General features: G+C 43.4%; 1 protein-coding gene across 1 annotated transcript; it reads left to right on the forward strand.

The window, feature by feature from the left end:
* The first annotated feature begins 7,296 nt into the window (after positions 1-7,296).
* adcyap1r1b (adenylate cyclase activating polypeptide 1b (pituitary) receptor type I) lies at positions 7,297-40,956 on the forward strand. Its single transcript, XM_034179394.1, has 13 exons — positions 7,297-7,430; positions 14,211-14,310; positions 15,596-15,709; positions 16,139-16,239; positions 20,492-20,589; positions 20,780-20,912; positions 23,296-23,449; positions 26,029-26,089; positions 26,218-26,287; positions 26,385-26,476; positions 31,798-31,927; positions 32,214-32,255; positions 40,747-40,956. Exons 1-13 carry the CDS (start codon positions 7,377-7,379, stop codon positions 40,933-40,935), a joined length of 1,338 nt encoding a protein of 445 aa, XP_034035285.1. The 5' UTR covers positions 7,297-7,376; the 3' UTR covers positions 40,936-40,956.
* The last annotated feature ends 31,133 nt before the right edge of the window (positions 40,957-72,089 follow it).

Here is a 72,089-nt window from a genome sequence, read left to right on the forward strand (position 1 = left end):
CCCCAACGGTCAAAACGACCCCCTATGAGCAAGCACTTGGCAACAGTGGGAAGGGAAAACTCCCTTTTAACAGGAAGAAACCTCCAGCAGAACCAGGCTCAGGGAGGGACAGTCTTCTGCTGAGACTGGTTGGGGCTGAGGGAAAAAAACAGGAAAAAGACATGCCGTGAAGGGGGGCAGAGATCGATCACTAATGATTAAATGCAGAGTGATGCATACGGAGCAAAAAGAGAAAGAAACAGTGCATCATGGGAACCCCCCCACAATCTACGTCTAAAGCAGCATAACCAAGGGATGGTCCAGGGTCACCCGATCCAGCCCTAACTATAAGCCTTAGCGAAAAGGAAAGTTTTAAGCCTAATCTTAAAAGTAGAGAGGGTATCTGTCTCCCTGATCTGAATTGGGAGCTGGTTCCACAGGAGAGGAGCCTGAAAGCTGAAGGCTCTGCCTCCCATTCTACTCTTACAAACCCTAGGAACTACAAGTAAGCCCGCAGTCTGAGAGCGAAGCGCTCTAATGGGGTAATATGGTACTATGAGGTCCCTAAGATAAGATGGGACCTGATTATTTAAAACCTTATAAGTAAGAAGAAGAATTTTAAATTCTATTCTAGAATTAACAGGAAGCCAATGAAGAGAGGCCAACACGGGTGAGATATGCTCTCTCCTGCTAGTCCCCGTCAGTACTCTAGCTGCAGCATTCTGAACCAACTGAAGGCTTTTTAGGGAACTTTTAGGACAACCTGATAATAATGAATTACAATAGTCCAGCCTAGAGGAAATAAATGCATGAATTAGTTTTTCAGCATCACTCTGAGACAAGACCTTTCTGATTTTAGAGATATTGCGTAAATGCAAAAAATGAAATGAAAAATGTATGGCTGTAAAAGTAATTATTTGTATTAAAAATAATCCTGATTGTTCCTGTAAATGAAGGAACTGTGTATAAAAATGGCTAAATGTGATTTTTCATTTTTAAACCATTTGAATTAAAGTTAAAATTCTCTATTATAAGCACATATTTATTGTTTAATTTTAACTCCATTATGCTGGTGTACAGAGGCTGATAATAATAGTAAAAATAAGTAAATAAAAACCCTTGTGTCACTGTCCAAATACATACGGACCTGACTGTATTTTTTGTAACTTTTTTAAGTGGATGACTTTGCTTGTTACCTGTGATCAGTTGTTGAGAATATCAGTGATGATCCTCATCATTATTATCATAAATCCTTTATTGCTGCTCAGAAATGCTTTTGTCATCGTCAGCTGTGAATTGTGGGTAAAAACTTAATGGGGGCAAGAAACCAGGACAGTTTTCATCAGCGTGTCTCTCTCATTATGAAACACAATGAACACTAAACCACGTCCGTGAATATTAATTCCTCCCATAATTCCTTCTTCTAAATATAGAGCCAGACACTTCAAAGACGGACTGTGATGTTCGTTGGACTGCAGAGGTCCAGTTCTGGAATAATACATGAGACAGACGGGTTTTGAAGCCCACCGAAGAAGAATTTCTTCATTTTGTGAAGAAATCAGCGGTTACAGTTAAGTAGATGAAAAGCTATACAGAGCCAGAGTTTTTGGGCAATAAACCCAGAGCAGCTGTCAAAACAGGACCAGAACCCATCCTCTACCTCACTGTGTCTGTGGGTCCCTCCATCTCATCACTAAGTTTAGCTAAAGGTGAGCGACTGCTCACATTCCCACAGGAAACCATTCTTGTCCGATAGGACATTCAGTGAGTGCACACGTCCACTGAGGTCCAGCAGGTCCAGCAGGTCCAGCAGGTCCTCCTGTGGAGATGTTACAGGTGGCGATAGTGGTATCTTTGCAGAACTAAGGTCCAAGTCTTTAGCATCCAGGGTCTTTAATTATCAGCTGTTCCTACGTGTGTATGAACATTTCAAGTGTGGAATTTACCAACTTGTACTTAAACTTCTAAATGTGTGTAAATACTGTATACACACAGCTCTGGACAGGCACTCACAGCACCTAGTGGTAGAACAGGGCAACTGCAGTGCAAAGGCATTGCTGCCGTCACAGCATGCAACCACATCCACATACGTTCTTTAAGTTAAGTTGTCAAGTTATAAATGGATGTGGAACCTCCTTGGTGTCAAAACGGGAAAAGTCACCTATGTGAACTAAACATCAGCTTCTGACCTCAACAGTAACAATTCAATTTCAATTTATTTCATTTATATAGCGCCAAATCACAACAAAGTTGTCTCAAGGCGCTTCACACAAGTAAGGTGTTACCTTACCAACCCGCAGAACAAGAACACAGGTGACAGTGGTAAGGAAAAACTCCCTCTAATGATTTGAGGAAGAAACCTCAAGCAGACCAGACTCAGAGGGGTGACCGTCTGCTTGGGCCATTCTAATAATTACAATGTTTTTACAAAGTTTTACAGAGCTGAAGAAACAGAAAACAAGAAATCAAAACATGACATAATAACACAAGGATAAGTTTTTGATGAGAAGTCCACGCAGGTGGTTATGCCACTGGCAGGGTCATCCAGCAGTCCTCATGCCATCAGTGGGCCTGTTCCCGTGGCCAACGTCCATTCCAAACAAGCAGCTCAATCTCCACCTGCTACTACGAGGCAGGAAGCAAATAGTTTCCCTCCTGCAATTTTACATTAAAAAATTAGTCTATATTATTTTTGATGCTCAAATTTCATTAGGAGAGATGTTATCTTACTAACGACAGTGATGCTACAGGAGTGTAAAGGATTCTGGGACAAATATAACTGTCTACTTATTCTGTCAATTTGAAAGTGTTATGTTGGTTCTTGTGGTGAGTTTGTTAAAGCTTGTTAGAATGATGTCCCTGTGATTGTGGTGTCTGAATTAGCAAAGAACATGTGACACCATGACTGAATGTTCATTACAAATAGTTGGGTTATAAACTACTTGTGGACTCTTTGTCGCCACCTGGTGTTATCATTTGCTACTTGTTTTTAATCTTACTGCTGTACACTGAAAAAAATGCTACTTTGGATCAACTTAAAAAAATGTATGTAATTTGTTACAGCTATTTTTTTTTTCTCACAATGTATATTTATGATTTTGTAAAGTGATTCCAGCAGATTTAAACTGGAAACCACAATTTTCCATTAGACCAATGTAAATAAGTAGTTTGAATCAAGTGCACTGTGTTTCACTTTTTTCAGTGTAACCACAATCAAGCACCTTGATCTCCGTTCCACAAAAGTTTCTTTTCTTCATTCTCTTGTTCTTTTATTCCACTGAGAAACACAAGCAACAAACGGATGTTATGTTACCATATATGGTTAACTGAGGGCGTTACTGAATGTTAATGACCACAAACGTGCACGAGCATGTGGGATTTAGCAACAGTTGATAGAAAATATCAATGGACTCAGATACCGCTACAGTTTTGGTGCTGTTGGATCTTAGTGCTGCGTTTGATACTGTGGATCATCATATTTTATTCATTTGGCTGGAGAATCACTTTGGGATTACTGGAACTGCTCTTGCATGGTTGACGTCATACCTGTCCAGTCGTTCTTGCTGTGTATTGTGTAATGGCACCTCCTCTGATCGTAGGGACATGAAGTTTGGGGTTCCACAAGGATCCATTTTAAGCCCCCTGCTTTTTTCCCTTTATGTAGCACCCCTTGGGAATATACTGCAGCGCTTTGGGATTTCCTTTCATTGCTATGCTGATGACACTCAATTTTACATGCCAATAACTGCTGGTAATCTCATTCCCATAAAATCTTTGGAAGACTGCCTTGTATCAGTAAGAAGTTGGATGTCTAGTAACTTCCTACTTTTAAATTCTGATAAGACTGAAGTTATGGTTCTTGGTCCAGCGAGGTATCGGCATCAATTTGATCAGCTAGCACTTAGCTTAGGTTTGTATGTTATACATCATACGGATAAAGTGAGGAACCTTGGAATAATTTTTGATCCTACGTTGTCCTTTGATCTCCACATTAGAGACATTATGGGGAATGCTTTCTTCCATTTGTGAAATATAGCGAAGATTCGTCCCATCCTGTCTATGGCTGATGCTGAGACTTTGATTCATGGATTTGTCTCTTCTAGATTGGACTATTGTAATGCTCTATTTTCTGGTTTACCGCAGTCCAGGATTGAGGGTCTTCAACTGGTTCAAAATGCTGCTGCCAGACTTTTGACACAAAGCAGAAAGTTTGACCACATTACGCCCGTTTTGGCATCTCTGCACTGGCTTCCAGTTGCTGCAAGATCGGATTTTAAAGTACTGTTATTAGTTTATAAAATTATTCATGGACTTGCACCTCCCTATCTGGCTGACCTGGTAAGCCCCTATGTACCGGCTTGGTCCCTGCGTTCTCAGGGTGCAGGACTTCTGTGTGTTCCCAGGGTGAATAAAAAGTCTGCCGGTTACAGAGCTTTCTCATACCGTGCCCCAGCTCTGTGGAACGATCTCCCGGCACACATTCGGCAGTCTGATATTGTTGAGACTTTTAAGTCACGTTTAAAGACTCATTTGTTTTCCCTGTTTTATCATTAGTGTTATGATGTGCTTTTATTCTTGTATTCTTTTATGGTCATCTTTTTATTGTGTTTTAAATTTTTAATTCAGTTTTTTTGTTGTTGTTTTATGTTGTGTGAAGCGCCTTGAGACGAGTTCATTGTGAATTGGCGCTATATAAATTAATAAATTTGATTTGATTTGATTCATACTGTGTGTATGAATGACGAATGCCTGTTTGATAAAAATGGATTTTTATTTATTTGTTTTTTTGTTTGTTTTTGTAATTGCAGACATAATGAATTTTGTTCGTACGACAGCATTTAGAATATTTTTCTATGTACAGTTTGATAAATGATGGCACCCATGTTTAAGTTTACATAGTTCACAAAATCACAAAAGCTAAACCACAGCACCGGCTCCTACTGGTCCTGAAACAACCAAAAGTATCTGAGTGCTTTTAAATCATCATCGTTGAATCTGATTATGTCTAAACTTATCTTTCTCATATTTCAAAATGTTTTCTGTCAGCTGGAACAAATTCAGTGACTCTAGGAGCCTTTAGTTTGTCAAATTTAGGTTCAAACTGTTGTGTGGGCCGCTGAAGAGGAGGTACTGCTGGCCCACCACCACCAGATGGCGCCCTGCTTGGAGTGCGGGCTTCAAGCACGAGAGGGCGCCAGAGCCACTGGGAGTGACAGCTGTCACTCATCATCAGCACCAGCTGTCACTCATTCATCTCATCACCATCACCATAAAGGCCGGACTGCAACTCCACCTCCTCGCCGAGAAATCAGCTATCATTCAGGAAACATTCTCTGCTGTACTTAACACTGACTAATAGTCTGAACTTCTTTGCAGCCGTTTTCCTGTGGGTGTTGCCTTATCTGTGGGATTGGCGTTTGGTGTGATCAGCGACGGCTTCGCTTCACACCCCAACCAGATAAGTGGTTAGACAGGAGCTGCACGAGTGTGTGATTGGAGGTGGAGGTTTTCCCTCCTAACTGTATACAGACTGTGGGATTACTGAGTGTGCGAACTCACACTCATCAGGACTGTCTCTGTTCTCTGCCAGCTGTACCGGGTCTGACTGCTGAAGACAGCGGCCACCTGGGGCGCAGGGCTTGGTGGCTCCGGTGTTCTTCAGCTCCGTTGGTGGTGGAAGCTGTGTGGGATCCGGCTCTTCTCTCGCCAGGCGTCTTCTATCGTCGAGCCTGCCCACACGTCACTTTGTGTATAATTGACAGTCCACCATATTGTTATTGTCTGTACGTCGTTGTGCGATTCACAACATTAAATTGTTACTTTTGGCTTATCCATTGTCCGTTCATTAACGCCCCCTGTTGTGGGTCCGTGTCACAACACTTTCACAACACAAACTGCTCAAAAACAGCCACAGGTCATAAAGATTTTTTTTTTATTTGTACTATTGTTGCACACGTCACATGATGTCTGATGTAACTGCTGCGTTCAGGCCGTGTGGCATTTGGGATCGACCAGATGGCGTTCCACAAGGTTACATCACCTCCTGGAGTTTGTGTCTTGGCATAAGTTCATGTGTTGCAGATCAGAAACAATTTGAAGGTTTTATTTTATTATTATTTTAATGGTTGATCAAATATCACATGAACAAATTAGAAATCCAGACTGACAGTTATTCAGATGCTGTTTATTTAAACACAAAGTATGTTGATGAGAAGTTTACAGGTTTTCTATCGTTGAACTTTGGTTTCTGATTTACTGACATTGATACAGAATTCATGCATCATTCTGGTTTGATGATTTTATTGGGTGGACGTAAAAATGCTTTGTTTTGGAATAGAACAAGTGAAATAACTTATTGAAATTAGCTGCGAAAACTCATTTTGAGCTTCATTTTACTATGATTAGGAAGTGTTTCTTTTTTCTTTACAAATAACAGTCACTTAAAGAATTTGGGTCGAAAAAGTTTATTTCATCTCAGATTCAAAATAAGATGTTTGTAAAACTCTTTCCCCAAAACAAAATTTGTAAGATTATCTAAACATACCACTGTCCAGCTTTTTTGAAACGTGTCGCCGGCATCCATTTCAAAATGAGCAAATATTTGCACAAAAACAATAAAGTTTATCAGTTTGAACATTAAATAACTTGTCTTTGTGGTATATTTAATTGGATATAGGTTGAAGAGGATTTGAAAATCATGGGATTCTGTTTTTATTTACATTTTACACAACGTCCAAACTTCAGTGGAATTGGGGTTTTGTGTGTGTGTGCATGTGTATATATATATATATATATATATATATATATATATATATATATATATATATATATATATATATATATATATATATATATATATATATATAGTACTTGGTAGGATTTTGCATTTCTGTAGAGTGCTGTTTGTTTTTCTGGAATGAGTAAAGATGAGTCTGCTCTGTGTGATTTTGATCCCATCATATCTCAGAAGCTAAGCAGTGCAGGATCTGGTTCGTACTTGGACAGGAGACCTCTTTGGAACACCAGCGGCTATGTGTGTTTCTCCAGGTGAAACTGGAGTTGCATCAGGAAGGGCATGCAGCGTAAAACTTGTGCCAAATACCAGTGCAGATCTGGCTGTATCCGCTGTGGTGACCCCGAACAATAACAGGAGCAGCTGCACTGACAACAACAACAACAACAACATAAAGGAAAATCTTTGTTCTAGATCCAGTTGCTGGTTCCTGTTTGGATTTTCACAGATAATATATGTTTTATATATTTTTTTTTTAACATTTGAAGTGCCGAACAGGCCTGTTAATTGTCTCACACTTGTGTTTTTTAGATCCTGAGGTGACCTAAACCCTCCATCCAGTTCTGTGAGATTTAATTATTGAGGAAATTCTGAACAACACAAAATGTCTGCGAAGCTCCACCCCTTCATCCTCACCATCTTCGTCCTGTCACTCCTGGTAAGACGACAAAAAAACCCTGTAAAAGTGTTTTGTTTTTTTAATCTATGACTGTAGGTTAGTTTGTTTATTTAGTACGATCACTCAGAATATTTTCAACCAGTTTCCCAGAAACAATGGAGGAAAACGGAATCACAGCAACAGGAAGAAGCCGCTAAGTTTAGATGACGATGATGTCGCGCATCCAACATCAAAGTACAGTTAGCAACAACCTCCATCAGCGTTAGCTCGATTACAGCCCATAAATAGATAAAAGTTCTTCATAAACAGCGACTCATTCCAAAGCTGCAAATGCAGTAGTTTATGAATAATATTTGTCGCTGGCATGGAAAGACATCGTTTATATAATAATATTTCACCTGTTCTCTTTTTATAACCCTTCAGCAAAAGGGTTACATATTAACTCTTAGTATCATAGTAATAACATAACAATAACAACAATTTCCAACATCATTTTCATTCTCAGTGCACCAAAATTACTAAGGTTTTAACTGTACTATTCATTTTGGAAGCATTTTGGCTGTAGACCAGTGGACTCCAAATCAAATGTAAAAACAATATTTATGATTCTATAACATATGAGGGCAACCCCAACACACACACACACACACACACACACACACACACACACACACACACACACACACACACACACACACACACACACACACACACACACACACACACACTCTTATGTCCATGGAAATCATTTTTAATAATTTTTTAAACATTCTTTAATATTTCAAAAAGACATTACCTCTTATTTTGGTAATTTTCTATAATAATAACAACAATAATAATAATTTGTGTGTGTGTGCACAGACCAACAGGTGGCACTACACCTCACTAATATCAGCAAACATAACTGAAGCCTCATTTTTGCATCGATAAAATATCCAGATGGCTGTGAAATAATGAATCCATCACTCACTCATCATTTATTCAGCTTTGGTAAATCTGAGTTCTGTTCTTTGTTCTCTCTCCTCCTTCGTTTCCTCTCTTATTCCTTTCCTTGCACAGCACCTCTTCCTGCTTCTTTCATTTTGTTATTTTCTATTCTCTCCGTTCTCCTCCTTTTCTCTGCACAGTCTTCTTTTTCTTCCTCCTTCCTATTGTTCTCCCAAATCTTCTGCCTCCTTTATCACAACTTTCATCTCCTTAACTCCTCCTACATTCATATCCTCATTTCCATATCCTCTCATCTCATTCTTCATTTCCTCCACCTGTTATCTTCTCTCCCTTTTCCCCTGTCCTCTTTCTCTCCTCACTCCTATCTTTAATTTACTTCATTCTCATTTCCCCACCTTTCTTCTCATCTTCACTCCTCTTCTTTTCTATCATCTCCATTCGTTCATCTTAGTCATCATCTCCTCTTCCCTTTATCTCTTTTTCTTTCTGTACCCTCTTCCCGTTCTTCCTCCATTTACTCTCTTTTTTTCCAGTCTTCATTTTCTCTCACATTTTGTCACCTTCCTCTGCTTTATCCCATTCTCATCTTATCTTCCTCTTCTGAGTCCTTCCTCTTGTCCCTTTCTATCTCATTCATCTGCACCTCTTCTTCATCTCCTCCCCTTTAACTCTCCTCCTTCTAATTTTTCTTCCTCTATGTTTCCTCTTTGCCTTCCCACCCTGTTCAAGGTGGAGGTGGGATCACACCAAGGACCAGCTCTGATCTTTTTCTTCTTTGTAAAGGTGATGAACAAGCTGGCAGATGGACTGTGATCTTCACAGAAGACATTGTCTTCTGTAGTGAGAGTAGAGAGCAGGTTGAGATGAGCCTGGACAGGTGGCGATATGCTCTGGAAAGAAGGGGAATGAAAGTCACTAAGAGCAAGATGGTGGAACACTGTGGTTGTGAGGAGAGTGTGGTAGAGAGGTGAAAAAGGGAGCGAAGAAGAGAGTGCAGTCACGGATGGAGGAAGTCAACCTGACTGGCATCAAATTTAAATGAAAAGCAAGATGAGCCCTTGCTGATCAGCTGATTCCTCTCTCCCTCCATCATCTCATCAGTGGGAGGGATGAAGTGATGTAAACCTGGATGCTCGTTGCTCCATTTAGCAGAGTTGTTTTTCGTTAAAGACCAGGCCTCTCAGTTTGTGCTGATGTGAAGTCATGTTTAATTGAAGGAGGATCTCTGCTGTGCCGTCCAGCTACTGCTTAGCAACTGCAACACAAAATAATGGCACAAGTCTCCAGTTAAGCTGCAGCACCGTCACCCCCAGCATGTAACAAAGCAGAATTCGTCTGCTACGCATCTTACACTGATGTCATCATGTTTTAAAAACACATCACTGGATGCCATCAGCCTAATTAGCTGTCTATCAGGGTATCAAACCACAGAGCGCAAGAGACAAATGTAGTTTGGTCACTGACTCTTGCTCAAAAGCATGAAGATGATTTGGGGAACAAACTGTCGTGTCTGTGCTTTTGTGTTGACGTGACACGTGGTATTTGAACCCACATTTTAAAAAACTGTCAAATTCTGCAGGCGGTTTGAAACGTTTCTTCTTTAAATTCATTTATTTGGCCTTGTCTGAGGGACCAGAGATGTTTTTAACTAGTGATGGCAAAACGAGGCCCCATGAAGCATTTGAAGTTTTTTCTAAGATGACAGTGTTTATTCAAAAAAGGGTTCCAAAGAAATTGTGCTTTGAACTCTTTTTTAATAGACACTGCCATCTAGTGGCCTCGGAAAAAAATGCCAAAAGCTTCATGAGACCTTGTTTTGCCATCACTAGTTTTAATGTGTTTTTGTTTACTCTCTTTATTGTCATAATTCCACTAAATGTTAAGAATATTTTGTGCATATTTCTATGAATTTCCACGTGCATACATAATGCATTTTTAGCATTCAGAAACACTGTTCAGGTGTTCATGTTATACTTCAAATAAGAATAACAATAATAATAATAACCAGAACGCAGTTTTCCACCATTTTTTTTCTTTTCTGAGATTGTCTGTCATCTTGTTGTCTGTGACATCATCACAGCCTCCAGGCTGAAGAATATGTGGGATGTGTATCAATGTTTCTACATTACTTTTTTTTGTACATTTTACAATGAATTTGTTGAGAAAACAGTCTGCCTTGTTTCAACAGAATTGTTCTGTTGGAACTTCAAACATTTATTTAAGCTTCACTGTATTAAAGATCTCACTGAATGACTGAGGCTGTAAGTTGATCAAGGTGGAAAAAACGATCAGTGCACCTCAGGGGTTAGAAATATATTGGATGAAAAACTACATGTTAAAACTGTTCACCTCATCCATTTGGATGGCAACCATACAGGAACCAACCAGTCCATCACCACTTCTTGAAAGAAACTGTGTGTCTGCTGCAGCCAGACAAAACATGGGCATTTCCTTGGACTTCTGTGGCCACTGAGGTCCTCCACAGTGAGGCACTGTGTGCTGGATTATACTAAGAGAAACGCACTGTGGGTCCATAATGTTGTAGCTGACACAAACCTTAGTGACTGATTTTATATTCTTGCACCACAGTGGTGTACTTCTGTTCTCATTATCGGTTTATGCAAGACTCCCGAGGTTGCGTCAGTAAATGGGTACTGCCTGTTCTGGTTGGGTGGTCCCCAGGGGTCAGTTTGTTGGTGCCAAACAGCTCTGACAAAGCCATCATGATGAAGTCAGATTTGCGTATGTCCACAGACACTTGCACCAGACGCTGTCCTGAAAACCGAGTCTGTGATTCTGGTGCCTGCACTGTTGACGTCAGCGTATAAACACTGAAGTGTTCCCCTGCTGCACCTCATGAAGCTGAGACGTGACGTCTCCCCGGCTGACGCCAATACTGAGGCCCACAAGTGTCTTCCTGCCGGGCAGCCACTTCCATCATCCTCCCTCCCCCCTGGAGCCCAGCATCATCGCACCATCACGCATGTGTCAGTGTGGTACCTCTGGACCAGATCTCCTGCATGTGATGGCAGCATTCCGACTGCTGGTGATATTTTGCCTCAGTTGTGCTGAAGGTGCTGGAACATAATTAGCCGAGCATGTTGAGATCGCCGAACTGTGGCCCCTCCCACACAGTCAAATTAATCAAGCAGCCACTTCCACTCCACCTCGGAGTCCTTCCTCTCTGCTGTGGCCAGTTTTCAGCCACTTGATTCTGGTGTTAATTTGGGCTCCACAGCACAATATTTCCATGATAAATAATCTGTATCACACTGCTGACACCAGGGTATTAGCGCCACTGTAGGGGTGTGGAAAAACAACTGTTGAAACCTGGAAAACTGTGACTTTAATCTCAGATAATGTGAGTGGGCTTTTTGGTCTCAGATTTATAAATTTAAACTCACAACTTCTGAGTTTTTTTAATTGGAATATTAACCCCTTCACCTTAAATTTTTAAATCTAGAGTCTTCATACACATCATATTCTCCCTGTATTTTTAGCACTGCAAATAATAAATATATTACTGTATATTGTTAGTATACTGTATACTGATATTACTATATCACTTCACCTTGCAGGTGTATCTTCCATCTTAGGCGCAATCAACTTTATTACTACAATTATCAACATAAAGCCCCCAGCTACCACACAATATCAAACACCCCTATTTATTTGATCAACACTAGTAACTGCCGTACTTCTCCTCTTATCTTTACCTGTCCTAGCAGCTGGTATTACAATACTCCTTACAGACCGAAACCTTAATACAACATTCTTCAATCCAGCCAGAGGCGGCGACCCTATCTTATACCAACACCTCTTCTGATTCTTCGGTCATCCAGAAGTTTATATTCTTATTCTACCAGGATTTGGAATAATCTCCCATGTAGTAACATTTTACTGAGGCAAAACAGAACCCTTCGGGTACATGGGCATGGTATGAGCTGTATGAGCCCATCATATATTTACTGTAGAGCTGTACTGTACTGAGAGCGCAATACCCCCCTGCTGGCAAATACTGCTGTGGTACAAGTGCTGCTACATTCTGATAACGCTTCAATGCGTGTGATAGTTGATTTAAAAATGTAAGCAACAACTCATGAAACTGACCGTCTCTAGGTTTGTTAATCAAGCGCCATAACTCTGCCAAAATGTATCAATCTTGTACAATATTACCATATGTATATTACCAACCTATAACAAGGATTTGTACCAAGTTTCACAAAATTATTTCCTAAAAATGTGAGGAGTTGATTTCAGAATACAGGCACCCACTCATGAAACTGATGTTAATCAGAGGTCATAACTCTGGTAAAATGGGCCCAACTCAAACAATATGATAATTTTTTTAAACTTTTATTTAACCATGTTAGTCACATTGAGAACAAGATCTCTTTTACAAGGGAGGTTAGGTAAACTTTCCAATTTACCTAACCTGCATGTCTTTGAATAATATATATCATAGTAAGTATGTAAGTCCCTTCAGCTGCTTCCTTGTTTGCACTCAGGGTCGCCACAGCAAATCCAAGGTGGATCTGCATGTTGAATTGGCACAGGTTTTACACCGGATGCCCTTCCTGAAATGTGGCGGGGGTGGGATTTGAACCCGGAACCTATATATATATATATATATATATATATATATATATATATATATATATATATGCTTATGACCAACCTGTAACAAGGTTTGGGACAGATGGACAGAAATCACTACAACATGGTCGCCCTTCGGGCCTTTGGCCAGCAGGGGATAAAAAGTGAACAGGAGTAATTCAACTCAGTTTCAGTTCAGTTTATGTATTTGTATAGCATCACATCACAGCACAGGTCATGTCAAGGCACTTCACAAGAACAGGGTCCAAAAGGTACGACGCAACTCAGCTGGTGCACAATCCATCCTGGCAACCGCAACAATACCAAACATCAACGGAAAGCAATAGAAAATACAAGAGAGTTGATTACAGCTAACAGAAATGAAGCAAAGTTGATAAAACAACAAAACTCAAAATATAATTCAAATAATAAAAAACAAGGTGGTAAAAGAACAAATTAAAACCACTAAATCAGTGGCTTCAATCTAGATTTAATTCCCCTTTCTTCCCTGCACCTCCATCCTTTGTTTGTGCACTTCTGTTCATTTCCTCTGTATCTTCCCTTATTTTCCCATGGCTTCCTTTTTCTGCCTTTATCTTCCTTGTAATTTCTTTTTCTTCCCCTGTTCTTCCTTTCTTTTTCCATTTTTTTACTTTCTGTCCTTTATCTTCCCTTATTTTCCTGTTCTTCCTTGTACTTTGTGTATCTTCCTTTGTACATCCTTTATCTTCCCCTTTTCCCCTTGTACTTCCTTTACCTTCCATTATACATCCTTTCTCTTCTTTGTAATTTCTTTTTCTTGTATTTTTCCTTTCTTTTTCCATTTTTTCCTTTCTATCCTTTAACTTCCCTTATTTTCCTGTTTGTCCTTTATCTTCTTTGTACCTTGTTTATCTGTTTATCTTCCCACACACTTCCTTTCTCTTCCCACATACTTCCTTTCTCTTCCTTTACACCCTTTATCTTCTCCTTTTTCCCTTGTACTTCATTTTTCTTCCTTTGTACATCCTTTCTCTTCCTTTGAATTTTCTTTAACTTCCTTTGTACTTTCTATCGTTTCTCTTTACTTCCTTTCTCTTCCCTTGTAATTCCGTTTTCTTCCCTGTAGTTCCTTTCTTTGCCTTTTTTTCCCTGTACTTCCTTTATCTTTCCTTGTACTTTCTTTCTTTCCCACCAGCAGGACCTGTACATAGGACTTCTTCTTCTGATTATTCTTATTGAGTACGACACCTTTCTAAAACATGACTCCTGTAACAGTGTGTTTGTGTTCTGCAGGTCGTCGGCCAACATGGACCCTATAACTGTGTCATCCAGCGAGAGCAGGAGAAATGCCTGGAAATGATGGCGTCCTATGAACCAGGAAGTGAAGACTTCGGTGCGTGTTTGTGTTCATGTTTGTCCATCCCTAATTTAAAGAAAACAATGTCGGCCTGATTTCCCAGTTTGCTGCAGGGGTGGAAGGATTTCAGGAAGAATTCCACTGAAGAGTAAACACATCATTTGCACATTTCTGCTTTAATTCTGTTCCCTTGTGTAAAGCGCCGTTTTGTTAAAGCTGTAAGAGTTTTTAACAGGAGCTTTTTGAATGAATGCAAAATAATAACAAAGAACCTCACGGTGGCAAACTAATGAGCAGGAGATTGTTTTACAAACCGAAATTAACGCTGACCTGCTCGTCAGCTATGACATCATCAGAAACACTTTATAGTGCTTCAAAGTCACTTCAAACAAACAAACAAATAACTAAATGCTGTATTTCCACAGCTGGAGCTTCCCCGTGTTGTATTTGAGTCCACTCAGACATGCAAACATAAGAGACACAAATAAATGTTTAATTGATTCTAGAGTCTAGAAAAAGCAGCTTCACGCATCTTAAAAATACACACAAACAGCTCACACAGGCATGAAGAAGACACCAAGTGACTGGAACGTGATTCTGTCCACAGGACAGCTGTGCTTCTTAAGATCTGCTCAACCATCCAAATTCCGAAATAGGATTCCACTGGGTTCAAAGGTCAAGTTTATGAGGTCAAGTGTGAAGTCAGTGGGATGAGGATCAGCACCTCCAAATCTTAGATCAGTGGTGTCTAAAGTGTTCCAGAAAGGGCCGAGAGGGTGCAGGTTTTCCTTGCAGCCACTGACATCAGCAGGTGATTTCACGGATGAACTCATCCCACCTGCTCAAAGTGAAATCAGTGAAATCACCTGCTGATGTCAGTGGCTGCAAGGAAAACCTGCACCCTCTCGGCCCTTTCTGGGACACTTTAGACACCACTGTCTTAGATCATGATCCTCTGTCAAAAAACAGACTTTTTTTTTTAGAGAGAGATTATTTCTTTTGTCATCTTACTCAGATTCACTATTTTTTGTTGTTTTTTTTTTTGGCTTTTTGCAGTTTTAAAGCAGATGCCATTTCTGATTCAATTCCAGAAGAGAACAACATGGTGGCCTTCAAACCCTGGACCTTCTTATTGTGCGACCCCCTTCAATCTTGAGTAGATTCAATATGAGATCAGAAAATGACGATTTTTCAACATTTAAATAAATTTTTGGAGCAGAAACAAAATAAAAAAGACACATGCAGTTTTGATCAGGATGAAATTTGTTGTTTTTTAAATCAAACACTCAGCGTGCTGTCTGTCCACCTGATCTGTCCTCAGATTGTCTCTGGATGTGGGACAACCTTACGTGCTGGCAGCCTGCCAGGATCGGGGAGGTCATTGAGGTCAACTGTCCTGAACTCTTCTCTCAGTTCATGAGTGAAGACGACTACGGTGAGTGGCGACAGCAGCTGCACACGCCCACTTTGAGGTTATTTATGATGTTAGATTTAATAAAATTATTCTGGCTGGCTGCAATAAAATAGAGTATGTTCTTTAGTCTCAAAGTCAAATTGAATTTTTACATCCAAAAAAAAAAGAAAAGAGATAAATTTGTCTCGAGCCTTTTGCCCACAAAATACTGAGTGAGTGTGCATGATAGAGACTAGTGAGGGAAGCCACCAAGACATCCATGATGACTGGGGGAGTTATAACTTCAGTGTCTTTCAAATCTGATTTATCTGATTCATCTGATTCTTCACCAGTTCTACATACTTACTGATCACACTGTGACAGACTCTGTGCAGCTTCTCATCCTGATTACGCACCAGAAATTTATTTACCAAATAAGATATAATGAATGAAAGTGTGTTTTGTCCACAGAACTGGGGACGGTGAGCCGTAACTGCACTGAGTACGGCTGGTCAGAGACCTTTCCTCACTACATAGATGCCTGCATGTATGAGGAAGGCAACAGCAGCCAGGTGAGCAATCACAGAAAAGCCAGTGCAACAGTGTTTGTGTAACAGGGCCCATGCAACAGTGTTTGTGTAACAAGGCCCGTGCAGCAGCGTTTGTGTAACAAGGCCCGTGCAGCAGCGTTTGTGTAACAAGGCCCGTGCAGCAGCGTTTGTGTAACAAGGCCCGTGCAGCAGCGTTTGTGTAACAGGGCCAGTGCAACAGCATTTGTGTAACAGGGCCCATGCAACAGCGTTGTGTAACAGGGCCCGTGCAACAGCGTTTGTGTAACAGGGCCAGTGCAACAGTGTCTGTGTAACAAGGCCCGTGCAGCAGTGTTTGTGTAACAGGGCCAGTACAACAGCGTTGGTGTAACAGGGCCCATGCAACAGCATTTGTGTAACAGGGCCTGTGCCACAGCGTTTGTGTAACAAGACCCGTGCAGCAGCATTTGTGTACCAAGGCCAGTGCAACAGCGTTTGTGTAACAGGGCCAGTACAACGGTGACTGTGTAACAGAGCCTGTCCAACATCGTTTGTGTAACAAGGCCCGTGCAGCAGCGTTTGTGTAACAAGGCCAGTGCAACAGTGTCTGTGTAACAGGGCCTGTGCAACAGCATTTGTGTAACAAGGCCAGTGCAACAGTGTCTGTGTAACAGGGCCTGTGCAACAGCATTTGTGTAACAAGGCCAGTGCAACAGTGTCTGTGTAACAGGGCCTGTGCAACAGCATTTGTGTAACAAGGCCAGTGCAACAGTGTCTGTGTAACAGGGCCTGTGCAACAGCATTTGTGTAACAAGGCCAGTGCAACAGCATTTTTGTAACAATGCCAGTGCAACAGTGTCTGTGTAACAAAGCCTGTGCAACACCATTGGTGTAACAAGGCCAGTGCAACAGCATTTTTGTAACAATGCCAGTGCAACAGTGTCTGTGTAACAGGGCCTGTGTGAAACCATCTCAGGCCCGGATCCAGACCGGTTTTGATGATGCAGTTGCATCGGTCAGATTTTTTTTACGCATCGTTCGTCATCGGGGGAAAAAAAAATCTAGAATAATCCCGAATAGTGCCGAACGTGTCCCCGCGGTGATCACAGCTTTTGATTTGATCCCACAATGCACCACGCAGGTATACACAGGAAAATTCAAAACCGGATCAAACAAACATAGCGTCAGTCCAGTCGAGTCGATGATCATGGCATCCAGGAAAAAAGTTGTGCAAGGAAAATTGTGCGCTTATTTCAGAAAGAAATGGTGAGTGGTTTATAAATAGTTTTCAGACAATAGTGTGTTTGAAAGGCATTCTGTGATGCCTGAAATTACATTTTCGGTGGTTTTCCAACCATACATGTCAACCTATACAGATTGTCCATGAATTATACAGATTTTTCCGAGTTTCAGAGTCATACGGACGTACAAATAAAGACGGATATTCAGGGTTTGGTCTGCAGCGGGTCTGTAATCAACCGTTTCTGCAGCGCGACTCCACTTTGAAGCGTGAACCATTGAAGCAATGCTTCGATCCACTAGCTCGTTGGTTCTTTGATTCGCTGCTCTTCAGAAGCGGTAAGTCCACTTCTTAACTCCTCTCAAAGCCATTAAAATACCGTGCGTCACTTTTGTGTAGATTAAAGTCACGAACTGGGACTCTTGTCTTGTTACAGTCAAGAAACGAGAATCGTCCTCCGTTCCGTTGGCACAGCTCCAAACGCTGCGCGGCTCTCTGCCGAAATAGAGTCCGCTCAGAATTAATAACTTAAAAATGAATTGCCGCTTTAAATAAAATGACACCTCTTACAAACACTGTAATACAGACAAGAAACTACAATCGACTAAAACATTTTTTCCTCCCAAAATGAGATGTGCTGTATGAGGTTTATTAGAAAACTAACCGGCAGTTTTATATAAAAACAAACTATATGGATTTGAATCACGTGTGATTACACCAGACATGCTTGAACCCTCGTGCGCATGCGTGAGTTTTTTCACGCGTCAGTGACATCATCCGCCTGTGGGCAGGCTTTGAGTGAGCACTGGTCCAGCCCTCTCGGCTGAAATCCTTTGTCTGCGACGCTGCTGGAGACGGCACGCGTTGCTTTACAAAAATTTTTTCAGGACCTGTGAGGGATATCCGAGTAGACACTATTCGAGAAATTCAGCTGGTTCTCGGTGAAAAGTTTAACGGCTGATGAGAGATTGTGGAGTTTCTTTCGCTTTAAGGACAGCTCACAAAGCGGATCGGTGCGGCACGGTCGGAGGTGGCGTCCGTCTGGCTGTTTCAAGCTGAAAACTTCCACATTTCAGGCTCTGTTCACCCATGTCGTCGTCAGAGAACAGAGAAGTTTCAGAAGAAGTCAGCATGAGGAGTTTATGCGGACATTCCACTGTTAAAGGAGATTTTGTAATGAAAGAACGTGCGCGCAAATTTGCTGAGTCGGTTCCGTGACGACGCTGCAAATCCGTCTGCGCAGCGACAGGAAAAACACCTCCGTGTTGAAAACCATTTGTAAAATTCAGGCGGCTTTTGATGGCTTTCAACCAGTGAGTATCTGAGAAATTGTTTAACAGCTGGGCATGTTCCAACTTGTCCGTTAAGGTTTCCAATGGAGGTGTTTTTCCTGTCGCGACCCCCCGCGGTTGGGTCCGGCCCGACATGCGAATCTGCCCGCACGTTCTTTCATTACAAAATCTCGTTTAACAGTGGAATGTCCGCATAAACTCCTCATGCCGACCTCTTCTGAAACTTCTCTGTTCTCTGACGACGACCTGGGTGAACAGAGCCTGAAATGTGGAAGTTTTCAGCTTGAAACAGCGAGACAAGGCCGCCTCGGAGCGCAGATCGCCGTCAGGCACCGTGGGCCGTCCTTAAAGCGACACTTACAGACCAAAATCTCTCATCAGCCGTTAAAATCTTTACCAAAAACCAGTGGAATTTATTGAATGGTGTCCACTCAGTTGTGCCTTACAGTTTTTGAAAAAAATTTTGATCAAACAAAGCAGCAGTCTCTGAGCCATTCCTAAACAATGAAAAAATCGACGAGAGGGTGGGCCACTCCTCACTCAAAGACTGCCCACAGGCGAATGACGTAACCGACAGGCGTGAAAAAACTCTCGCATGCCCACGAGGGTTCAAGCATGTCTGATGTAATCACACGTGATTCAAATCCATATGGTTTTTGAAAAAAATAATAAGGGCGGATACTTTTCTAACAGACCTCATATTTCTTTACAAATTTCATCCTGACGTGCAGCACAGCAGCTGCAAGAATTCAGCTCAGATATATGGAAAGACATTCATGCCAATAATGTCTGAAAGGAAATGCTTCTGACAAAAACTACAGATTTTGTTTATTCCTATTTATGTCCAGAGATCAAGGATCCACCATGTAGCGTTTATTATGTCCAAAGTTTAAGGATCCAGTGACCAATTTCATATTTATTTACTTTAAGACTCAATAAAATATTGTTCAATTTCAATTCAATTTCAATTTAATTGGCTTCTAAAGCACCAAATCACAACACAATCCGTCTCAAGGCGCCTCACATAGAACAGCTCAACATAAAAAATTAAAATAAATAAATAAAAATTTAAAAATTCAAATATATAATTAAAAACAGAAGTAAAAGAATAAAACAGATAAAAAATAAAAACTATTCATAAGAAAGAGAATAAAAATAGGCTTTAAGTCTTGACTTAAAAATGTCCACGGACTCTGACTGTCTCACGGTCACAGGAAGACCATTCAACAGAGCAGGTGCACGATAAGAAAAAGTCGAATCAAAGAATGAAGATTATTAAATAACAAGACGCATACAATTTTTATTTTCTCATTGGGCAAAAATGCACCTGTCAGATTTTCACTCTGGATCCAGCCCTGCATCTGTGCAACAGCACCCGTGCAAGAGCAAACATCTGGCAGCAGCCCTAGAGTAACGCTTGCAAGAGCACCAATGCAGCATCATTCTTCTGACAGCGCCCCTGCAACAGTGCCCCTGCGACAGTGCCTGTGCAACAACGCTGCGTTTACAGTGAATTGGAATGACAGGATTGGACATACATACAACAATGCACATGTTCTCACTGTCTCACCAAAAAGATCAATTTCTACTTATCACATGATCACAACTCTTGTCCATCAGGTCCGCTCAGGTAATAGACACCCAGTAACACACAGACCCCACAGACGAGGCCCAACTCAACCCAATTATGAACCGATTGGATCAGATGTGATTCAGGTCTCAGATCCTGGGAACGATTTGCTGACAATCTGTGTCCTTCTAGGATCTGTACTATGTGTCGGTGAAGGCTCTGTACACGGTGGGCTATAGCACCTCTCTGGTGTCCCTCACCACAGCGATGGTCATCCTGTGCCGCTTCAGGTAAAGTGGCACTGTCTTCTGGACCTTCACTGAGGAATTCCAAAACACTGACACAGTGATAAAGTATCTGAAAACAGTTTAGTCCATTCAAGGAATTATCACTCTATACAATATGTTAATGGGGGGGGGCATGTGTGTGGTACATATGTGTCCATTTTTTTAAATCGCTGAGGTGTGTTTTTGCAAACAGGAAGCTGCACTGCACCAGGAACTTCATCCACATGAACCTGTTTGTGTCCTTCATCCTTCGAGCTATTTCTGTCTTCATCAAAGACGGCGTGCTGTACGCGAAGGAGGACAGCGAGCACTGCTTCATACACACTGTGAGCGTCACGTGCACGGTTACACACACACGTTTACGTACGCTCATCGTGCACATTAATGGTTTGGATGTTTTGCAGTGATTTCTTTGAACCTGAAGTATTTGTGGCAGAAATTTTAAAGTATTTTGGGTTTTTTGGATTCAGCACATGTACAATATTAATCCACTGGTGCTGAAAGTCCCAGAATGTCTTTGAACCTGGAAAAAAAGACCTCTGAATGTCTCGTTAGTGATGATGGTTGACTGCAGCTCGTAACCAGTAACCAACGTAACGATCAGTTTGACTGACAGAACACAAATCTGATAAAGAGAACTGCAGATTTTCAGAAGTCAGAAAAGTCTCAAACAATTATACGAGATCTATTAGAAAAGTATCCAATCTTATTATTTTTTTTCAAAAACCATATGGATTTGAATCACGTGTGATTACATCAGACATGCTTGAACCCTCGTGGGCATGCGAGAGTTTTTTCACGCCTGTCGGTTACGTCATTCGCCTGTGGGCAGTCTTTGAGTGAGGAGTGGCCCACCCTCTCATCGATTTTTCATTGTTTAGGAATGGCTCAGAGACTGCTGCTTTGTTTGATCAAAATTTTTTCAAAACTGTAAGGCACAACTGAGTGGACACCATTCGATAAATTCAGCTGGTTTTCGGTAAAAATTTTAACGGCTGATGAGAGATTTTGGTCTGTAAGTGTCGCTTTAAGGACGGCCCACGGCGCCTGACGGCGATCTGCGCTTCGAGGCGGCAGCGTCTCGCCGTTTCAAGTTGAAAACTTCCACATTTCAGGCTCTGTTGACCCAGTAAGTCGTCAGAGAACAGAGAACTTTCAGAAGAAGTCGGCATGAGGAGTTTATTCGGACATTCCATTATTAACGGACATTTTGTAATGAAAGAACGTGCGGACAGAGTCGCATGTCGGGCCGGACCCGACCGCGGGGGGGTCGCGACAGGAAAAATACCTCCGTTGGAAACCTTAACGGGAAAGTAGGAACATGCCCAAGCTGTTAAACAATTTCTCAGTTACTCACTTGTTGAAAGCCATCAAAAGCCGCCTGAATTTTACAAATGGTTTTCAACACGGAGGGTTTTTTCCTGTCGCGGCACACACAGATTGACGACTCGGCGAATTTGCCTGCACGTCTTTCATTAAAAAATGTCCTTAAACAGTGGAATGTCCGCATAAAGTCCTCATGCCGGCCTCTTCTGAATCTTCTCTGTTCTCTCACGACGTCCTGGGTGAATTAAGCCTTAAATTAGGATGTTTTCAAGTTGAAACAGGCCGACGATGGCGCCTGGAAGCGCTGCACGACGTCCTGCTGCGTGAGAAGTCCTTACAGCGACAGAAACACCCCATAATCTCTCATCAGCCGCTAAACTTTTCACCGAAAACCAGCTTAATTTCTCGAATAGTGTCCACTCGGATATTCCTCACAGGTCCAGAAAAAACTTTAATAAAGCAACGCGCGCCGTCTCGAGCAACGTGTGAAACAAAGGAATTCAGCCGAGAGGGAAGGACCACATCTCACTCAAGGCCTGCCCACAGGGAAATGACGTCATCGACGCGTGAAAAAACTCACGCATGCGCACGAGGGTTCAAGCATGATTGGTGTAATCGCACGTCATTCAAATCCATATAGTTTTTTTAAAAAATAAAAAGGTAGGATAGTTTTCTAAAAGACCTCGTATGCACACTAAGGTGTAAAAATATTTGGCCTGTGATGGGTTTGGAAATTTTGCCTCTTAAATTGAATGAGCCAGATGTACAGAAGCAACATTTCAAAAAACTAGTGTCACTTTCTAAATACTTATGGACCTGTTTGTACATGACTATTTCTGGAACGGTAAGTACTTTTTTCCATCTTAAAAATGCGACACAGCTGGCTGTTACTAATTTACTTTCTTTGTCTTTGTGATGGATTAGATAAGGAGTCAATGCAAATTCAGGCCGCATCAAAGAGTTCAATCGATTAAATATTACACAACAGGGGTTGACCAATCAACCACAGGCTGATAATCGTAGATCATTACACAGTAGGGGTCAACCGATAATTGGCCAGACCACAACTGGTAGAATCCAAATATACATATATCAGCCTGGACAGTTATTGCCACCAAAAACAATAATTATTAATCATCAACCCATATTACACAAGTACCACATTTTCCAGAGTAAAAGTCACAGTTTTTTCTTATACTAGTTTGGGACGTCCTGTGACTTAAACTCCAGTGTGACTTATATACTGGAAAAACACAGAGGTTTTATTATTAATAATAGTCATTTTAAAAGTTATTGATACAGGGCTTTCTCAGGAATCAAGCACTGAACAAAATAAACGCAGTTGGGACTGACCTCTGACTGTGTTTGTGTCTTCTCCTGAAGCTGGAGTGTCGAGCGGTGATGGTGTTCTTCCACTACTGCGTCTTATCAAACTACTTCTGGCTGTTCATCGAGGGTTTGTACCTCTTCACTTTGCTGGTGGAGACTTTCTTCCCTGAAAAGCGATACTTCTACTGGTACATCATCATTGGCTGGGGTGAGACGTCAGATTTCGACACCAAACCACTGAGTGAAGAATTTGAGCTCGAGCACCCAAACAACAAGTCCAGCACTATACTACCTACAATATTTTATGGTGAACTATATTTTGAGGTCAAAATGTTCCAGAAAAACTGATTTTTCGGTCAATGAGCTCAACCATGAGCAGCCAAACCTTGTTGCCCTGAAGTTGTTCAGGGTTCAACCATCAGACCGAGGTTATAGAAAGGAAAGAAACCACCAATCAAGCTCATTTCAAGTTTTATTACTTTATTACAAAACCACATATACTCAGAAAGAAAAGAAGATGGGTACTTTAGTTCCATTCATTCAGAATCATTTCTGCAGGGTTGTGTGGGCTTGTAACAGTGATATTTGAGTTTGAACATTACTGCTGTGAAACAATCAAAAAATAATGAGTTAGTTATATGATTTAGGGCATTTGTGTGGAAATGCTCTTTCTTCTTTCAGACCCCATTCATTGTGTACCTTCTTCGACCAGTTCTCTTGCTCTCCTTTTCTTTTATAGCTAAATTTATACAAAATCCTTTCAGAGGAGTTTGTGTGGATGTATGACCATGTTATTTCTGTTTTTGAACATAATTACTATGAAACCATCAAAAAATAATGGTTAACTTATCTGACTTAGGAAATTTGTCTGTCACAGACAACCACACCTGCTCCTAATCCACCATCAATCCAGCATCCACTAACCATCCACCAAGCAGCAGACCAACGTTGATGCTTCGATTGACGTGGTGCATTAAAGTTGACTAGATGTCGTCATTATATGCTCTTTTTATCTGGTGACTTTCACTTAGATATAATTTCTTGTTTTTGAGTTATCATGTTAACGAACTGTCTACCAGAGGTGGGACAAAGTCACCATCAATCACTCTCAAGTCATGAATCAGCAAGTCTCAAGTCATAATGGCCACCAACTGTTTGCAAGCTGACTTAATACTTGGCTTGGGACTTGTAGATTGATGACTTGAGAATGACCTGACAGTGACTTCATCCCATCACTGCCGTCTACGCACTCAGTGCATTTTACAGGGTATACGAGGGCTGTCCATAAAGTATAGGTCCTTTTTATTTTTTTCAAAAACTATATGGATTTCATTCATATGTTTTTACATCAGACATGCATGAACCCTCGTGCGCATGCGTGAGTTTTTCCACGCCTGTCGGTGACGTCATTCGCCTGTGAGCACTCCTTGTGGGAGGAGTCGTCCAGCCCCTCGTCGGAATTCCTTTGTCTGAGAAGTTGCTGAGAGACTGGCGCTTTGTTTGATCAAAATTTTTTCTAAACCTGTGAGACACATCGAAGTGGACACGGTTCGAAAAATTAAGCTGGTTTTCAGTGAAAAACGGCTGATGAGAGATTTTGAGGTGATACTGTCGCTTTAAGGACTTCCCACGGTGCGAGACGTCATGCAGCGCTCTCAGGCGGCGTCATCAGCCTGTTCAAGCTGAAAACCTCCACATTTCAGGCTCTATTGATCCAGGACGTCGTGAGAGAACAGAGAAGTTTCAGAAGAAGTCGGTTTCAGCATTTTATCCGGATATTCCACTGTTAAAGGAGATTTTTTTAATGAAAGGCATGCGGACGGGTCCGCGCGTCGGGACTCAGCCGGCGCGGTGCGGCGGCACAGGAAAAACACCTCCGTGTTGATAACCATTTGTAAAATCCAGGCGGCTTTTGATGGCTTTCAGTGGAGTGAGTATATGAGAAATTGTTTAACAGTTGGACATGTTCCAACTTGTCCTTAAGGCTTCCAACGGAGGTGTTTTTCCTGTGGCGGAGCGTCGCGGCGGCTGCGTCCCGACGCGCGGACCCGTCCGCACATCTTTCATTAAAAAAATCTCCTTTAACAGTGGAATATCCGGATAAAATGCTGAAACCGACTTCTTCTGAAACTTCTCTGTTCTCTCACGATGTCCTGGATCAATAGAGCCTGAAATGTGGAGGTTTTCAGCTTGAAACATGCTGACGACGGCGCCTGAGAGCGCTGCATGACGTCTCACACCGTGGGAAGTCCTTAAAGCGACAGTATCACCTCAAAATCTCTCATCAGCCGTTAAAATTTTCACTGAAAACCAGCTTAATTTTTCGAACCGTGTCCACTTCGATGTGTCTCACACGTTTAGAAAAAATTTTGATCAAACAAAGCGCCAGTCTCTCAGCAACTTCTCAGACAAAGGAATTCCGACGAGGGGCTGGACGACTCCTCCCACAAGGAGTGCTCACAGGCGAATGACGTCACCGACAGGCGTGGAAAAACTCACGCATGCGCACGAGGGTTCAAGCATGTCTGACGTAAAAACATATGAATGAAATCCATATAGTTTTTGAAAAAAATAAAAAGGACCGTTACTTTATGGACAGACCTCATATGTTTACACTTTTTCTAAGTCAAACAACATCAAATGCAGTCACGACTTTTGCACTGCATGCATTTTATTAACAACAACAACAACAACGACAAAAACAGAACTTACTTCATTTAAATTTTATTTTAATATTTGCACTGTTGTTAATATATGCACAGTTATTTTTATGATTTGTGTCATCAGGTACTCCAACCGTGTGTGTGACCGTGTGGGCCGTGTTGAGGCTGCACTTTGATGATATCGGGTATGTGTATTGAAAAAAATACTGCAGTACTGAAATACTGCAGTAAATGTAGCAAATGCTACAAAACTGTGTAGTATTTAAAACGATGACATCAATGGATGAAGGCAACTGATGAGTGTCTCTCTCAGGTGTTGGGACATAAATGACAAAGCTGCCATCTGGTGGGTGATCAAGGGACCTGTGCTGGCTTCAATCATGGTGCGGCTTGACTCTGCTCTCATCACCCAAACACAACAAACCTGGATCATTGTCAGACATTTCTTTGCACTTAATCAATTATTATTTTCTTGCACAGGTCAATTTTGTGCTCTTTGTCGGCATCATTGTCATCCTGGTGCAGAAGTTACAGTCCCCGGACATTGGAGGGAATGAATCCAGTATTTACCTGTGAGTGAAATTCACTTTGAACTGAGTGTCTTTCTGCTGTATTCAGAGTCATAAACGACTGGTCATTCTTTTAAAATTTGGATTTTATAATACAGAAACACTGTTCCTAATTATTTCAGTTATTGGGCAGCATGAATGGGATGTACACCCGGTACAAACTGGTGCACAGTGCACGTCGTTCATAGCTGATGCATTTGTTAGTTTTATACCCAGCTACACCGTATTTAAACAGTGAGTGTACTTGACAAGGGTGTTGGTCTTATTAATGTGTAGTCAGCTGTAATACTGTTGTCTAGGCAGCAGGAAGTGAATGCCCCACAGACAGCAAAGACCTGGGGGTCTAAAGTTGGGCACAGATTTTCTACGGTCACTCGGTGTGCACCTTACATAGGATGGTTTATGATGGGCAAGTATTCTGCATATAGACACAACAAAACTGAACGGAATACAATTGAAATATAATATAAAAGTACTCATCCTACTGCATCACTTTTTCTCCTCAGTGAGCTTTAGTGGTTCATGCAGTTGGACGCTTTACACACAGACCATTAACTGACTGGAAACCAACCGCTCATCAAAATCCAGATGTTGAGGAGTGAGTCTTTCTCCTCATTATTTGCCAAGGGAGTTTTCACATGCTGTTGTCCTTGTTGTTTACATCTCACCGGTGGCAGACACATGGTGGTGAGACTACAGATGCTGCACCCCAGTGCTTTCATTGCTATCTCCGCAGATTTTAACCATGTTACCCTTTCAACATCCCACTTTCAAGCAGTTTGTGGAGTGTAAAACAAGGGACAGTAAGACAATAGTCCTGCTGTATGCTAATGTCAAGGAAGCATACGGTGCCACGGTCCTCTCCCTGTTCAGAAAAGCTTACCATAACCTGGTCTATTTAGACCCACTTTACATCCCTGCAATTCAGTGGCAACCTGTGATCACCAGAGTGCTTTAGAGGTGGTCACAGGAGGCAAACAACAGTCTTCGTGGATGTTTTGAGGCGACCGACTGGGCTGTGCTCTGTGATGTGCAGGGGAAAGACATCGAAAGCATTACAGACTGTTTAAGGGATTATATCATACTTAATCATACATAATTATTGTATGGCCTTGCCTTACAATATAAAGCGCCTTGGGGCAACTGTTTGTTGTGATTTGGCACTATATAAATAAAATTGATGATGATGATGATATCAACTTCTGTATAGACAATATCATTCCAACCAAGACTGTGCGCCATTACCTCAACAGCAAACTGTCGGTTACCAAGGACATCAAGAAAGAAGGCTGCATTCACATCTGCTTGGGACACCAGCGAGGGCAGTCACATCTCCTCCTCTCTCCTCTATCTCTGCTCCAACCTTCAAGTCCCTACTTCACCAGACTGTGAATTCTTCAAACTATATTGGATTAACCATGGAATTGATCAACTGGTCTCTGAACGCTGTTGACACCATTTTTTCAACAAGGAAATCAGGGCTGGGGGACCCTGCGTGCCCAGATCGAACGTACCCTGCGGGCTATGTTCTCGACGCCTGGGAGAAATGGTGTGTTGCATGCTTGGTGCCATTCTCTGTGGAGGACATCAAAGATTTATTTATATTTGGTTTCATTGTAGGAGGGCTGGTAGTTATTGGCTTATGTGCTGCCCTGACCTACCGGAAAATTGTCAAGACGGCTGCCACAAGAACCACGACCCCTCACTTGTCCGTCATGATTAATGAGTTGGACAAGGCGATACATTCTCAGACTGCGTTAGCCCATGAAGTTGTAAAGGTGTTTTTCACTGCTCAGCCATATACATGGCAGGCTTATCAGCCTCTGAAGGACAAAATGCCCCGCTGTTTTCCTCCAGAAGAATTTCTATGGCCTTGGTGAACATTCAGCTGCCTTCTCATCTTCTCCAACTCCAGCACACACAGACAGAAACTGACTCATTTGACTCACACATGGACAGAGACTGAAAGCATGCTCCTACCCCCTCCTGTCCTCATCACACACCCCATCCCGGCCCCCGCTCATGCCACTCCCTTCCACCTCTGGGGGGCTTCGCATTTTTAGCTGCTGTAGCCCCCCAAAGCTGGTGGTGGCATGACTGTTGTGGCTGGGGTGCCTGGCGTGCCTGGCTGGCTTTTGTTTGTCTTCTGTTTTCTGTCTTTTGTTTTTCCTTCCAGGTGGCATGCGTTCAGGACTGAGTGGCTGTGTGGCTGAGTTATCAGGACCTCACCCTGATCACCTGAAGCTGGTCGGCTCTCCGCCCGCGTCCGACACATAACAGTGACTACATGTTGCTGCGGCTCCCCCACACTCACATCACCTCAATTCGGAAAACAGACTGTTTCAAGTTTAATGCACATAAACAATGTCAAATGTATATGTGTTGTCTTAATTCTGATGTGTGCCATTATTACAGTAATCAAGTAATAATTGTGGATTAATTGCTGTATCTTGTCTGTGGTAATTTGAGTGTGGACGTAATCTCGTTGTTGCACTTGTGTAATGACAATGACAAATCTCATCCAAATCCAAATTCAGGAGTGGAGATAGGGAGGAGCTGAAGCGGGTGCAGCTTGAACTGAGGAAAAGATCACAGAGGGGAAGGACAGTTACAGGAGGAAGCTGGAGAGTACACAGTCAATTTTGCAGAGTAAAATTTACTCTGCTGGGATAACATTTGGTCCCAGTCCAAATAGAGTTAAATATACTCTACCACAGGGTTAAATCAACTCAACACAGTGTAAAATCAACTCTTATTGGAGTAGAACCACTTCAATTGACAAGACGGTGTCGCCAACCGAATGCCCCCCCGCTAAAAATCTTTCCGCCCTGCCTTCACTGTGCATGCGTCATTAGCCGTGGTTCACGGATTATCACCTCGTTTCTGCTTCAAACTGCCTCCAGTCATCATCTGTCTCGGCGACAGATATCTGAAGCTTTTGTACAACAGTCATTGTCACATAAATTCAGCATTATTTCATCATAAAAGACGGAGGAAGCGATCAGAACACCACAGCCACACGAGCTGCTAGCTGTTGCATTCACTGCACGTCAGTCATTTCAAAGCATCGATTATCGCCTCGTTTCTGCTTAAAACGGCCTTGTATCTGCTTATATCTGACTTGAATGATTTAAGAATGGTAAATGGTAAATGGACTGCATTTATATAGCGCTTTTCCATCTGCATCAGACGCTCAAAGTGCTTTACAATTATGCGTCACATTTACCCCGATGTCAAGGCGCTCACTACACACCGGGAGCAATAGGGGATTAAAGGCCTTGCCCAAGGGCCCTTAGTGATTTTCCAGTCAGGTGGGGATTTGAACCCATGATCTTCTGGACTCAAGCCCAACACCTTAACCACTAGACCATCACCTCCCTTTTAAGAGGGAGGTGATGGTCTTGTGGCATTAGATGGCATTTAAGAGGTTTTACCTTGTCATCTGATGGTTAATAATCACATTAATCCATTTGATTGCTTTGGGTGAAGAGAGTCTGTCTCAGATGAGCTGCTGTGGTTGTAAATGACACATGTGCAGTGGAGGCAGGACAGACCAATCTTTAGCGGGGGGGGGGCGTTTGGTCTGTGACAACGGTAGAGCTTCGTTCACTCTATAATCGAGTGTATTTTACTCTGTTTACATTGGGACCAAATGCTATCTCGGCAGAGTACATTTTACTCAGCAAAACGTACTGCATAAGCTCCAGCAGAACAACATGAGGGTGGTGTGGAAGGGGATGAGAACCATCATTGGTCATGGTAAGAAAGCAGACCAGATGATGGAAGGAGACCTACATGAGGCCAATAAGCTAGACCTGCTCTTTTTTGGTGATGATGATCATGATGATAATGATGATGGTGATGATAATGGTGATGATTATGGTGGTGATAATGATGATTGTTGTGCTGAAGATGATGATGATGATGATGATGATGGTGATGACAATGATGATGATAATAGTGATGGTAATGGTTAATGGTGATGATGGTGGTGATGATGATGATGAAAGTGATGGTGATGATGGTGATAATGGTGATGATGAGGATGGTGATGACGTGATGATGATGATGATAGTGATGATGATGATGATGGTGATGACGGTGATAATGATAGTGATGATGATGATGGTGGTGATGATGGTGATGATGATGATGATGGTGATAATGTTGGTGATGATGATAAATCAAATCAAATCAATTTTATTTATATAGCGCCAAATCACAACAAACAGTTGCCCCAAGGCACTTTATACTGTAAGGCAAGGCCATACAATAATTATGTAAAACCCCAACGGTCAAAACGACCCCCTGTGAGCAAGCACTTGGCGACAGTGGGAAGGAAAAACTCCCTTTTAACAGGAAGAAACCTCCAGTAGAACCAGGCTCAGGGAGGGGCAGTCTTCTGCTAGGACTGGTTGGGGCTGAGGGAGAGAACCAGGAAAAAGACATGCTGTGGAGGGGAGCAGAGATCAATCACTAATGATTAAATGCAGAGTGGTGCATACAGAGCAAAAAGAGAAAGAAACACTCAGTGCATCATGGGAACCCCCCAGCAGTCTACGTCTATAGCAGCATAACTAAGGGATGGTTCAGGGTCACCTGATCCAGCCCTAACTATAAGCTTTAGCAAAAAGGAAAGTTTTAAGCCTAATCTTAAAAGTAGAGAGGGTGTCTGTCTCCCTGATCTGAATTGGGAGCTGGTTCCACAGGAGAGGAGCCTGAAAGCTGAAGGCTCTGCCTCCCATTCTACTCTTACAAACCCTAGGAACTACAAGTAAGCCTGCAGTCTGAGAGCGAAGCGCTCTATTGGGGTGATATGGTACTATGAGGTCCCTAAGGTAAGATGGGACCTGATTATTCAAAACCTTATAAGTAAGAAGAAGAATTTTAAATTCTATTCTGGAATTAACAGGAAGCCAATGAAGAGAGGCCAATATGGGTGAAATATGATAGTATGATGATGATATATGATGGTGATGGTGATAATGGTGATGATGATGATTATGAGGATGGTGATGATGATAGTGATAGTGATGATGGAGTTGACGATGATAATGGTGATGGTGATGATGATAAGGATGGTGATGACGTGATGATGATGGTGATGATGAAGATGACAGCGATAATGGTGATGATAATGGTGATGATGACGCTGATAATGGTGATGATAATGGTGATGACGTGACGATTATGATGATAGTGATGGTGATGATGAAGATGACAGCGATAATTGTGATGGTGATGAGGAGGATGACGTGATAATGGTGATGATGTGACGACTATGATGATAATGATGGTGATGATAATGATATGTTTCCTGGCAGGAGGCTGGCTCGCTCCACACTGCTGCTGATTCCTCTGTTTGGGATCCACTACACAGTGTTTGCCTTTTCTCCTGAGAACGTCAGTAAGCGGGAGCGGCTGGTCTTTGAGCTGGGCCTCGGATCCTTCCAGGTGCGCACAGCCTTCCACAGGTGTTATTTTGGCTTAACGGTTCTTCCTGTCATCACGGTGTGGGCATGCCCAGCCTGTGTTTGATTGACGGTATAATCAGACGGCTGCTGAGGGTACAGTGTAATGGAGCATCAACCTTAGTGACATCAGTGACATCGTCAATACTCGTGGATATGAACTTTAAAATGCAGCCAATAATTAGATTTTATTTGTACAAAGTCCTGCTTTTCTTCTTCTTCAGTCACACCAGCCTTTCCCTCCTGAATCTGCATTCTTTGCTTTTCAGGGTTTTGTTGTTGCCGTTCTCTACTGCTTCCTGAATGGAGAGGTAATCACTTCATTACACATCACATGATCAGACTGCCTTCAGAATTAAAGGACAGCAACAATTATATAATATCATAATTGATATTGCATATTACAAAACCAGTTTACCTCAAACTGTCCTAAATAAAAGAAAATGTTCACATTTGAGGAGCTTTTTTTCTTGGTTAATTGATGATTTTATACACGGATGACATGAGACCACTTTAACATGACTACTACCGATACTAGTACTGGATCTGTTAGAATCTATAAATATGGTATCTATGTTGTGTGGGCCGCTGAAGAGGAGGTACTGCTGGCCCACCACCACCAGAGGGCGCCCTGCCTGGAGTGCGGACTCCAGGCACCAGAGGGCGCCGCCGCCTCACGTGAGCAGCTACGGTGACAGCTGTCACCCATCACCTGAGACAGCTGACGGCAATCATCTGTGGGGTATATCAGCAGGACGGCACCTCCACCTCATTGCCGAGATATTGTTTCTACCTACGAGGTAACGTATCAAAGCTGACGGAGTGTATCCTTTTGGATTAGTGTATAGCTTGTGGATTACTGTTCCAACGAGAGGTGGAGGTAACTTCCCTGCTGTTCGGAGTCTTGGGTGCAAACGCGCCCCCATCTAACTGTTCTTTGTTCCTCGCCAGCAGTACCAGGTCCGACACGCGGAGGCAGTGGCCACCTGGGAGTTCGGGACTTGGCGGCTCCAGTATTTCCGGGGTCCTGTGGCGGAGGAAGCCGTGTGGTTCGGGTCTTACCTTGGAGAGGCGTCTCCTATCTTCGAGCCTGCCCACACGGCACTTTTGTGAATTGACTGTTGTCCATTTCGTGATTGGTTGTATTCGTTGTGCACGTTCACAACAGTAAAGCCTTGTTATTTGACTTTCTCCATTGTCCGTTTATTTGCGCCCCCTGTTGTGGGTCCGTGTACTGACACTTTCCCAACAGGATATCTCGGCCAACGTCATGGATCCCGAGGGGCGTCAACCGGCTGTTGAACGGCCAATGGAAGAACAGGACGCGCAGGCGTCCGCGGGAGGGGTAATCGGTGAGTTGCAGCGGATCCTCACCGCTTTCACGACTCGGTTGGATTTCATGACCGAGCAGAACGTCCTCCTGAACCGCAGGGTGGAGGCTCTCGCCGGGCGCCGCTGCTTCTCTCCCTCCCGTAGATCCTGTGCGTAACGTTGACGTTCCACTGGTTGTTCAACGACCTCTCCCTCCTTCCCCGGAAGCATACATAAGCCCTCCAGAGCCGTACGGAGGCTGTGTGGAGACGTGCGCGGATTTTCTGATGCAGTGTTCGTTCGTCTTCGCACAGCGTCCCGTTATGTACGCGACCGATGCTAGTAAAGTAGCTTATGTCATAAACCTGCTTCGCGGTGAGGCACGCGCTTGGGCTACAGCGCTCTGGGAGCAGAATTCACGGCTCCTTCTGACATACGATGGGTTTGTGAGGGGGCTCAGAACCGTGTTCGATCACCCTAATAGGGGCGAGACCGCTTCAACCGTGCTACTGTCAATGAGACAGGGGCGCCGGAGCGCAGCTGTTTATGCAGTCGACTTCCGCATCGCGGCTGCGAGATCCGGCTGGAATAACGCTGCCCTCCGCGCCGCCTTTGTAAACGGACTGTCTTTGGTTCTCAAGGAGCACCTGGTGGCTAAGGACGAACCGCGGGATTTAGACGGGCTTATCGATCTTGTCATACGGTTGGACAACCGGTTAGAAGAACGTCGGCGGGAACGAGACGAAGGGCGTGGCCGGGCACGCGCCGTCCCTCTCCCTTCCGGTTCCGACCGCGCTCCGCCTTCCCCACGCTCCACGGCCCCTGCGCTCCGTGGGGCCACAGCTCCCCCTACTGACGAAGCTATGGACACGAGTAGGGCAACATTTAGGGCACCAGCTGCACAGAGGAGACGGGCCCATGGAGCTTGTTTTGTTTGTGGTGCACTAGAGCACCATGTGAGAGACTGCCCCGAGCGGTTACAACACCAACGCCCGCCCCTAGAGACTGGGCTAGGGGTGGGCCGAGACATTCACGTGGGACACACCCACATTGCTACACGACTCCCAGTCACGATCCTGTATGAGGATTTAACCCTGAAGGCCCCAGCACTGGTGGACACGGGCTCTGAGGGGAATCTGTTGGACTGCAGATGGGCCAGGGAGATAGGGCTCCCTCTGGTGGCGCTTACCTCGCCTGTGCAGGTTCGAGCGCTAGATGGCTCCCTGCTCCCTCCGATCACACATAAGACACCACCTGTAACGCTGGTGGTGTCAGGAAACCACCGGGAGGTGATCGAGTTTTTTGTGACTCAGGCCACTTCCCGTGTGGTTTTAGGCTTTCCCTGGATGTTGAAGCACAATCCCCGGATTGATTGGCCGTCCGGGGTAGTGGTTCAGTGGAGCGAGACCTGCCATCGGGTGTGTCTAGGTTCCTCGGTTCCTCCCGGCTCCCAAGCTAAGGAGGAGGTCAGAGTCCCGCCCAATCTGGGGACGGTGCCGGTGGAGTACCACGACCTTGTCGACGTGTTCAGCAAGGATCTGGCGCTCACACTCCCCCCCCACCGTCCGTACGATTGTGCCATCGATTTGGTTCCAGGCAGTGGGTTCCCGTCCAGTAGACTGTACAACCTCTCACGGCCTGAGCGCGAATCAATGGAGACCTACATCCGGGACTCGTTAGCTGCTGGGTTGATCCGAAATTCCACCTCCCCGATGGGCGCAGATTTCTTTTTCGTGGGTAAAAAAGATGGCGGACTTCGTCCATGCATCGATTATAGGGGGCTGAACGAAATCACGGTTCGCAACCGATACCCGTTACCCCTGTTGGATTCGGTGTTCACGCCCCTGCATGGAGCCAAGATTTTTACCAAGCTTGATCTTAGAAACGCGTATCATCTGGTTCGGATCCGGAAGGGAGACGAGTGGAAGACGGCATTCAACACCCCCTTAGGTCACTTTGAGTACCTGGTCATGCCGTTCGGCCTCACAAACGCCCCCGCGACGTTCCAAGCCTTGGTTAACGACGTATTGCGGGACTTCCTGCACCGGTTCGTCTTCGTATATCTAGACGATATACTCATCTTTTCTCCGGATCCTGAGACTCATGTCCGGCATGTACGTCAGGTCCTGCAGCGGTTATTGGAGAACCGGCTGTTTGTTAAGGGCGAGAAGTGTGAGTTTCACCGCACCTCTTTGTCCTTCCTGGGGTTCATCATCTCCCCCAACTCCGTCGCACCTGATCCGGCCAAGGTTGCTGCGGTGAGAGACTGGCCCCAACCCACAAGCCGTAGGAAGCTGCAACAGTTCCTCGGCTTTGCGAATTTCTACAGGAGGTTCATTAAAGGCTACAGTCAGGTTGTTAGCCCCCTGACAGCCCTGACCTCACCAAAAGTCCCCTTCACCTGGTCGGATCGTTGCGAGGCCGCGTTCAAGGAGTTGAAACGGCGCTTCTCGTCTGCGCCCGTTCTGGTGCAGCCCGATCCTAGTCGCCAGTTAGTGGTTGAAGTGGACGCCTCGGACTCAGGGATAGGAGCTGTGCTGTCCCAGAGTGGGAAGACCGATAAGGTCCTTCATCCGTGTGCCTATTTTTCCCGCAGGTTGACCCCGGCTGAACGGAACTATGACGTCGGCAACCGAGAACTCCTTGCGGTGAAAGAGGCTCTTGAAGAGTGGAGACACCTGTTGGAGGGGACGTCCGTGCCATTCACGGTTTTCACTGACCACCGGAACCTGGAATATATCAGGACCGCCAAGCGGCTGAATCCCAGGCAAGCCCGCTGGTCACTGTTCTTCGGCCGTTTTGACTTCCGCATCACCTACCGGCCCGGGACCAAGAACCAGAAATCGGATGCCTTGTCCCGGGTACACGAAGACGAGGTCAAAGCGGAGTTGTCGGATCCACCAGAACCTATCATCCCGGAGTCCACTATCGTGGCCACCCTCACCTGGGACGTAGAGAGAATCATCCGGGAGGCCCTGGCACGAAGCCCGGACCCCGGGACTGGACCAAAGAACAGACTTTACGTCCCACCAGAGGCAAGAGCTGCAGTCCTGGACTTCTGTCACGGCTCTAAGCTCTCCTGTCATCCAGGGGTGCGAAGAACCGTGGCAGTTGTCCGGCAGCGCTTCTGGTGGGCGTCCCTGGAGGCCGACGTCCGGGACTATGTCCAGGCCTGTACCACCTGCGCCAGGGGCAAGGCCGACCATCGCAAGGCTCCGGGACTGCTACAGCCGCTGCCCGTGCCTCATCGCCCCTGGTCCCACATCGGCCTGGATTTTGTCACGGGCCTCCCGCCGTCCCAGGGAAACACCGTGATCCTCACGATAGTGGACCGATTCTCCAAGGCGGCCCACTTCGTGGCCCTCCCGAAGCTCCCAACGGCCCAGGAGACAGCGGACCTCCTGGTCCACCATGTCGTCCGCCTGCATGGGATACCATCAGACATCGTCTCCGATCGCGGTCCCCAGTTCTCCTCGCATGTCTGGAGGAGCTTTTGCCGGGAACTGGGGGCCACGGTCAGTCTCTCGTCCGGGTATCACCCCCAGACCAACGGGCAAGCAGAGCGGGTCAATCAAGAAATGGAGCAAACACTGCGTTGTGTGACAGCCGCGCACCCGGCGGCCTGGAGTACTCATCTGGCCTGGATCGAGTACGCCCACAACAGTCAAGTGTCATCAGCCACCGGCCTCTCCCCCTTTGAGGTGTGTTTGGGGTATCAGCCCCCATTGTTCCCGGTGGTTGAGGGAGAGGTCGGTGTGCCCTCGGTCCAGGCCCACCTGCGGAAGTGCCGTCGGGTGTGGCGTGCCGCCCGTTCTGCTTTGTTGAAGGCCCGGATGAGGGCGAAGACCCATGCAGACCGGCGGCGGACCCCGGCCCCTACGTATCGCCCCGGGCAGGAAGTGTGGTTGTCCACGAAGGACATCCCGCTAAAGGTGGCCTCCCCAAAACTGCAGGACAGATACATAGGACCGTTTAAAATTCTCAAGGTCATCAATCCCGCCGCAGTGAGGCTTCGGCTTCCAGCCTCACTGCGGATCCATCCAGTATTTCATGTGTCAAAGCTCAAGCCCCATCACACCTCGCCCCTCTGTACACCCGGTCCGGCACCACCTCCTGCCCGGATCATCGATGGCGAGCCGGCTTGGACAGTGCGCCGGTTGTTGGACGTCCGACGGATGGGCCGGGGCTTTCAATATCTGGTGGACTGGGAGGGGTACGGTCCCGAAGAACGCTCCTGGGTGAAGAAGAGCTTCATCCTGGACCCGGCCCTCCTGGCCGACTTCTACCGTCGCCACCCGGACAAGCCCGGTCGGGCGCCAGGAGGCGCCCGTTGAGGGGGGGGTCCTGTTGTGTGGGCCGCTGAAGAGGAGGTACTGCTGGCCCACCACCACCAGAGGGCGCCCTGCCTGGAGTGCGGGCTCCAGGCACCAGAGGGCGCCGCCGCCTCACGTGAGCAGCTACGGTGACAGCTGTCACCCATCACCTGAGACAGCTGACGGCAATCATCTGTGGGGTATATCAGCAGGACGGCACCTCCACCTCATTGCCGAGATATTGTTTCTACCTACGAGGTAACGTATCAAAGCTGACGGAGTGTATCCTTTTGGATTAGTGTATAGCTTGTGGATTACTGTTCCAACGAGAGGTGGAGGTAACTTCCCTGCTGTTCGGAGTCTTGGGTGCAAACGCGCCCCCATCTAACTGTTCTTTGTTCCTCGCCAGCAGTACCAGGTCCGACACGCGGAGGCAGTGGCCACCTGGGAGTTCGGGACTTGGCGGCTCCAGTATTTCCGGGGTCCTGTGGCGGAGGAAGCCGTGTGGTTCGGGTCTTACCTTGGAGAGGCGTCTCCTATCTTCGAGCCTGCCCACACGACACTTTTGTGAATTGACTGTTGTCCATTTCGTGATTGGTTGTATTCGTTGTGCACGTTCACAACAGTAAAGCCTTGTTATTTGACTTTCTCCATTGTCCGTTCATTTGCGCCCCCTGTTGTGGGTCCGTGTACTGACACTTTCCCAACAATCTACTGACATTGTTTCCAATCCTGTAGTAAAAGAACTAATTTGTTAATAGATACATTTGTTTGGGTGTACTTTGCTAACCTAGGCATCGAACAAAACATCAGCACAAACTGTGAAACACGTATTCTACTCCCCTAAAGGAAACATACAAAGCTTGCGTCACTCAGATGTGCAGTAGAAGACTTGGATGGATCTTGTTCTTTTAAAAAAACATCTGATTGAGTAATTTTAGCAAATATCAAACTAATACCAATCTGCAATATCGGCTTGGCACATCCCTAATTTTATATCAACTTAAGTATCAGTAAATCCACTAAATTATTTCAGCTCTAGACTACATCCAGCAGTAACTCAGTTCCAGCTCTTTCAGTAAAGATTTAGCACATCGTTACAGCTCATATTTTACATTCAGTTTTGATAGCTAAAAAAAAGTCCTCTTTTAGCAAAATTTTGGCAACTTAATGAAAGGCCATCAAGAATTTCAATTTATTACATTTTATATAGCACCAAATCATAACAAAGTTGCCTCAAGGCGCTTCACACAAGTAAGGTCTAACCTTACCAACCCCTATAGCAATAGTGGTAAGGAAAAACTCCCTCGATGATACTGAGGAAGAAACCTCAAGCAGACCAGTCTCAGAGGTGTGGCCCACTTCTTAGGTCATTCTAACAGGTATAAGGTTTTTACAAAGTTTACAGAGCTGAAGAAGCAGAAAACAGGAATTCAAAAACATTTTCTGCATCAGCTTCAGGCATGGCATCTGGCAGTCAGTCCAGCATCCCACTGTCTACAGATACCACTCTCGCATATTTCCCTCCGTACCTCGGACTGAGAGAAAAATAGCAAAATCAGTCAGCCACAAAACCACACCTAAGGTATAGTTCATCAGCATTAAATCAACAGCAAAGCAGAGAAAATACTAAGGTGATAAAGTTGAGGCTGAGAACTGTTCTGTTGCTAATAAAATGGCTTTAAAAAGATAGGAAGCATAGTGCCATATGATGCCACAATGCTAGCCATATGAAAGGAAGACTAAATGCATCTTAAGTCTGGACTTGTAAGTATCTAAAGAATCTGAGTGTTTTATTGACACAGGGAGATCATTCCACAGAACAGGGGCATGAGAGAAAGCTCTGTGACCCGCAGACTTCTTATTCACCCTAGAGACACAAAGTAGTCCTGCATCCTGAGAACGTAAAGCCCGGGCTGGTACGTAAGGTTTAATTGGGTCAGCTAGGTAGGGAGGTGCCAGTCCATGAATAATTTTATAGGTTAGTAGCAGAACCTTAAAATCTGATCTCACTGGGACAGGAAGCCAGTGAAGGGATGCCAAAATGGGTGTAATGTAGTCAAACTTTCTACTTCCTGTCAAGAGTCTGGCAGCAGCATTTTGAACCAGTTTGAGACCCCTAATGCTGGACTGCGGTAAACCAGAATCTAGAACAATGCAGTAGTCCAATCTAGAAGAAACAAACACATGAATCAGGGTCTCAGCATCAGCCATAGACAGGATGGGATGAATCTTCACTATATTTGGAAGAAGGCAGTCCTTGTGATATCGCTAATGTTTAGTCAAAGAACAACATGGGATCAAAAATCACCCCAAGGTTCCTCACTTTGTCAGTGTGATGTATGACACACAAATTTAGGTTAATTGTTAGCTGGTCAAACTGATGTCGATGTCTTGTTGGACCAAGAACCATCTGTAGTGTCCTCGCTGAGACGTAGGAGCTTCAACTAGACAGTGAGCTGAACTCTGACTCATTGATGAAAGATGTGTCCATGTTGTAGTTTGCGGCTTTATTACACAGTCTTATCATTTTGAATACAGAGTGAAACTGGAAAAAATTAAGAGAAAATCAACAGTTACCTATCTCTTTTCATTAATATATAACTTCACAGTAAATATAAATTGTAACTGTAAGCTTATGGCTGCTAATATAACAGTCACCATAAAATAATGAACGACAAAGGGCGGCATATATCAACAGGTAAACACCAGGTAAACTCCTTTTAACAAAATGAACTAAGATGCCTGAAAGGCAGAACAAAGTTTAAAAGTAAGAAATTGCTGGACATCCAGCTCTTCACTCACACAAGGCAATCCTCTAAGGTTTTTATGTGGAAGAGATTACTAGCAGTTATCAGCATGTACAACTGAGTATCATCAGCATAGCAATGAAAGATAATCCCAAAACACAGCAATATGTGCCCAAGGGTTGCTATATAAAGGGAGAAAAGCAGGAGACCTAAGACAGACCTCTGTAGAACCCCACATTTCATGTCACTAAGGTTAGAGGTAGTGTTGTTGTACAAGACACAATGAGTACGACTGGTTAGGTATTATGTCAACCATGCATGGCATTTTGAGAAATCCCAAATTGATTCTCTAGCCTATCAAGTAGAATACGGTTGTCTCTGTCCTGTGAGTTGTATTGATAATGACATTGTGAAGTTTATCTCTCAAGGTTCAATCAGAGATCAAGAGAAAATGGCGAAGCTGGACCGTGAACAGATACTTTGCTGTGGACCTGAAGCACCGACATCCTTCTCTGGCGAGCAGTGGGGTGAATGGGGGAACGCAGTTATCCATCCTCAGCAAGAGCAGCTCTCAGATCCGCATGTCTAGTCTGCAGGCTGAGACGCCAGCTCCCTGAGCAACAAGGAGGCAATGCCAGACCAACCAGCAACCAGGCATTGCCAGACAATGGCAATACCTTCTCAACCAGATCCAGTACCACCAAACCTATACCAGGCCTCTTCACCAACCCATGTTTCAATACTTACCTGTATGGAAACCCAATTCAGCTTCAGTGCCCTGAAGTCTGCCAGTGCTGGGTTCCACCCAGTCCAGAACAGCCTTTAGTCTGAGCTCTTTTGTCCAAAAACATGAACAGTTCTGACAGTCAGGAGCCAAATCTACAGTCTGTTCAAGCTGTGACCATTTCAAGCTCCACTATCTAGGTTCAGATTCATTTGGAGTGAAATGCAAACTTCCTCTATTTAGCACACCATCATCTGCATAGAGCATGATTAAGAAATCAAGTGTTTTTATTCATTAGACTGAAATGTGTCAAAGAAGACTCTGTGTGTGTGTGTGTGTGTGTGTGTGTGTGTGTGTGTGTGTGTGTGTGTGTGTGTGTGTGTGTGTGTGTGTGTGTGTGTGTGTGTGTGTGTGTGTGTGTGTGTGTGTGTGTGTGTGTGTTAGCTATGCCTTGTCTGAGGAACATTTGCACTTTCAACTTTTTTGTACATTTTATCAAATCAGACCTATAAGGAATTCCTCTTTAAAGCGTAATTAAACACAAAAATGTTTTGCTTTGTTTTGTAGCTGCTAATCATTGCCTGTAGCTGCTAACATGTTCGTGAGGCATCACATTTAACATTTCTGGGTATTTTGGTTTAAGTTGAGATGAGACATCACAGCGGCAGTGTGGCTAATTGCTCTTTACCGCTAACATGGTGCAGCAGCCAATCCAGTATCCAAAAGCTTAGCTTTTGGAAGAACTCACTTGTGTTTCCACTCATGCGGGGGTTTGAGACATGGCAACAACAACTACAAAATGATTCCTCTGAACTTTTATGTGTATATGGTGGGTTTGCATATTTTATTTTGTGACCTTTACAGTCTGTGCTGCTACGCTGCATTGATGATGATGATGATGATGATGATGATGATGGTGATGGTGAAGGTTTATTTTCTGGACAGATGCTTTGTTTTGGGCACTTTGGCTTACACAAGAGCTCCTCCTCTAACAGTTTGCCGGATACAGATGGCAGAGTTTCTGGATCCTGAGAAAAGGGAACCTGTTTTCCAATGATTTGACTTTGGATGTATCAGGATATATCTTTTGGTCTTCAGCACCGGCAACATGCTCCCTGGAAAAGTGATCATTCCTTGTCATTTTATGGATTTCATGGTTTCACGAAAGAAAGCGTGACTACAGATGATGCCATGCTGTAATTATTGAAGGAATGCGGGAATGCGAAAGACAAATTCATCTTTACCGACCAGCAGTGTTTCTGAAGGACATATTTTCTACATGATGTGAATTGCCAAAAAACAAAAATACCAGGGCGAGGCACCAGACTCGGAGGATCTTATACACATCCGTACTGAGATTTCAGCATGATCACAAACTCAAAAATCTCAGCACTCGGAAGGAGATGCTTTAGAGTTCAGCACATTTCTAGTTTTAAACAGCTGTTAGTACAGAAAATGTCAATGAAATGTTTCATGACTTCAACTGCTTTCATCAGATTGCCTGTTTAGTTTATTGCTTTGTTTTTGTGATGTTTCAGTGGTTAAATGGATTTGTTTTTTTTAAAGTCATTACAGGTGTGGTGGCCAACTAGTTAGTGTGCTTGGTTTGAGTGTAGAAGGTTACCAGTTCAAACCCCACCCCTGCCACATTTCTCCACGTAACGTGGAGTTGCGTCAGGAAGGGCTTCTGGCGTAAAACTTGTGCCAAAACATGCAGCTCCACCTTGGTTCTGCTGTGGCACCCCTGAGTGCAAACAAGGGAGCAACCGAAGGGTCTTACTAAAACCGTGAAGCTTACCAAAGTAGTAGTCCCTTTTGATTTTTTTTTTCAAAATTGATAAAATTTACTTTATGTTAAAAAATTTTGTTATCTTAAAGTACCTTTATTTTTGTGGTATATTGCAAAATTACATTGAATTTTATTGCTATTATTTACTTTTGTGGATTCCATAGCAAACGGGAGGTGATGGTTTAGTGGTTAAATGTTGGATTTGAGATCAGTGGATCCTCAATTCAAACTCATGCCAGACCAGAAAATCACTAAGGGCAACATCGATGTGTGTGAATGTGAAGCGTCTTTGTAAAGCACTTTGCATTTCTGATACAGAAAGCTATATAAATGCAGTTCATTTAAATGTGGGTTAATTAAAATGATGTTTAAATTAATATCAGATTCACTGGGTAGGTGAACTCTTCACTCAGTCAGTACATATCTAATTTGACCACCAATTATTGATCAGACTTCCCAGAATGCCATTCAGTGGTTGGAATATCCACTTACGTCATCTCCTAAAGGTGTGCCATGGCATTTTTTTTGACTGTATTGGTTTCCAGACATGGTGGCATTTGATCATATCTTTGATATAGTGTTGTAAATCTTTTATTTGAACATTAAGGAACAAAGTATGTAGTGGTTTAGCAAAGAATACGTTTCATGACTTAAATGGTTAAAAACAAACTGAAGGGGTCTACACCTTTAAATGTTTACTGGACAGTTATGGAGGTGAGGAGCTGTGCTGGTTTTGTTTTTGGTCACTTTTTTAAAGCGGAGCCCCCTGAAAATATTTCAATATCACATTTTCTTTGAATTTGTTTAAAAATAATTGCACGTACATCGAATGGTTGTCGATTTTCAAGCTAATCTCTTGTTTCTCTTTCTGGAGTTAGTATCTGCTATGTTTTTTTTTTTTTTTAATTTTACACAATTTTAACTTCTAATTGTCTGTTTTTCCAAAGATGACAACCTAATTCCTTTTTTAGGTTTGTGGATGGCCGTATCCGTTTGAGTTAGTTTTCTGACTGACGTACTTTAGACAAAATAATTTATTCAATTCCACTGTTTGGTGTCTGTATAAGTGCCTTTAAGCACAAAACAAGTATTTTCCACATCTGCCAATGATTTAAAAAAAACTGTTTCTGTCTTTCATGTCAGAAAAAAAACTGCAAATTTAACAGTAGGGTTTAAAAGTGCTTTTATAATGAAAAGGTGAACGTTCTTCAAACTATTTTTATTTCATGTTTGTTAAAAGTGAGCAGAACCTGCCAGCAGCATGTTGGAAAAAAATACCTCCTGCTATATTAATTATTAATAAGTCAGGGTATTGCCTGTAGAATTTATTACAGAGAATAATCATGTTTTAGTTTTTCAAGCAGTCAGGATACTTGCATTTTAAAACAGAAGGTTCTCCATTCAAGACTACTTGTGTCCATGTTATTTGGACTTGTGCCAAATCAACATACAGATCCATACTGGACCTACTGTGGCGACCCCGAGCAAAAAAGACAGTCTTGATACAAAGTTGTATTTTTAAGTGTGTTCTAAACCACTGAATTCCAAATTTCCTTTAAATTTGACAAATTTTTCTCATTTCTATGATCCTAAAAATAATTATTTACAAACTATCATTGTCTGAATTTGAACGGTTTATTTTCTACTACAAAAAGGAAGTTGAAAATCAAGAATACTTACTTATTTAACTTACGCTCTTTAAAAACACTATTTACGAGTGGTAATGACAGAAACACCTACTGGGTTGATTGTTTATTAGTGACTTGTCGAGTATGGATTTGGTCATTAACGTGAAAACATTTACAGTGGGGAAAATAAGTATTTGACTCCCTGGCAGTTTTGCAGGTTTTCCCACCTACAAAGAATGGAGAGGTCTGTAATTTTTATTGTAGGTATACTTCAACTGTGAGAGACAGAAACTAAAAAAAATCCCGTAAATCACATTGTATGATTTTAAATAATTAATTTGCATTTTATTGCATAAAATAAGTATTTGACCCCCTAGAAAAACAGAGTTTAACAATTGGTATAGAAACATTTGTCTGCCATTACACAGGTCAGATGTTTCCTGTAGTTCTTGACCAAGTTTTCATACACTGCAACAGGGATTTTGGTCCACTCCTCCACACAGATCTTCTCCAAATCTTTCATGTTTGGAGTTTCAGCTCCATCCAAAGCAAAACTGACAAGGGGTCAAATACTTATTTTCCCCACTGTACATTAAAACTGCTTTATGTTTGGTTGAAGACTGATGTATAACTTTAAATCATCTGGAGAAAGTTAAAAAAGTGTTGAGTTGTGATAATGCAAAATTTATCCCATGAGGACTCGATGAGGAAAAAAGTATAACTTCAAATGCTAAACTGAAGCAACAACCGGCGAACAATTTTTCCATCAACACTGTCTCAGTTTGGAGGTTTGCTTTAATTTTAGGTGTTAAATTCTGCTATTTCAAAACTGACAATGAGAATTTATAAATTGAAATGAAATAATTAAAGACAGATTGTACTTTGTATTAATAAAATAGTTGATATTCCCAAATTCTTGTATTTTACAGTGTGAGATTTGGCAAAATCATGACTCTCATTATTGACTTAATCTAAAACAATGTTTTGTTCATTTATAAAACATAGAGAGGCAAGTCAACATTTTCAGACTAATTTAAAGTAATAAAGCTGATGTTATACATTACCAGTCCAAAGTTTGAACTGGTAATGTATTTTAGTTAACATGATTCAAAATTAAACACAACAAAATTAATGCCATTAAAATGTTTATACTTTTTAAGACTGATGCTTTCATTGTGGGTTATATACTGTCACTATAGTTCAATATGAAGAAGGTCTGAATTATACTGACCAGATGTTGCTCTGATTGTCATTCCGTTAGAATCGCCCATGTTATTACTGAATAATAAGGAACTGGATTATAAGATTTTGGATGTCTAGAAACAACATTCAGTAAATGAATAGAAGCCCATTTCCATGGTTCTCCAACATGAAAAACCATGTAGTGTTTTCATGTTGTTTTTGCAATTTTCTTCTTAATGTAGCAATATTGAAATTGTTATGTTTCTTAGAATTTTTTTGATTACATAATTAGGCATTAGTGTGTTATAATTATGTTTTAGAATCATGACTTTACTCAACATCATTATTTCATCATTCAACTGTTTTAAATGCATAGAAGTGAACTTCTTCATGGAAAAGACCAAACTCATTATTTCAAGGGTCCAGACCCCTTAAAGAAGGGCTGAACTCACCCAGTCTGCTCCGTCAGAGGTTCAATGTATGGGCTGACTTGAAATACCTGTGCAGATCCACCCACAGCCATCAGGGGGTGCCGTTTAGTTATTTCTCCATAGTACTGGGAAAGGGCTGGACAATCACACCCTCATTTCTTTGCAAAGCATCCCATCTTCAGATGTTCTGTCAATAACCGTATTTTCTTGATAAAGGTGGGGCGCACCATCACTGGAGGCAAACCAGGAAAATGCTTTGGAACACCCCCCACCACACACACACACAACCTTACCCACGCACATAGAAAAAGCAAGCCCCCCTGAATAACCACTCATATTGGCATATTTTGCACTAATAACTACATTATAGTACGGAACGCCAGCACCCCCAAAAAAGTGTGGCCCCTTCTACTAGCTACTAGCTGGAAACAGGAGAAGTGGGCCCAATGCAGACTCAGACCCAGATATGAATTGGGCCTGGAGCTAACTCTACCCCGCAACCCTAACCCGCACCAAGGTCTTAACCAGGGCCGAATCCTCCCAGGGGCCAGGTTCTCTTGTTACCATGAGAACCTGGCCCCCGGGAAGATTCGGCCCTGGTTAAGACCTTGGTGCATGTTAGGTCACTGCATAGACCTGTACAGTATAAGAGCATAAAAGTTTTCTCAATACTGTTTCCTCAAGCTGATGAGCTAATTAAGTGACAAAATCATCATCATGACAGTTAGTCTTTTGCACCAAACATCGAGTTTTATAAATCAATTTATGCATATTCAGGTCTAGATCTTTGTTCTACAGGTCCATTTCAGCTCTGATCGAAACGTTTAGGCCCAGGAAGACTTCTAGTGTGGACATAGTTAAATTTTTTAATAAGATTGAGAGAGATAAAACGGATAATCTCTAATGATAAACATGCCCTGTTATTTTCAAAAGTGTACAATATCTGAACAAACTAAGGTAGAAAGAGTTCAAGCTGCTCGTAACACTTCGGGGAACAATCAGAGTGGACCTATTGTAGAGACCAATGTCGTGGCCACAAATCTGTAAATTGGATTTAATCTGCATGTTCTTGCTGAACAGGCGAACCTCAGATTAAGTATTAGATTGCATGATTTGATTGGTCAGTGTGACTGGCTAGGCTAGCTAGGTAGCTACAGTGCCAACAATATCTTACACATTTACAAATTACATGACGATGTGTCTGAACAATTTTAGCATAACTGTAAATTATCAGTGCGCATTGGGAATGGTTTCATTTCAGTAGCGCCAAATTTCTTTAAAGCATAAATTGTACTCCCGCTACAAAGATTTTGCACTTTCATGACAATATCACAAACCAACAGAGCAATGTGTATTTCATGATGCTAAATCATGACATGCCGTGAAATATGGTAGTTTGAACGCTGACCCCCCACCTGAAGGTCAAGAGTTCAGCAATCAACACAAATTTGCTTAACCCCTTAATGCCTATTGTCGCATATATGCTACAATATTTGACTCAAATATGCAACATACCAAATTGACCAGTATGCCTGCTGTCGCAAATTTGCGACATACCATTATTATTATTAGAACATTATAACATAAATTATTACCATAATACCAAAATTACTATTACTATTTTTTGTGCAAAAGTGAAATTAATAATCTCAACATTATTTACCATCTACTTAAAGGCAAAAACACACAAAACATTTTTTTTATATACAGCTATAGAAATTCAGGCGTTAAGGGGTTAAAACAGTTACATGGTGTTCATGCTCGATTTTGGTAAAATTATTAGACTGCAAATTTTCTTTGTTTTAATAAAAACTGTATTTTGGTATGACCAGATATTGCTTGGTTTATTTTGTGCTACCATTCTGACTGTGGGCTTCCACTAATTACTGGGGGCGAAAAATGGGGGAAAAGAAAATGGTTGAAATATTTTAAAATGTTCTATGTCAGCTTTACATATTTTTTTTTAAAGAATGTTTTCAGGCTATATTTTACACATATATGGTGTTGAGGTGTTTGTTACCATCATCACGTCGCTAAATTATAAGCCTGTTTTATTAACGGATTATTACCTTAAAGTGTTAATCTATGAAATAGAGCCTTATATCGCCAGTACTATGTTGATGTCAGATTACTTTTACAATGTTTTGATATATAAAGAATAACTTTTGTGTCTGAAATGTTTCATTGTGGCTTCCGCATGTGATTGATAAATGCGCTGTAACATGTAAACGCTGTTTTCTGTGGTTCAAAGTGAATATCCGTGGTGATTATTCTCAGATTTCATTTGTGTTTCAGTGATTGTGTTTGCTAAAAGCTACTGATGATGATGATGCTTCTGTACTCACTAATGAGCTGATGCATGCACGTTCATCATTTTGATCTTGTTTTATATAATGACGAGAAACGATCGAGCTTTTAGGCTCTTAAAGGGAATCTGAGCTGTTTTCTGCTATTAGCTGAAGCACACAGCCGCTAATCTGCCAACCGCCGCCCTTAGCATATTGTTGATACTTCTCCCTTGAATGTTAACACACGTTAACACGAGGAAAAGAAAATCAAATCTGCAGAATAATTTTATTGTGCTGTTTTTTTAATACTCTGCTGCTAATTGATGCCATCCTCACCAGAAAAACCACAACAAAATAAAAACAACTTGTTGCTACTGACATTTTGCTAACAGTATGTCCAGAATATACGCATTGCCATGTTATAAAACTGTCTTGTGATATAAGTTTGATTTTACGCTGCAGGCTATCACTGATACTAACACCACAGTGAGCTAAAAGATGGCTAAGCTACGCTGTGCACACTGTTGCTGTGCACATGCCTAACTGGAGCAAGCTAACTATTAGCCTGCCCATCAAACACTGATGAAATTGATGTTTTATTTACCTCCCTTGGTTGGAAACAAGAAAAAAAAAACATTTTACTTTAATTGCCTGGGAAATTTCACTCCACCATTCATGTGCACGACATTCAGAGGAAGACAGGAATTGACCTCATCACCAAGTTATTGGAGCAGAAAATATATTTAGTTTGGTGGGGAAGAAAAAACAAAAACACACAACAATGACAAGAACAACAGCGTTATTTAGTTATTACAAATAAAGTTTTCTGTTCCAGAACATAAAAAAAAAAAATTAAGCTTCTGCTGAAAGTGTTAGTTTAAAGGCTACACTAACATATATGGATTATTTCACTGTTCAAAGTTATACTGAACTATCGTGTTCACAACAAGATACAAACAGGCCAACATCCTCTTTGCTTGATGATATCATCACCATAGACTGCATATGTACTGGACAAAGCTTGCGTGGTGTCAGCCGTAGGTTTTCTATAGAGACCCGGTACGGCCAATATCAATGCCACATCATTAATGTATAAAGGGGCGGAGCGTGGGTTGCTCAGTGTGTGACAGAAAAGTCTGAACACGTCCCTCTCTTCAAGTCCAAACCAGCTAAGATAACGTGGGTTTGGGTGTTTATTAAATCATATTTCTTAGGACTGTGAGGTGGTTCTTCTAATGATTTGCTTTGTGTGGACATTAAAAGTTATGAGTCACTTATTTTCTCAGTAATCACGCATTAAGTGGACCTAACAGATCAGGCTGCTGATAGCTGCTAAAAGTGCTAATCCCGTTAACTTACAACATAAAATACTGCATGAATTTAACTTAGTGTGAATATCAATCAATCAATCAATTTTTTTATATAGCGCCAAATCACAACAAACAGTTGCCCCAAGGCGCTTTATATTGTAAGGCAAGGCCATACAATAATTATGTAAAACCCCAACGGTCAAAACGACCCCCTGTGAGCAAGCACTTGGCTACAGTGGGAAGGAAAAACTCCCTTTTAACAGGAAGAAACCTCCAGCAGAACCAGGCTCAGGGAGGGGCAGTCTTCTGCTGGGACTGGTTGGGGCTGAGGGAGAGAACCAGGAAAAAGACATGCTGTGGAGGCGAGCAGAGATCGATCACTAGTGATTAAATGCAGAGTGGTGCATACAGAGCAAAAAGAGAAAGAAACAATGCATCATGGGAACCCCCCAGCAGTCTACGTCTATAGCAGCATAACTAAGGGATGGTTCAGGGTCACCTGATCCAGCCCTAACTATAAGCTTTAGCAAAAAGGAAAGTTTTAAGCCTAATCTTAAAAGTAGAGAGAGTGTCTGTCTCCCTGATCTGAATTGGGAGCTGGTTCCACAGGAGAGGAGCCTGAAAGCTGAAGGCTCTGCCTCCCATTCTACTCTTACAAACCCTAGGAACTACAAGTAAGCCTGCAGTCTGAGAGCGAAGCGCTCTATTGGGGTGATATGGTACTACGAGGTCCCTAAGATAAGATGGGACCTGATTATTCAAAACCTTATAAGTAAGAAGAAGAATTTTAAATTCTATTCTAGAATTAACAGGAAGCCAATGAAGAGAGGCCAATATGGGTGAGATATGCTCTCTCCTTCTAGTTCCCGTCAGGACTCTAGCTGCAGCATTTTGAATTAACTGAAGGCTTTTTAGGGAACTTTTAGGACAACCTGATAATAATGAATTACAATAGTCCAGCCTAGAGGAAATAAATGCATGAATTAGTTTTTCAGCATCACTCTGAGACAAGACCTTTCTGATTTTAGAGATATTGTGTAAATGCAAAAAAGCAGTCCTACATATTTGTTTAATATGCGCTTTGAATGACATATCCTGATCAAAAATGACTCCAAGATTTCTCACAGTATTACTAGAGTTCAGGGTAATGCCATCCAGAGTAAGGATCTGGTTAGACACCATGTTTCTAAGATTTGTGGGGCCAAGTACAATAACTTCAGTTTTATCTGAGTTTAAAAGCAGGAAATTAGAGGTCATCCATGTCTTTATGTCTGTAAGACAATCCTGCAGTTTAGCTAATTGGTGTGTGTCCTCTGGCTTCATGGATAGATAAACCTGGGTATCATCTGCGTAACAATGAAAATTTAAGCAATACCGTCTAATAATACTGCCTAAGGGAAGCATGTATAAAGTGAATAAAATTGGTCCTAGCACAGAACCTTGTGGAACTCCATAATTAACTTTAGTCTGTGAAGAAGATTCCCCATTTACATGAACAAATTGTAATCTATTAGACAAATATGATTCAAACCACCGCAGCGCAGTGCCTTTAATACCTATGGCATGCTCTAATCTCTGTAATAAAATTTTATGGTCAACAGTATCAAAAGCAGCACTGAGGTCTAACAGAACAAGCACAGAGATGAGTCCACTGTCCGAGGCCATAAGAAGATCATTTGTAACCTTCACTAATGCTGTTTCTGTACTATGATGAATTCTAAAACCTGACTGAAACTCTTCAAATAGACCATTCCTCTGCAGATGATCAGTTAGCTGTTTTACAACTACCCTTTCAAGAATTTTTGAGAGAAAAGGAAGGTTGGAGATTGGCCTATAATTAGCTAAGATAGCTGGGTCAAGTGATGGCTTTTTAAGTAATGGTTTAATTACTGCCACCTTAAAAGCCTGTGGTACATAGCCAACTAACAAAGATAGATTGATCATATTTAAGATCGAAGCATTAAATAATGGTAGGGCTTCCTTGAGCAGCCTGGTAGGAATGGGGTCCAATAAACATGTTGATGGTTTGGATGAAGTAACTAATGAAAATAACTCAGACAGAACAATCGGAGAGAAAGAGTCTACCCAAATACCGGCATCACTGAAAGCAGCCAAAGATAACGATACGTCTTTGGGATGGTTATGAGTAATTTTTTCTCTAATAGTTAAAATTTTGTTAGCAAAGAAAGTCATGAAGTCATTACTAGTTAAAGTTAAAGGAATACTCGGCTCAATAGAGCTCTGACTCTTTGTCAGCCTGGCTACAGTGCTGAAAAGAAACCTGGGGTTGTTCTTATTTTCTTCAATTAGTGATGAGTAGAAAGATGTCCTAGCTTTACGGAGGGCTTTTTTTATAGAGCAACAGACTCTTTTTCCAGGCTAAGTGAAGATCTTCTAAATTAGTGAGACGCCATTTCCTCTCCAACTTACGGGTTATCTGCTTTAAGCTACGAGTTTGTGAATTATACCACGGAGTCAGGCACTTCTGATTTAAAGCTCTCTTTTTCAGAGGAGCTACAGCATCCAAAGTTGTCTTCAATGAGGATGTAAAACTATTGATGAGATACTCTATCTCACTTACAGAGTTTAGGTAGCTACTCTGCACTGTGTTGGTATATGGCATTAGAGAACATAAAGAAGGAATCATATCCTTAAACCTAGTTACAGCGCTTTCTGAAAGACTTCTAGTGTAATGAAACTTATTCCCCACTGCTGGGTAGTCCAGAATATTGCACCAGGTACGTCTTAGACGATCCGGTAGGATGTTTCACCACAACAAGCCCGATTATTCTAGGTCTTTGTTATAAAATACTCCAAATAAAATAGACACAGCAACAACAGCTAGCATCCACTACTAGCAGACTCTGAGTTGTGGTCAGGAGCTACGAGAAGTGGAACCACTCGGCTCAGCTGCTGTCACTCCAAGCAACCATGACCTTGATTTTACAGAACTTTACATCTTAAACTAAGATCCACCCACCATACAGTTGTCATGGAGGAAGAAACTGTCTATAGAGACCAAAAACATTTTTGGTAACAGGCTGTAAACATGTTTATTTCTACTCGAAAGTTGGACATTTTAACATCGACTCCTATGGGAATGTGCTCCTTTTTGGAGCCAGCCTCAAGTGGCCGATCAAGGAAATGTAACATTTCTCTTCTGGAAGGGCTTCATCTAAGGCTATCAAGGTTTGCTGCTTGGTCATCATTCGACCAAGAGCAGGAAGTCCACATGTATGTTGAAGTAAATGAAATGTTCCAGGAAGTCATAGTGCACATAGTGAAGTGCAGAACGGGCCAATCCCTGCAACTGAGCACAGAGTACATACATAACCTCAAATCCTTGAACCGTAAACTCTGCAAACATGGAGCTCTTCATACTACTGTTATAAAGCTAAAAGTTATCTGGTAACCTGTCCCAAACTTTAATCGCAACAAAAACCATTGCTCACATCACATCGCATTAATTTAACAATGAACAAAAACATAACATGAACCATGTTAATAACCGCTTGTTCTTATGGTTGTTCATGTCCCACCATCACTTTTTTCATCCATCAAGAGGCCACAAGGCTAACAGTCTGGTCACATTAGCCTCAAACGACGGTGACATAGTTGGGCGTTTACAGGACGTGTACGCTAGCTCAAGACATCTCTGTAAGGTGTCTTGTAAATCATTTTAGAGGTGTTATGTGGTTACAAAAACAGTTGTTTTCAGATTTAGAGTGTTTGTCTAGGGCTTTCCTTAGACAGACACTCTTTACCACCATGGCCAGGTGGGCAGGTCGGTGGTAATGGGCCGCGCAGTGGCTTAGTGGTTAGCACTATGCCCTACTTCCCTGACTTAAACTTTTTAGTACTGCCACAGAAAACAAGGACATGATGCTTGTCACGCAAAGGTCTTTTGATGTCGGGGAGGTGACTGACTGTTCACCACCTGCTGACCACTCTTACACCAACACTCAGCAATGTTTTAACTGATGACTGAATCCATGGCTGCCCATGCCCCGCCCACTCTGATGCACTTATACCTTTAAAAAAAATTATACTACCTATAACAATCACCAGAGAATGCCATTTTTGCACATCATCCAAGTGACAATAGCATATAGCCTCCAAAACATGATAGCTGCTTTGCTAACAACGCCATACATTCTGTTTGTGTTTTCTGTTTGCAACGTATCACAACGCAGTGATGGATGTGAGCAGAATCGCGGGCAGAGTTCCGGTTTGGTGCTGTGTGCTCTTTACTACGAGTTGCTTGTGTTCTGGTCAAAAACGTACTGAATAACAATGATTGGCAGCTGCTGTTTGCTTTGACAATCTTAGCATAACCACATTCCCAAAAGATCAGAAATATTAGCATTGAAAATGCAAATCCACATAGAGCAAAACACAAGCATGAACTTTTCCAACAATTTTGCCCGCATGCATCATTTCGTAGCAACATATTGCATTATGGGTAATGACAAAATACCAAATGTGTTTTAGACCATAGTGTATTTTCCCTAAATTATCCCAGAATCCACCACTCACACCATCAAAGCTGTCATTTAAAGCTTAGCTGGGTCGGTTTAGTCGTCTAATTGTAGCTGTTGGTTGGTTTACTGTGTTGACTTGAGTTAGTTTTGAAACGCAGGTTGTTTGTGTTGATGGATTTTGTGGTTTTACTGTGAGGATGTTTAAACATCACCTGTCACACAATCAGTATGTGGATCCAGACTCAATCCGCTGTGGCGACCACGAGCAAACCGATGTGTAATAACACGATAATAAGAGGTGTTTCCAGTGGTTGTGATGATGTCATTAATCACCTGCTGTTGTTTTGTCGTGCACATTAGAAGGGCTTTGTATCATAAATTAAATGTTTTCAACTTTCTGGCTCAAAGTGATTGTCTGATGAATGTTATTGTCATAAATGTTCACTTGCTTTCATCCCCCTCCCCCCAAAACAAACAAACAAATAAACAAAATTGTGGGGTTTTTTCTGTAGTAAACTGGAAACTACAAAACAAACCTTTAAGCATCAACAAATATAAATAAACATGTTGATTGTGGAAATGCATGTAAATAAACAAGTGAAGGAGCCAATAAAATACTCAACGCTCCACGAGAAAATAACAAACAAACAAAAACATCATCACACAGAGCCCCTTAAAAAGAACATGGTTTTTTTAATAATCTTGAACTAAAACATTAGATTCTTTTCAATCCAGGTTTTCCACATTCATAATAAAGCAGAATTCTGTCTGTGCACAGATCTGTGTATGATGCCTGTGCAGACAGGGCAACAAAACAAACAAACAAACAAACAAAGGGCTTCCTGCAGATAACAGACACACTGCCGGCCGGAGGTCAGAAAATCAGCTTCACATACAACTTCACAAAAATAAAAAACAAACAACTATAGAATCCGCAAGAAAACATAAAAGGAGGAAAAAAACAGAAATAAAGTTGATGAGGTGAAAGTGAAAAGCAAAATCTACAAAAAACAAAGATTTAATGACATCAGCACACAGAGCACAACAGACTTTATATGAGCGAAGCGAAGTGGTACGAAGGTCACTCGTGGTACAGGGAGTCCCAAACAGGAAGTGCCAGATTTTGAGTCCACAGTGAAACAAGAAATGTCAAACACTTCCTGGATCACAAGAGCTGAGATCTCATGGGATCTCATGGAAATTCTGTGGCAAGTTGAGACTGAAACAGGAAGTGCCAAATTTTGAGTCCACAGTGAAACAGGATATGTCAAATGTTGAACACTTCCTGACATGGGTGGAGCTAGAGTGGAGGCCAAGGGTGCACTGGACTCCCCTGAAATCTGATTGGACACAGATGATTGACATGTCATGGGACCACACATCTGGTTGAAAAGAGCTGCATTTTGAAATCAGTGACATATATTGACTGCTAGGTCCCTTCTGTACAGTAACTGGTGCTGTGTACCACAAAAAGTTGTAATCCACCTTAGACGAAAAAAAGTGTTTGACTGAGATTTGAAATTGAACATCTGACCCGTGGACTCCAAAGGACACCAAAGTTATAGTAGTGAGTAAACAACCGTATCTTAATTTAAGTTGCCTTATATATACGTGTTTCTCCAGTAATTTTAAACAAGCAGGCAACTGTTGATTCATGAGATATAACGTGAAGACACTCAAGCTGAAAGAAATACAGGTAATTTACTCTTCTTCTGTTCTGTATAAAACCTGTGTAACTTCTTAATTTTGCTGTCTGAAGGACTTATTTTTTAATATTTTTATTTTGCTCTCGGAGTGACACACCAGTGGCACAACTTTAGATAAATAAATCTAAAATTATCTTCCTTAAACTCAAACTGAAAGCAAATCTTTACAACTTGATATAAATTAATTGAAAATATAAAATCCAGCTTCCTGATGAAGTGGTGTAGAGGAAGATTTTCTTAAAAAGAAGACCTGATAGTTCAGCCACAAAGTACATTTGAGATGAAAGCCTAGATTTGATGTTTTGGTGAAAGAAATTGTTTTTTCTTCATAACTGAGGTAAATAAAGTCCAAGACATATTCAGTGACTTGGAAATGTTCATGTTTCCATCCCCTGACTTGTCTGAAGAAAACTGGCAATAAAAGAGATTATTATTTACAGGTTTTATCAAGTTTTATAGATTTGCTTTCAGTTTGAGTTTGAGGAAGATAATTTTAGAAATTTTGATTTTTTTATATATTTTGTATTTCTTGTATTTGAAATGACATAAACAAAGAACAATGTGTGAAATACCAAGTGTCCCACTAGTTTTGGAGGGCACAGTATCCTAACCTTATGATGAGTGCTAAATGAGTGTGGTATTATTACTGTTTTGTTTAACACAAACAGTCAGTGTAAATACGTATATCAGTTTTGGCTCTAGATACTATAAAGCTGCACTGGGTTTCAGGCCGTACAGACTCTAAAATGTCCTTTGGTCCACTGAGTTGTATCTTGGCAAATCTCTTCCCTGGATGGGACAGTAGTGATATACCTCAGTGGCTACCACAGTTTTCTTGTAGATGGTCAATAAAGGCATCTTACAAACGTTGATATTTTATGTCTTCACAACTATATTTCAGAATGTCTGCTGTAATACTGTCTAACCCTGGTGCTTTGCTGAGTCTTGCAGACTTTACAGTTTTTTTCTTTTAAGGCAGCCCTTCTCAATGAGTGGTCCACTGACCACCGGTCATCTGTGAATGAACCCAAGTGGTCATTGAAAATATTGGTAAAATATCACATTTTAAAATAATATCATATGCAAACTTAAAAGTGTTCCTCAAACTGTTCAAAAACAACTCCAGAGTCTAATAGAGAGTAATATACTGTTGGAGTGGTAAGCAAACCGATTGTTTTTCGATATTTGGGGGTAGGCAACACTGTGGCTTAGTGGTTATCACTGTTGCCTCACAGCGAGAAGGATTCAATTCATATCATCAAGTAAGGGTTCAATTCCAAGGGTTCAATTCCCGCCTGTGGCCTTTCTGTGTGGAGTTTGCATGTTCTCCCCGTGTTTGCGTGGGTTTCCTCCAGGTGCTCCGGTTTCCTCCCACATCCAAAGACATGCGGGTTAGGTGGATTGTAATCTTTAAATTGTCCGTAGGTGTGCAAGTGGGTTTGTTTGTCTGTTTGTGGCCCTGTGACAGACTGGTGTCCTGTCCTGGGTGTAGCCTGCCTCATGCTCTATGACTGCTGGGATAGACTCCAGCCCCCTGCGACCCTTGATTGGACTAAGCGGTTGAAGACGAGTGTGTGAGTGTGTGTATTTGGGGTAAGGTGGGCCACAAAATTGTTTTTATTGGTAAAGTGTTCTTTAGTCTGGAAACGCTTTGAGACACACTGCTCTAAGGTGGTGGGATCGTTTCACTGGGGACACTGTGTCCATGGGAGGGCCATGTTCAAAAATACTACTCTCCTCAATACTGCTGGGTTCAGGTCTCGATGCAACATTAATAAATATTCAATCTATGAAAAGAAAAGAGAATTGTTGTTCATCATGATGGATTAACTGCCTATTCAAAAAGGCTACTACAACACTTTGTAAGATAAACTGAAGCCAGTGGAACCGTGATGGTTTGATGGTAAATGATGGCATTTTAGCATAAAAACTATAGATTGGCTAAATAAGAAAAACATGTGTGATGACTTCATGGTCATGATTTTCTTTAAATAATATGCAGAGACATGTCAAAAGTAAATAGACACCCCTCATAATTCAGTTTTCCTGTGTGATTTCATCAGTTTCATAATTTATTTTGTTATGTTGTCATTTTTCATTTCAGACACAGGGGGCACAATAATTAACCGATTTTCAAAGAGGGCAGATTGTGGGTCAGTCAGAGGGTGGACTTAGCCAGTGTCAGATTTCACAAAACCTTAAGATACCTCTTGCCACAGTCAACCGGGTGATTGTAGAGCTCACAAGCGAAGGCAAAGAGACAACATCATCCCGCCCACGTCAACCAGGACATGTCTCTGTATATGACCCCCCCACCCCCATTTTTCTTGAAATTTCTTTTTTCACATGTTTTGACCCCAAAAATGTTAGATGCATTATACTACTGCACATACTGACCAGTTTATATAACATACATATTGTATTTTCTAAGTGCCAAACCATAGCAAAGACATTATTAACCTGCAGATTAAATGCATTCCTTTGGAGGGTAATCTGGATTAGGATTAGCATTATCATATTTTTTCTCTACACAGATTACAGCACATAAGAACAGAATTTACATTTTGAATAATTTTGCACTATATTATTTTCTAATTAATCAGTGAACAATACAAAAACAACTGACAAATAGAAATAGCAGTTTATCTATATGAAAGTTATCATTTTATCCTTTATAAATAATTTGTCTTTTGTTTCATGAGAATCATACGGACATTCTGTGATGTTATAAAATACATGTAAACTTTGGTTAGTTCTTTTTACATTCACACCAACACTAAAAACACTAATCAAACAATAAATAGATTTTACAGTCTAGTGCTCCAGATGTGCACAAGTGCACTGTGCAACATGTTGCATGCAAAGTCACAGATGGCAGCATGGCCAACGCCGCCACTGATGGCACCGTGCCCACGGATGGCAAGAGGCTAACAAGGGCAACATAGTCATGGACAACAAGGCTCCTGATATCAAGGCAGAGACGGGTGACAATGTGCTCAATGACAGTAACATAACCACTGGCAGCAAATGCACCACTGATGGGAATGCGCTCACTGATAGTACTGCCAATTATGACAACTTGGCCACTGATGATAGCAATGTTAATGATGGCAATGCAGCCACCTTCCCTTCAAAAAAAATAAAAAATAATCAAATAAAATAAAATGAAACACAACAAAAACAAAAGAATAAAGGAAAACTAAGAATTCTCAGTGTAACTAACAATGTTATAGTTTGTTTCACAGCCACATAATCGAACAGAATCATGTTTAGTTTGAGAGCAGTTCTGGAAAATTATACAGCTAATTACAAACACAAGCATCTACACAAACCAGCACAGGCAGCATTTTCAACATTTGTTATGACTTTTTCAAAAAATTGTTCATTCTATCATGGGTCATATTAAATCATTGTGAGTAATCATGCCTCTGAATGTTCTAGTTGTGACAATTGTGCTGTGTGAGAGAAACCCTATTAAAAAAAAAAAAAAAATCAAAAATACAACCCCAATTCCAATGAAGTTGTGACATTATGTGAAATGTAAATAAAAACAGAATACAATGATTTGCAAATCCTCTTCAACCTATATTCAATTGAATACACCACAAAGACAAGATATTTAATGTTCAAACTGATAAACGTTATTGTTTTGTGCAAATATTTGCTCATTTTGAAATGGATGCCTGCAACACGTTTCAAAGTAGCTGGACAGTGGTATGTTTACCACTGTGTTACATCACCTTTCCTTTTAACAACACTCAGTAAGCGTTTGGGAACTGAGGACACTAATTGTGTGTCATGATTGGGTATAAAAGGAACATCCCCAAAAGGCTCAGCCATTCACAAGCAAAGATGGGGTGAGGATCACCACTTTGTGAACAACTGCAAGAAAAAATAGTCCAACAGTTTAAGAACAATGTTTCTCAGCGTTAAATTGCAAGGAATTTAAGGATTCTATCATCTACAGTCCATAATATAATCAAGATTCAGAGAATCTTGATTATACTTTCTACTTTCTACATGTAAGCAGCAAGGCCGAAAACCAACATTGAATGCCCGTGACCTTCGATCCCTCAAGCAGCACTGCATTAAAAACCGACATCATTGTGTAAAGGATCTTACCGCGTGGTCTCAGGAACACTTCAGAAAACCATTGTCAGTTAACACAGTTCGTTGCTACATCTACAAGTGCAAGTTAAAACTCTACCATGTAAAGTGAAAGCCATACATCAACAACATCCAGAAACATTGCCTTCTCTGGGCCTGAGCTCATTTGAAATGGACAGACACAAAGTGGAAAAGTGTGCTGTGGTCTGATGAGTCCACATTTCAAATTGTTTTTGGAAATCATGGACGTCGTGTCCTCTGGACAAAAGAGGAAAAAGACCATCCAGAGTGTTACCAGCAAAAAGTTCAAAAGCCAGCATCTGTGATGGTATGGGGGCAGGCTCGGACTGATAATCTGTGATTTTGGGCATTTGCCCGGTGGGCCGCTGCACGTTTAGACGTGCGTGGGCCGGCCCATCCATATTTATAGAAATTATGGAAATACAGTGTTCTTGCTGACAAAACGAGGAAAGTCCATGATCGGTGAAGCTACAGCATTTAATCGGCGCAGCTGCAGAACCACTTCCTGAATTTGTCTCAAAATAAAAGTTCTGCAGTGTTTCATACACGGCGCAGTCTTATTCTAGGTTTCAGTTTTGTTTCCATTTGATCACACAACGGTGACTTACATTGAGCACAATGATTGACATGACCAACAGCCAATGACAATTGGAGAAGCATACAGGGTGGCCAATCAGATTGCAGGAAGAGCAGGTTGCCGCTCCCGCCCCTGGGAATGGATTGAGACCTCGGCGCCTGGACTTCTCTCCACTCTTTTACTGATTACAAGGTTGGAATCGTTTCTTTTATCTTAATTAACTGTACTTTACTTTTGTTAGTCTTTAAATGCAACAGCTACGGACTTCAGCTCCTTAATTTTCTGCTGTGTGAATCCTAGCAGTGGTTACACATTACCTCTCTCTCTCTCTCTCTCTCTCTCTCTCTCTCTCTCTCTCTCTCTCTCTCTCTCTCTCTCTCACTTTGGAGACACAAAAGCTTTTTTCCTGCTTGTGTGCTTTTGCTTTCGTTTTGTCAGACCGGGCGCCAGAAAAAAAAAATATTAAGGAGGCGATGAGTTTATCACAGGGGGTGGGGTCCCCCCCCCCCCGCCCCGGAAAAAAGTGCGCACCGGAGAAGACATGCGCTCCTGGAAAGCTCGTGTATTTACGCTACACCGTTGTGTAGACTAAGAGTGAAGAGTTTTGACAGTATTTTTTTAATTATTATTTGAACGTATAGACGCTCGGTCAAGTGATCTCCTGCATACCACAGAGCCGGTGTTCTGTCGAGATGAGATGCGCCAACTTTTGACACTCTGAGCTGTGACGTACCTTCGCATTGTCCAATAGGAACAACGCATCGGGCCAAAACACGGAAGACTCGTGGCAGAAACCACTGATCTCTACAAAATGGATTGGACCAATCCGATTGGTGCAGAAACCACTGATGTGTACAAAACATTAACGTGTGACAGGACTGCTCATTTATAGAGCAGTTTTCTGAAGAAAAATGATTGGAAATGTTTTTTTGTTGTTATACCTCAAAATTTCTGATTACTGTTAAAAAAAATTTCTTGTTTAACATAAGGAACCTCAGACATTTATTTTTAGACAAAATAACATGGAAACTTGTATATTTTTTGAAGTCTGGTAGATTATTTATCTTATTTCAACCAGAAAAACAAACACTAAATAAATACAAATGTTTATTATAAATGCAAAAGGAAATAATTTAACAATGACTCCAGTGTGATTGTAAAGTAGGATTTCTGTGACATAAACCTCATGATGTTTTGTATACTCAACAAAAATATAAACGCAACACTTTTGGTTTTGCTCCCATTTTGTATGAGATGAACTCAAAGATGTAAAACTTTTTCCACATACACAATATCACCATTTCCCTCAAATATTGTTCATAAACCAGTCTAAATCTGTGATAGTGAGCACTTCTCCTTTGCTGAGATAATCCATCCCACCTCACAGGTGTGCCATACCAAGATGCTGATTAGACACCATGATTAGTGCACAGTTGTGCCTTAGACTGCCCACAATAAAAGGCCACTCTGAAAGGTGCAGTTTTGTTTTATTGGGGGGGGATACCAGTCAGTATCTGGTGTGACCACCATTTGCCTCATGCAGTGCAACACATCTCCTTCGCATAGAGTTGATCAGGTTGTCAATTGTGGCCTGTGGAATGTTGGTCCACTCCTCTTCAATGGCTGTGCAAAGTTGCTGGATATTGGCAGGAACTGGTACACGCTGTCGTATACGCCGGTCCAGAGCATCCCAAACATGCTCAATGGGTGACATGTCCAGTGAGTATGCCGGCCATGCAAGAACTGGGACATTTTCAGCTTCCAAGAATTGTGTACAGATCCTTGCAACATGGGGCCGTGCATTATCCTGCTGCAACATGAGGTGATGTTCTTGGATGTATGGCACAACAATGGGCCTCAGGATCTCGTCACGGTATCTCTGTGCATTCAAAATGCCATCAATAAAATGCACCTGTGTTCTTCATCCATAACAGACGCCTGCCCATACCATAACCCCACCGCCACCATGGGCCACTCGATCCACAACATTGACATCAGAAAACCGCTCACCCACACGACGCCACACACGCTGTCTGCCATCTGCCCTGAACAGTGTGAACCGGGATTCATCCGTGAAGAGAACACCTCTCCAACGCGCCAAATGCCAGCGAATGTGAGCATTTGCCCACTCAAGTCGGTTACGACGACGAACTGGAGTCAGGTCGAGACCCCGATGAGGACGACGAGCATGCAGATGAGCTTCCCTGAGACGGTTTCTGACAGTTTGTGCAGAAATTCTTTGGTTATGCAAACCAATTGTTTCAGCAGCTGTCCGAGTGGCTGGTCTCAGACGATCTTGGAGGTGAACATGCTGGATGTGGAGGTCCTGGGCTGGTGTGGTTACACGTGGTCTGCGGTTGTGAGGCTGGTTGGATGTACTGCCAAATTCTCTGAAACGCCTTTGGAGACGGCTTATGGTAGAGAAATGAACATTCAATACACGAGCAATAGCTCTGGTTGACATTCCTGCTGTCAGCATGCCAATTGCACGCTCCCTCAAATCTTGCGACATCTGTGGCATTGTGCTGTGTGATAAAACTGCACCTTTCAGAGTGGCCTTTTATTGTGGGCAGTCTAAGGCACACCTGTGCACTAATCATGGTGTCTAATCAGCATCTTGATATGGTACACCTGTGAGGTGGGATGGATTATCTCAGCAAAGGAGAAGTGCTCACTATCACAGATTTAGACTAGTTTGTGAACAATATTTGAGGGAAATGGTGATATTGTGTATGTGGAAAAAGTTTTAGATCTTTGAGTTCATCTCATACAAAATGGGAGCAAAACCAAAAGTGTTGCGTTTATATTTTTGTTGAGTGTATATATATATATATATATATATATATATATATGGGACATGCCTTTCAGTGCTTACCAGTCAAGTGAGTATCAGAGAAACTGTGGAGAGCTGGACATGTCCCAGCTTGTCCTTCTGGCACTCCAAAACGGAGGTGTTCTTTGTCTCTCTTGCCTACGTGACGCGCGAAGCGTCCGCTCCTTTCCATGACAAAAACTCCTCGTTAAAAGTGGAATGTGCCGTTCATTTCCAAACTGGACGCTGTGTTTTATCCGGGACGTCATCTGGACTAGCACAGGAATTGTGAAAAGACGTGGACATCGGCACTTTTTCGGCAAATTGAGACAGACGTGCGGAGGAACGCGCAAAGCAACGCCGTGATGAAGCGTCACAGAACATGTTCTGGCATGTCCAGGCTCGTCCACAATTTCTTGGATAATCACTCGACTGAAAAACCACCGACAGCTGTCTGAACACCATCTCAAAGCCGTCCTGTGAGACCAAAACGGAGGTGGTTTTGTGTCGGTCCAGCAGCGAATCCATCGTGACGCGCGAAGCGTCCGCTCGGCTTTCCATGACAAAATCTCTTGTTAAAAGTGAAATCTGCAGGAAAATAGTTGATGTCCAGCTCTTGTGATAACCAGAGAAATTGCACACGATGGTCACGGATCCACAGAGCGATCCGTTTAGAAATGAAATGGTCGCTCAGCCTGTCGATAGCAGCTGGAGCGCAGTGCGCCCCACAGCTGCTGTGGGCCATCCTTAAAGGGACAGTAACATCCCTTAAAGTCTTTGAAGCCCATTTTCACCAAAAACCACCTGAATTTCTCGAATGGTGTCCACATGGATGTGCCTCACAGTTTCAAAAAAAAATTTGATCAAGCAAAGTGGCAGTCTCTCAGCCATTTCCCTGACAATGAAAATCTGCCGAGAGGGCTGGACCACTCCTCACTCAAAGCCTGCTCACAGGCGAATGACGCAACCGACAGGCATGAAAAAAATCACGCATGCGCATGAAGGTTCAAGGTTGGCTCACGCAAGCACACGTGATTCAAATCCATATGTTGTTTTTTTTTTAAATGAGGTCGGATACTTTTCTAATAGACCTCGTATATAGTCATTTAAACTTGTAATTTCGTCAAAATATGTAATTGCCTTTAATGTTATCAGTCATTTCTAAAATATGAATTTGTGTTGTGTGGGCCGCTGAAGAGGAGGTACTGCTGGCCCACCACCACCAGATGGCGCCCTGCTTGGAGTGCGGGCTTCAAGCACGAGAGGGCGCCGGAGCCACTGGGAGTGACAGCTGTCACTCATCATCAGCACCAGCTGTCACTCATTCATCTCATCACCATCACCATAAAGGCCGGACTGCAACTCCACCTCCTCGCCGAGAAATCAGCTACCATTCAGGTGATATTCTCTGCTGTACTTAACACTGACTAATAGTCTGAACTTCTTTGCAGTCGTTTTCCTGTGGGTGTTGCCTTATCTGTGGGATTGGCATTTGGTGTGATCAGCGACGGCTTCGCTTCACACCCCAACCAGATAAGTGGTTAGACAGGAGCTGCACGAGTGTGTGATTGGAGGTGGAGGTTTTCTCTTCTCTCGCCAGGCGTCTTCTATCGTCGAGCCTGCCCACACGTCACTTTGTGTATAATTGACAGTCCACCATATTGTTATTGTCTGTACGTCGTTGTGCGATTCACAACATTAAATTGTTACTTTTGGCTTATCCATTGTCCATTCATTAACGCCCCCTGTTGTGGGTCCGTGTCACGACACTTTCACAACAGGATTTCTCGGCCAGCGTCATGGATCCCGAGGGGTGTCAACCATCGCTTGAACAGCCAATGGAAGAGCGAGGTGCACAGGCGCCAGCAGGAGACGTGTTGGGTGAGCTGCAGCACATCTTAACCGCCTTTACTGCTCGGTTGGACTTAGTTACCGAGTAGAGCATTGTTCTCAATCGTAGGATGGAGGCTCTCACAGCCCAGGTGGAAGCGCATGCTCAGGGCGCTGCTGCAGCACCTCCTCCTGCTGACCGTGTGCCAGAGACAGACATTCCGCTGGTCGTTCAACGAACCCCCCCACCTTCTCCTGAAGCATACATAAGCCCTCCGGAGCCATACGGAGGCTGTGTGGAGATGTGCGTGGACTTCTTGATGCAGTGCTCGCTCGTCTTTTCACAGCGTCCCGTCATGTACGCGTCAGACGCTAGCCGGGTGGCTTACGTTATAAATTTGCTTCGAGGAGAGGCACGCGCCTGGGCTACGGCGCTCTGGGAGCAGAATTCACGGCTCCTAACGGTGTACACTGAGTTTGTGAGGGAGTTCCGACAGGTGTTTGACCACCCTCATAGAGGCGAGACTGCTTCAAGCGTGCTGCTGTCGATACAGCAGGGGCGTCGGAGCGCAGCGAAGTATGCAGTCGACTTCCGCATCGCAGCAGCGCAAGCCGGCTGGAATGCTGTTGCGCTCCGTGCCGCCTTTGTAAACGGACTGTGTCTGGTCCTTAAGGAGCACCTGGTGACGAAGGACGAGCCGCGGGATTTAGATGGGCTTATCGACCTGGTTATATGGTTAGACAACCGATTAACAGAACACCGACGGGAGCGAGACGTAGGGCGTGGTCAGGCACAAGCCGTCCCTCTTCCTCCCGGGTCCGAAAGGGAGCCGACTTCCCCACGCTCCACTGCCAGGGCTCTCCACGTGACAACAGCTCCCCCTGCTAACGTTGCTATGGAAACGAGCAGGGCCAAAAAGCGATCAGATCAGAGACAAAGGAGGCTGATCCGTGGAGAGTGTTTTCTCTGCAGCTCAACCGAGCACACACAGAGAGCATGCCACAAACGGTCAAAACAGCAGCACTCGTCCTTAGAGACTGGGCTAAGGGTGGGTTACAACACCCACGCGGGGAAACCCCAAAGATCTGCACGAATCCCAGTCACGATCCTGAGCGGGGATCTAACCCTTCACGCCCCAGCACTGGTGGACACGGGGTCGGAGAGGAATCTGCTGGATAGCAGATGGGCAAAGGAGGTTGGGCTCCCTCTAGTGGCCTTACCATCACCATTGTCGGTGCGGGCACTAGATGACACCCTTCTTCCACTAATCACACACCAGACACAGCCAGTGACATTGGTGGTGTCTGGGAATCACAGGGAGGAGATTGTGTTTTATGTAACACCTTCTACCTCCCGAGTGATTTTGGGTTTTCCATGGGTGTTGAAACACAATCCCCGGATTGATTGGCCGTCTGGGGTTGTGGTTCAGTGGAGCGAAACCTGCCACCGGGAGTGTTTAGGATCCTCGGTTCCACCCAGTGTGACAGCTAAGGAGGAGGTTTTAGTCCCCCCCAATCTGGCGGCGGTGCCAGCCGAGTACCATGACCTTGCTGACGTCTTCAGCAAGGATCTGGCACTCACGCTGCCCCCACACCGTCCGTACGATTGTGCCATTGATTTGATACCGGGCGCTGAGTACCCGTCCAGCAGGCTGTACAACCTCTCACGTCCGGGAACGTGAATCAATGGAGACCTACATCCGGGACTCGTTAGCTGCCGGGTTGATCCGGAACTCCACCTCCCCGATGGGTGCTGGTTTCTTTTTTGTGGGCAAGAAGGACGGCGGACTCCGTCCATGCATTGATTACAGAGGGCTGAACGAGATCACGGTTCGCAACAGATACCTGTTACCCCTGTTGGATTCAGTGTTCACGCCCCTGCATGGAGCCCAAATATTCACGAAATTGGATCTTAGGAATGCTTATCACCTGGTTTGGATCCGGGAGGGAGACGAGTGGAAGACGGCATTTAACACCCCGTTAGGTCACTTTGAGTACCTGGTCATGCCGTTCGGCCTCACCAATGCGCCCGCGACGTTCCAAGCGTTGGTTAATGATGTCTTGCGGGACTTCCTGCATCGGTTTGTCTTCGTATATCTAGACGATATACTCATCTTTTCTCCGGATCCTGAAACCCATGTCAAGCATGTACGTCAGGTCCTACAGTGGTTGTTGGAGAACCGGCTGTTTGTGAAGGGCGAGAAGTGCGAGTTCCACCGCACTTCTTTGTCCTTCCTGGGGTTCATACTCTCCTCCAACTCCGTCGCCCCTGATCCGGCCAAGGTTGCGGCGGTGAGAGATTGGCGCCAACCAACAAACCGTAGGAAACTGCAACAGTTCCTCGGTTTTGCAAATTTCTACCGGAGGTTCATCAAGGGCTACAGTCAGGTAGTTAGCCCCCTGACAGCCCTGACCTCCACAAAAGTCCCCTTCACCTGGTCGGATCGGTGCGAAGCCGCGTTTAGGGAGTTGAAACGCCGGTTCTCGACTGCACCAGTTCTGGTGCAGCCCGATCCTAATCGCCAGTTCGTAGTTGAAGTGGACACCTCTGACTCAGGGATAGGAGCCATGCTATCCCAGAGCGGGGAGTCTGACAAGGTTCTCCATCCATGTGCCTACTTTTCCCGCAGGTTGACCCCGGCTGAAAGGAACTATGACGTCTGCAATCGGGAACTTCTTGCGGTGAAGGAGGCTCTTGAGAAGTGGAGACATCTGTTGGAGGGAGCATCGGTACCATTTATGGTTTTCACGGACCATCGGAACCTGGAGTACATTCGGACCGCCAGGCGTCTGAACCCCAGGCAAGCCCGCTGGTCGCTGTTCTTCGGGCGTTTTGACTTCTGGATCACCTACCGCCCCGGGACAAAAAAAACAACGATCTGACGCCCTGTCCTGGGTGCATGAAGAGGAGGTCAAGACCGAGCTGTCAGACCCCCCTGAAACCATCATCCCCGAGTCCACTGTCGTGGCCACCCTTACCTGGGACGTGGAGAAGACCGTCCGGGAGGCCCTGACACGGAGCCCGGACCCGGGGACAGGTCCGAAGAACAAATTGTACGTCCCACCAGAGGCCAGGGCTGCGGTCCTTGACTTCTGTCACGGTTCCAAGCTCTCCTGTCATCCAGGGGTGCGAAGGACCATGGCAGTGGTCCGGCAGCGCTTCTGGTGGGCGTCTATGGAAGCCGACGTCCGGGAGTATGTCCAAGCCTGCACGACCTGTGCCAGGGGCAAAGCCGACCACCACAAGGCCCAAGGCCTCCTCCAGCCTCTGCCCGTGCCTCATCGCCCCTGGTCTCACCTCGGCCTGGACTTTGTCACAGGCCTCCCGCCATCCCAGGGCATGACTGCCATCCTCACGATAGTGGACCGGTTCTCCAAGGCGGCCCACTTCGTGGCCCTCCCGAAGCTCCCGACGGCCCAGGAGACTGCAGACCTCCTGGTCCACCATGTCGTGCGTCTGCATGGGATTCCATCGGACATTGTCTCGGATCGTGGTCCTCAGTTCTCCTCCCAGGTCTGGAGGAGTTTCTGCAGGGAACTGGGGGCCACCGTCAGCCTCTCGTCTGGGTACCACCCCCAGACGAACGGACAGGCAGAGCGGATGAACCAGGAACTGGAGCAGGCCCTCCGCTGCGTGACCTCCGCGCACCCGACGGCCTGGAGTAACCATCTGGCCTGGATCGAGTACGCTCATAATAGCCAAGTTTCATCTGCCACCGGCCTCTCCCCGTTTGAGGTGTGTTTGGGGTACCAGCCCCCATTGTTTCCACTAGTGGAGGGAGAGGTCGGGGTGCCCTCGGTCCAGGCCCATCTGAGGAAGTGCCGTCGGGTGTGGCGTACCACCCGCTCTGCCCTGCTCAGAGCCCGGACGAGGGCTAAGGCCCATGCAGACCGCTGGCGTTCCCCAGCCCCTGCATACCAGCCCGGGCAGGCGGTCTGGTTATCCACAAAGGACATACCTCTACAAACGGAATCCCAGAAGCTTAAGGACAGATTTATAGGACCCTTCACCATCGTGAAGGTCCTCAGTCCAGCCGCAGTGAAGCTGAAGCTGCCAGCTTCACTGCGGATACATCCAGTATTCCACGTCTCCAGACTCAAACCCTGCCACACCTCTCCCCTCTGTGCCCCTGGACCGGCGCCGCCGCCTGCCCGGATCATCGACGGGGAGCCGGCTTGGACTGTGCGCCGACTCCTGGACGTTCGTCGAAAGGGCCGAAGAACGCTCCTGGGTGAAGAGGAGCTTCATCCTGGACCCGGCCCTCCTGGCCGATTTCTACGCCCGGCACCTGGACAAGCCTGGTCGGGCGCCAGGAGGTGCCCGTTGAGGGGGGGTCCTGTTGTGTTGGCCGCTGAAGAGGAGGTACTGCTGGCCCACCACCACCAGATGGCGCCCTGCTTGGAGTGCGGGCTTCAAGCACGAGAGGGCGCCGGAGCCACTGGGAGTGACAGCTGTCACTCATCATCAGCACCAGCTGTCACTCATTCATCTCATCACCATCACCATAAAGGCCGGACTGCAACTCCACCTCCTCGCCGAGAAATCAGCTACCATTCAGGTGATATTCTCTGCTGTACTTAACACTGACTAATAGTCTGTACTTCTTTGCAGCCGTTTTCCTGTGGGTGTTACCTTATCTGTGGGATTGGCGTTTGGTGTGATCAGCGACGGCTTCGCTTCACACCCCAACCAGATAAGTGGTTAGACAGGAGCTGCACGAGTGTGTGATTACTGAGTGTGCGAACTCACACTCATCAGGACTGTCTCTGTTTTCTGCCAGCAGTACCGGGTCTGACTGCTGAAGACAGCGGCGACCTGGGGCGCAGGGCTTGGCGGCTCCGGTGTTCTTCAGCTCCGTTGGTGGTGGAAGCTGTGTGGGATCCGGCTCTTCTCTCGCCAGGTGTCTTCTATCGTCGAGCCTGCCCACACGTCACCTTGTGTATAATTGACAGTCCACCATATTGTTATTGTCTGTACGTCGTTGTGCGATTCACAACATTAAATTGTTACTTTTGGCTTATCCATTGTCCGTTCATTAACGCCCCCTGTTGTGGGTCCGTGTCACGACACTTTCACAACAATTTGAGCACAATAAGTGGAGAGCTTCTACCTGTGCAAATGTCTTTTGACTTTGATTCGTGGACATTTTTAATGATCCGTTCATTTATTGTTAAAATCTAAAATGAAACAACTTTTTTTAAAAATAATAAAATAGTTGCTGTTTAAAGAGCCTTTTATTTAGAAGCAGGTGATGTTCTGCTGGATGTTAAATACGTGATATTATTGAATAACTAATATTTTGCTATATTTTCCAGTATTTCTTTTTCTTTTTTCTTTTTTTGATAACTCTAACATCCGAGGGGGTGAGGTTGATGACGTGAGGGGTGTTGCCCCCAAACGCCCCCTCGTGGCGCCGGGTCCGCGTTTGTACTATGATCAAGGTGAAATGACAGTGAAAATGTGTGTTTAGGTGTGTGTTCATGGTGTTTAGGTGTATAGTATTTGTTCATTGGGGGTTCGTATGGATGGGTGGGTGTGCGTATTTGGGGGTGGATTCGTCCAGCCAATAGTGGGCTGGTCCAGAGGAAAAATGCCAGGGCCGAAATTTGTTCCCATTCCGACCCTGTATGGGGGTGTGTTAGTGCCCATGGCATGGACAATTCACACATCTCTGATGGCACCATCAATGCTGAAAGGTACATCCAGGTTTTGGAGCAAAGTGGTGATCCTTGCACCATCTTTGCTTGTGAACGGCTGAGACTTTTGGGGATGCTCCTTTTATACCCAGTCCTGTCCTTAGTTCCCAAACACTTATTGAGTGTTGTTAGAAGGAAAGGTGATGTAACACAGTGGTAAACATACCACTGTCCAGCTTTTTTGAGACGTGTTGCAGGCATCCATTTCAAAATGAGCAAATATTTGCACAAAAACAATAAAGTTTATCAGTTTGAGCATTAAATATCTTGTCTTTGTGGTGTATTCAATTGAATATAGGTTGAAGAGGATTTGCAAATCATTATATTCTGTTTTTATTTACATTTTACACAACGTTCCAACTTAACTGGAATTGGGATTATACATGGAGGTGGTGGTGCTCTAAATGAGCAATAAGCTTCTTTTTTGGAGAACCTCACAATTATGTAGTGTACTTTATTAAAGTATTCTTGCATTTTCCAATTATGTACAACATAGATTTTTAGTTAATTATGTTTACTGTATATAAGAAATATTTACTGTGTGCACAGAATAAAGTGAAGGATTTACCTGGTACAAATGGTGCAACCTTGATAAATCAAATTATTAGAAATAAACTGCACAGTTGAACATATTTCATCACACATTTGGTACCAGTAATGTGTCCATAATACAAAAATTGTGTTTTTATCTTATTTCATTGCATTTTGAGCCAACAGTAGATTTTTACACTCTAACCCTAACCACTACAAAGTTAAATTGTTTTGCAAAATAACATACCTAGTAGCAGTCTAATGACACTTGATAAACATGTAATATTAGAATTTATATATCACCTAAATAGATCCTTGTCATGTGGCTGGTGGTTTGCATGGCACGTGATATGGATTATTCATACCATTTTCCATTGTGTTCCAGTGCAATTTTGGTTCTATTTAGCATGCAGTTTTGGTGCTATACGTTTTGTGCTGTTGCATGCATGGCGGGGTTTGTGTTTGCACGGCATCACGTACAGCCGACATCGCCAGGATATTTTTTTTTAACTATCTGACTGTTTTTGCAAGTTGACTGAAAACAATTTTGGATTGGATTGGATTCCTATTTAAAGTTCGTGTTGGACTGTTTGGAACCTCTTGACGTCAAAGGATCAGTCACTCACACCAAAATGTAAACTTGTGTTTATAAATTAA

This window comes from Thalassophryne amazonica, chromosome 10 (genome assembly GCF_902500255.1).
Source record: "Thalassophryne amazonica chromosome 10, fThaAma1.1, whole genome shotgun sequence".
Lineage (NCBI taxonomy): Eukaryota > Metazoa > Chordata > Actinopteri > Batrachoidiformes > Batrachoididae > Thalassophryne > Thalassophryne amazonica.

Bases quoted from the DNA above. Each gene is read 5' to 3' on its own strand.
- adcyap1r1b (XM_034179394.1), top strand. From the start codon at position 7,377: ATGTCTGCGAAGCTCCACCCCTTCATCCTCACCATCTTCGTCCTGTCA. The intron at 14,311-15,595 runs GTGCGTGTTTGT...ATCTGTCCTCAG, and splicing joins ACCAGGAAGTGAAGACTTCG to ATTGTCTCTGGATGTGGGAC. The intron at 26,090-26,217 runs GTATGTGTATTG...TGTCTCTCTCAG, and splicing joins CTGCACTTTGATGATATCGG to GTGTTGGGACATAAATGACA.